A 72,089-nucleotide genomic window follows, 5' to 3' on the forward strand; every position below is an offset into this window, starting at 1 on the left:
GAAACCGATGGAAAGCTTGGATCCATCTTGTGAGAAGATTGATGGATGTCCAACTCTCTCAACAGCCAGATCAGTTATACTGGAAACTAACCAAGAATTGAGTGTTTTCGGTAAAGTCCATGTATATGGATATTATTAACTCGATCTCTATCCCTAGATCGGTGCATATCTGGATATTCAAAGTGCCCTTAAGAATTAAAGTGTTCATGTGGTTTGTCCACAAACACGTCATTCTAACTAAGGACAATTTGGTAAAACATAACTGGTCAGGATCTACACGATGTAGCTTCTGTGATCATGATGAGTCTATCAAACACCTCTGATGGGGTCATGGTCCTAGGGTAGGGTCATAGGCCTGCCATGTAGGTCCTACCCAAGGACTACCCCTCACAAAGGACAAGGCCCTTAGTCAGTCCCGACTGAATTAAGGAGTCCCCATCATCCAGTCGGTAACAGGTCCTCAACCATCCAGTCGGAGACTAGCATTCGGAGGATACCAAGCTAACCGACTGGCTACACTCGGTACATCGTAACCTCTCTGGAGGGAAACGGCCGTACGTTTCCGGGTGCATTTATTGGCATTTAGAGCATACGTTACCTATAACGTACGCATTCAATCCCCACTACTCCACCCCTGTACCGGAACCGTTGCGGAGGGCAGCGCACTCTATATAAGCCGCCCTCCCCCACTGGTAGAGGGGTTAGAAAATCATTGTATTCCATATTCCACTCGACAACAAGCTCCGAGAGCACTGAGACGTAGGGCTATTACCTCCACCGCAGAGGGGCCCGAACTCATACATCCTCGCCGTAGCTGGGACTCTGCCCATCTCATTCCTACCCTACACATCTACTGTCGGGCTTATACCCACGATAGTTGGGGCCCACCGTGGGGCAGGCGTCTAAGCGACTTCCGGCGAGTTTGTGACTTCTTCCTTTCGTCATGTCGTCCGGTGGAGAATCGAGCATGGGTCACCAGATCTTCTTCGGCGCTCTCTCCTTCATCATCGACGATTCGGCGTGGCTTCGGGATGCGCCCCTCGACGTCGAGGCGCTTCCCCATCGCGGGGCTACGCACTTCCGTGCCGGCGCCCGCGGCATTCTTCTTCTCCAGCAGTCGGCTCCGGTGTCGACCTACACCGCCGTCACGCGCCGCGTCAAGCGGTCCCGCCGTCCGCGGCTCCAGCGTTGGGTGCAACACGCCAGGCGCGCCAGAACGCATCTTCACAAGTGGCGGTTCTTGAGTCTGTTGTGGTTGCCCCGCCGTCCCAGCACTCGGACTCGGTTCCGACTGAGTTTCCTTCCGAGTATGCGGGTCACGGGCCCGCGGCAGAAGTACACATGGCCAACTCCCATGAAGATCCCCGTCAAGCTGGCCGAAGCGAGCGCGAGGTCGGTGAAGCATCCGGTGCGCGCCGTCCACCTCGCCGTTCTGCTAGTCGGCACACTCGGCGGAGCAACGTGGAGCTGTTCCGCACACCCCTCCTCAACTTGGCTGCAGCTGCCAAGATAGCCGATTCCCTCCAGCCGACTGATTCAGAGGCTGGTAGAGGGATCGAGCAGATCTGAGCCCTGTTGCACACGGCGCAGCAGCAGAATTCGGCGGTCTCCCAGTCACACAACCGGATCTATAATAGTTCCGTCCACGCGAATACGCATCGGTCGGTTCACAGCCCTGGTTCCCATCAGCGCCACCGGGGAGGCAGCCGTTCCATGATTCATGAAGATCGTCGCCGCTCACGCACCCCTCCGCGGGGTGGGCCCTATGGGTCCCGACATCATGATGATCGGCGTTCAGTCGGTGACACTTACGACCCAAGGCCCGACGCAAGAGGGCATATCGCCCAGCGGAGGGTCGACAGGGGTCGGGCCCACCGCGATGGTCGCGATATCGACCGTCCGAGTGGAAACAGGGCCACCGTTTCTGGTCCCGAGTGTTTCAGTCGAGCCATCCGTTCGGCTGACATCCCTCCCAACTTCCGATTGGCGACGGGAATTAGCAAGTTCACAGGAGAGTCCAAGCCAGAAACATGGCTGGATGACTACCGAGTGGCAGTCCAGATCGGAGGAGGGGACGACCATGTCGCCATGAAGCACCTCCCTCTGATGCTCGACGGCTCGGCACGAGCGTGGCTGAACCAGTTGGCCCCCTCAAGCATCTACAGTTGGGCAGATCTGGCCCGAGTGTTCATCAGGACCTTCGAAGGGACGTGCAAGCGCCCTGCTGGCCTTGTGGAGCTCCAGCATTGCGTCCAGAAGCAGAATGAGCCCCTGCGTGACTTCATCCAGCGCTGGACAACTCTCTATCACACGGTGGAGAACGTCACCGAGCATCAAGCAGTCTGCACCTTCAAGGCAAGCGTGCGGTACAGGGATCTGTACCTGAAGTTCGGCCGAACATGCGACATCTCCATGAGCAAGATGATGGAGATAGCAACACGCTATGCAAATGGTGAAGAAGAGGACCGCATCCGAAGCGGCAAGCACAAAACAGTCGCTGATGGCGATGGGGGCAACACTCGGAAGCAGAAGCAGAAAGCTCTGACCGCTCCGCAAGCAGAAGCTGCAGCCGTAACCAATGTCAAGTTCAAGGGCAAAGGGAAGGCTCAGTTCACCCCCAAGAAGAAGCAGTTCAATAACCCCATCCTGGACCAGCCGTGTCCGGTTCATACGAAGATGGATGAAGAAGGCAACCCCATATATGCGAAGCATACCACTCGACAGTGTCGCCTCCTGATCCAGGGGTTCAGCGAAGGGAAACCGAGTGAGAAGGACCATGAACAGGATGAGGAGGATAAGGAGGATCCGTTCCCCCAAGTCCATGCAACCCTGATGATCTTTGCTGACATCGAGAGCAAGAGCCGACTGAAGCTGGTGAACAGAGAGGTGAACATGTCCACCCCTACCAACCCCAAGTTCCTCAAATGGTCTCAGACTGCGATCACCTTCGACCAGTCGGATCATCCGGCACATGTACCCACCCCGGGGAGACAGGCCCTGGTCGTCGACCCGGTGGTAGAAGGAGTCCGACTGCGCAAAGTCCTCATGGATGGCGGCAGCGGCTTGAACATCATGTACGCTAACACCCTCAAGGGGATGGGCATCCCAATGTCCAAACTCAGCGAGAGCAGCATGCAGTTCCACGGAGTCGTCCCTGGACGGAAGGCCAAATCACTCGGCCAGATCGCGTTGGATGTCTTTTTCGGCTCCGACAAGAACTTCCGCAAGGAAAAGCTGACGTTCGAAGTGGTTGACTTCCAGAGCGCTTATCACGCAATTCTGGGTCGCCCAGCGTATGCGCACTTCATGGCCCGTCCATGTTACGTATACCTGAAGCTGAAGATGCCAGGCCCGAAGGGTGTGATCACCATCACAGGCAATCGACAGCGGGCTGAAGAGTGTCTGCAGCAGGGATCAAGAATCGCCGACCAGCAGATGGCCATCCTCGAGCTGGACGAGTACAAGAAAACAGTCGACCCCGCCGACCTGATGCGCTCGAAGAAGCCAGCTTCAGAGTCTGCATTTCAGTCGGCGGGAGAGATGAAGAAGGTCAGCATCCACCCGACGGACGCCACTGCTGCCCCGACGAACATCTCCACCACCCTCGATCCTAAATAGGAAGCCGAGCTCACCCAATTCCTCCGTGAGAACTGGGACATCTTCGCATGGAAACCCTCCGACATGCCAGGTGTACCCAGGGAGTTGGCTGAGCACCGACTGCACGTGGATTCCACGGCTCGGCCTGTCCGAGAGCGCCTGCGCCGGTCCGCCGCGCACAAGAGGAAGGCAATCGGGGAAGAGGTGGCCAAGCTGCTGGCAGCCAACTTCATTCGCGAGGTTCACCACTCCGAGTGGCTCGCCAATGTTGCCATGGTGCCCAAGAAGGACAAGTCGCTCCGAATGTGCATCGACTTCAAACATCTCAATAAGGTCTGCCCGAAAGACCATTTTCCGCTCCCCCGCATAGATCAAATTGTCGATTCGACTGCGGGTTGCGAGCGTCTGTCATTTCTTGATGCCTACTCGGGCTATCATCAGATCCGTCTGTATGGTCCCGATGAGTTAAAGACAGCCTTCATCACCCTATTCGGGTGCTTCTCCTACATCACTATGTCGTTCGGTCTGAAGAATGCAGGAACTACCTTTATGCGCATGATCCAGAAATGTCTCCTCGATCAGATCGGTCGGAATGTGGAGGCGTATATGGATGATATCGTAGTCAAGTCACGCAAAGGTTCCGACCTGCTGACTGACTTGGCAGAAACATTCGCCAACCTTCGTAGGTACGATATCAAGCTCAACCCCGCCAAATGTTCATTCGGCGTTCCCAGCGGAAAGTTACTCGGTTTCTTCGTTTCCGAACGAGGGATCGATGTCAACCCCGAAAAGATCGGGACCATCGTCCGAATGGAGAGGCCGGTCAGAATACACGATGTTCAACGGCTCACAGGTTGCCTAGCGGCTTTGAGCAGGTTCATCAGTCGACTCAGCGAAAAAGCACTTCCTCTGTACCGACTCATGAAGAAATCAGATACTTTCGAGTGGACAGATGAAGCCCAAGTCGCATTCGACGACCTCAAAGTCCTACTTTCCACCCAGCCGGTTCTTACTGCTCCGTTCAGTAAAGAGCCCCTTCTTCTGTATATCGCGGCTACAAGTCAAGTCGTCAGTACTGTTCTTACAGTCGAACGAGAAGAAGAAGGCAAAGCATACAAAGTTCAGCGGCCAGTGTACTACATCTCCAAAGTCCTGACTCCTTCCAAGCAGAGGTATCCCCACTATCAAAAACTTATCTACGGGATTTACATGACTGCGAAGAAGGTGGCCCATTATTTCCAAGACCACTCGGTGTCTGTCGTTTCTGACGCTCCATTGTCGGAAATTCTCCACAATCGGGATGCATCAGGCCGAGTGGCGAAGTGGGCGATGGAGATGTTGTACTGCGATATCAAGTTTGAGGCCAAGAAAGCTATCAAGTCTCAAGCTCTGGCTGACTTCATAGCAGAATGGGTAGAACAACAGCAACCGACCCACATCTGCTCGGCCCATTGGACAATGTTCTTCGATGGGTCCAAGATGTTGAATGGCTCCGGCGCTGGCGTTGTGATCATATCACCAAAGGGCGACAAGCTCAAGTACGTGCTACAGATACACTTCGATTCCTCCAACAACGAGGCAGAGTATGAAGCTCTCCTCTACAGGTTATGTATGGCCATCTCACTCGGCGTCTGTCGCCTGATGGTCTACGGCGATTCGGATTGGTGGTCAATCAAGTGATGAAAGAGTGGGACGTCAGAAACCCCACCATGACTACATACTGCAATGCAGTGAGGAAGCTTGAGAAGAAGTTTGAAGGTCTAGAACTTCACCATGTTCCAAGACTGAAGAACCAAGCAGCTGATGAGTTAGCAAAACTCGGATCCACTCGGAGACCAGTCCCGAGTGACGTCTGCCTCGAGCACCTCTACCTCCCCTCAGTCAAAGAAGATCCTTTCACAGAGGAGCCGGTACAACCAAAGAGTTCTACGGATCCGACGGAAGTCGATGTTCCTGTTGTGGTTGATCTGGTCATGGAGATTCTTGCCGTCATCCCCGATTGGACTGTGCCGATCGTTGCATATATTGTGAGGCAAGAACTACCAGAAGACGAAGTCCAGGCCAGGCAGATAGTCCGCGGGTCGAAGTCATTCACTGTCATTGATGGCCAATTGTACAAAGAAAGTATCTCAGGCGTTCTTCAACGATGCATCTCCCCAGAGGAGGGGCAGCTGATTCTGGAGGATATTCACTTGGGAACCTGCGCTCATCATGCTTCTTCGAGAGCAATCGTCGTCAAGGCATTCAGGGCTGGTTTCTTCTGGCTGCAGGCTAACGAGATGGCTAAAGATATGGTTGGCCGATGTGAGGGCTGCCAGTTCTACTCCAACAAGTCCCACAAGCCGACGTCTGCGTTGAAGACGATCCCTCTTGTGTGGCCGTTTGCAGTGTGGGGATTAGATACAGTCGGCCCATTCAAGACAGGCCAAGGTGGATACACACATCTGTTGGTGTCAGTCGACAAGTTCACGAAATGGATCGAAGCGAAGCCCATCAAGAAGCTCGACGCCTCAACAGCCGTCAAGTTTGTCAGGGACATCATATTCAGATTTGGTGTACCTCACAGCATAATCACGGACAACGGGACAAACTTTGACTCGGACAGATTCAAAGGTTTCTGTACAAGCCAAGGCATCCGAGTGGATTTTGCTTCCGTAGCGCATCCTCAGTCCAATGGACAAGCAGAGTGGGCAAACGGACTTATTTTGCAAGGTTTGAAGCCCCGACTCCTGCGAGAGATAGGACATGCCGCTGGTGCTTGGGTTACCGAGCTACCCTCAGTGCTTTGGGGACTTCGCACAACCCCGAACGGATCTACATGGCGATCACCGTTCTTCCTCGTTTATGGAGCAGAAGCGGTCCTTCCGAGTGACTTGCTTCACAATGCGCCACGAGTCAAACTCTTCTCCGAAGCCGAAGCAGAACAAGCAAGGCAAGACGGAGTGGATCTCCTGGAAGAGGAGCGCGAGATGGCACTAACTCGCTCGATCATTTATCAACAAAATCTGCGGCGTTTTCATGCACGCCACGTCAGAAGTCGCACGTTCCAAGCAGGCGACCTGGTGCTCCGAGTGGATCAGCAAAGACCTCACAAGTTGGCCCCGGCCTGGGAAGGACCCTTCCTCATCTCCAAGGTGCTGAACAACGGAGCATACAGACTCTACAACATCGAGAGGGAGACAGACGAGCCGCGTGCATGGAACGGAGATCTCCTGAAGCGCTTCTACACGTGACCGTCGACTGAAGCAATGTAAAGAACAAGTATTGGTGAAATAATATAAAGCAGATTGAGTTTTTTGCAGGTTCAAAGTTCTTCCGCGGTCACAGACTCCGGTCTCAAAAAAAAACTTAGCTGCGATCCAGAATCGCCTAAGTATTAACCTTCTTCGAGTGTGCACTTCACGTCACACTCGGGGGCTTAGCTGCGATCCAGAATCGCCTAAGTATTAACCTTCTTCGAGTGTGCACTTCACGTCACACTCGGGGGCTTAGCGGCGATCCAGAATCGCCTAAGTATTAACTTTCTCCGAGTGTGCACTTAACGTCGCACTCGGGGGGCTTAGCTGCGATCCAGAATCGCCTAAGTATTAACTTTCTCCGAGTGTGCACTTAACGTCGCACTCGGGGGCTTAGCTGCGATCCAGAATCTCCTAAGTATTAACTTTCTCCGAGTGTGCACTTAACGTCGCACTCGGGGGCTTAGCTGCGATCCAGAATCGCCTAAGTATTAACCTTCTCCGAGTGTGCACTTCACGTCACACTCAGGGACTTAGCTGTGATCAAGAATCACCTAAGTAATTCATTTCTCCGAGTGTGTACTAAATGTCACACTCGGGGACTTAGCTGTGATAAAGAATCACCTAAGTAATTCATTCCTCCGAGTGTGCACTAAACGTCACACTCGGGGACTTAGCTGTGATCAAGAATCACCTAAGTAATTCATTCCTCTGAGTGTGCACTAAACGTCACACTCGAGAACGTAGCTGTGATCAAGAATCACCTAAGTAATTCATTCCTCCGAGTGTGCACTAAACGTCACACTCGGAGACTTAGTTGTGATCCTGAATCGCCTAAGTGTTAACTTTCTCCGAGTGTATACTAAACGTCACACTCGGAGACTTAGCTGCGATCCTGAATCACCTAAGTACTAACTTTCTCCGAGTGTGTACTAAACATCACACTCGGGGACTTAGCTGTGATCAAGAATCACCTAAGTAATTCATTCCTCCGAGTGTGCACTAAACGTCACACTCGGGGACTTAGATGTGATCAAGAATCACCTAAGTAATTCATTCCTCTGAGTGTGCACTAAACGTCACACTCGAGAACGTAGCTGTGATCAAGAATCACCTAAGTAATTCATTCCTCCGAGTGTGCACTAAACGTCAGACTTAGTTGTGATCCTGAATCGCCTAAGTGTTAACTTTCTCCGAGTGTATACTAAACGTCACACTCGGAGACTTAGCTGCGATCCTGAATCGCCTAAGTACTAACTTTCTCCGAGTGTGTACTAAACGTCACACTCGGAGACTTAGCTGTGATCAAGAATCACCTAAGTAATTCATTCCTCCGAGTGTGCACTAAACGTCACACTCGGGGACTTAGTTGTGATCAAGAATCACCTAAGTAATTCATTCCTCCGAGTGTGCACTAAACGTCACACTCGGGAACTTAGCTATGATCAAGAATCACCTAAGTAATTCATTCCTCCGAGTGTGCACTAAACGTCACACTCGGAGACTTAGTTGTGATCCTGAATCGCCTAAATATTAACTTCTTCCGAGTATGGACTAAACGTCGCACTCGAAACAAAAATCGAGTCAACTTTTCAACAGAAGAGCAAAGATTCGATTTAAAGTTCAAACAAAGATAGTGCTTCGGTGTGGATCAAGCTTACCCACACCGAAACAAGAATGCAACGGCCAACAGCAGTGGCTTAAGTTTCTTACACGTCAACACTACGCATACCGAGGATAAAGTTTTTTCTTAGGCGTCAGCCGGATCGGCGCCAGGACTGGAGGGCTCCACGAAGGTGTCCAAGTCGATTCCGTCGGTGATGCGGGTAGCACTCTCAAGGAACGTCTCCATGAAGTCTTCGAATCGAAGCTTCTTCGTGTTGGCGACCTTCAGAGTCTTCAGCTTCTCCTCACGCACCTCCTTGCAATGGACTCGGACCAAGGATAGAGCAACATCTGCACCACAACGCGTTGCCGATTTCTTCCACGATTGCACTCGGTTCGGAATCTCCTCCAGTCGCGCCATCAGGTTCTCCATCTCCTGACGCGACTCATCTTCTGGCCAAAGTTCCTTCTCAATTCGGCCGACGACCTCTCTCAGTCGACCGATGAAAGGACCCACTTTGCCTACGCAGATATGCGCCCGGAGCAGACCCCGATTGGCGTCCTCGCCGAGTGGCACGTTGTCGCGAATGGACCGCTCCACGTCCGCTGCTTCAGCTTCCGGATCAACGCAAAAACCTGCAACAAAAGGGCAAGCATACAATAAACACCGAGTGTCACGCACACAGTACAAGCACTCGGCAAAGCATAAGACTTACCAGCCAGACGCGTCATCATCTGCCCAGCCCAGTCGCTGACATACTTCTCCTAAGCTGTGCATCATTTATTCAAGACGACCATCTGATTCGTGAGAGCAGTCCTCTGTTTCTTCATTTTTCCACTTCCTAAGTCAACACCTTGTTCGCTTCACGCGCCTCCTCCAAGGACTTCTCTCGTCCCTCCAGAGCATCCTTCATGCCGGCCATTGCGAGCATAGCCGCATCAAGCTCACCAGCGAACTGGTTCCTCCCCGCTCTGAGAGCCTCATAGGCCGTCCCCATTTCACAAGTTTTCTACCACCAAGCACCAAGGGACAATCAGAAAGTTCAACAGTTAAAAGTCTAAGTTCTTCAGACCCCTGCCGACGCAAGCAGTCGACAGCGGACTCGGGGACTACACCTAGTGGGTTCACTGAGAGTGACCCCACTGGCATGCAGCTCAAGCAGGCCTGCCCTATTGAGATGCATGTTATCACCTACGCCTACGAGGCCAATACTACCCGACCTGAGTACAAATTACTCTCGGGGACTCTTACAGTAAGTGCACTCCGAGTGCCACAACTACGCACACTCGGTCATGTTATTTACAGACCTGACCAAAGCAAAGACAATATGTATAAAGACAACTGCCGGTGCAAGCACTCGACAGAAGTCTCGGGGACTACACCCACTGGGTTCACTCAGAGTGAATCCATTGCGAACAACAGATGCTATCCAAAAACACCCAGTGGGTTACAAGAGAAAAGTAAATACTTACTAGCCCACTTACTCGGATATCATCCCGCAGCTCCAGGCTCCGCTGGTACAAGGACGCGACGGAGTCGTAGGCCCTCTTGGCCTCCCCAGCCATCGGCTCCGCCTGCACCATGGCTCCCTTGGCCGCTCCCACCTGCTCCTCCGGGAGACGCCGGATGTTGAACTCGGCATTCGACGAGCCTGGCATCGTCAGAAGCTCCTGAGGCATCCCGAGGTCCGCTCCAGTCGGCACATCAACCACCAGCGTCGGTTCAGTCGGCGGCAGCGCCTCAGTCGGCAGCACGTCGGCGGCGTGAGCGACAGCAGGAGGAGCAGCCTCAAGAACAGGCTCCACAGCTGGGTCGGCTCTCCTCTGGTCCCCCTCGTCCAGGCAAATCGCCCCTGATAGGCCGAATGACACGAGGTCTCAGAAAAAGAAAGAGGCAGAACCCATGATAGAATAAAACACTCGGAGTCACTACAACGCACCTGGCTAGGACGAGACGACGTTGTCCGTGTCCATGGGGTCATCTTCTTGGCGCGCCGGAGAGGTGGCAGAAGTAGCGACTCTGTCGAGTAAAATCCATTCGACCAATGAACAAGAATTCACTCGGATATCAGAAGAAATTAGAGGATCGATACACTTACGTGGAGGTGACGGGGACAGCAACCCTCATCCGCGGTAGAGCCTTCCGAGGTTTGGACCCACTCGGTTTGGCTGCCTTGGAAGACTGACCCGCAGGCTCAGCGGCAGCATCCCTGGCCCTTTTGGTGCTCCGAGCACTCGGGACCACCGGGGCAGTAGGCGGAGCACTCGAAGATGCTGGAGGGGCCGAGGGAACGACAGGCTCGTGTCGGCGCTTGGTCCGATGCTCTGTTTGCGGAGGCGGAGAGTCCTGCTCTTCGTCTTCCTCCTCTTCCTCGCTGGTCTCTTCCTCCGACTCCCCGCTGTCGGAGACATATTCAGCGCTCTCCACGCTGCCCTCCTGGCTGCCTTCCTCCTCCTCGGCCGGGTTCCCGTTCGAGACGGGAGAAAACCAGTTGGTCCACTCCTGCATAAAATTCAGTCGGCGACATCAGACATCACACAGAGATATAGACAAACGACAAGAATTAAGACAGTTCAGTGCACTCGACAAGTGTCACTCACCTTATTCGGTGGAGGATGATCCGCGCTGTAAGGCTTCACTCGCCGAGATCCTTTGGGATTCTCGCAGGGGCCCGTGATTTGGAGCACCCACGAGGTCACCCTCTCCTCAGTCACGCCCACCACGTTGGTCCGAGTGGAGTCTTCGGGCCCCGTGTAATGCCACATGGCATGGTCGCGAGCCTACAGAGGCTGGATCCGCCGACCAAGGAAGACCTCCAGCAAGTCTATGCCGGTGACCCCCCTCCTGACGACGTCCACGAGTGCCTCAACCAAGGGCTGAATGTCGATCTTCTCCGCCTTCGAGAGCGCGAGCTGCTTAGGCGGAGCGGGACGATCTAAACTAAAAGGAGGTAGCCCAGTCGACGCATTCGGACAGGCGATATCCTGGCAGTAGAACCACGTCGACTGCCAGTTCCTGACCGACTCACTTAACTGAAGAGCAGGATAACTACTCCGACTCTTTTTCTGAAAACCTAAACCCCCGCAGAGCTGGAGGAGATGCGTCTTATCATCCGACTGGCTAAGTCTTTGATGGTTTGGGATCTGGCGGAAAAGATGTGTTTGAACAAACCCCAATGGGGAGGGCAGCCGATGAAACACTCGCACAAAACTATAAAGGCAGAAAGATGGGCGATGGCATTCGGAGGAAAATGGTGAAGTTGGGCCCCGAAGTGATTCATGATGCCCTTGAAGAAAGGATGTGGGGGCAAAGAAAAACCTCAGTGGACGTGGCTGAGCAGCAGGACGCGCTCCCCCTCCCGGGGCGCTGGCTCGATCTCGTCCTCCGCCGGCAGCCTCCAGGACTTATGCACGATCATTCCGTGCTCCACCAGCTGCAGCAGATCCCCCTCCGTCACCGTGGAGGGGAGGAAGTCGCCCTGAATCCACCCCGCCGGCAGCGGCCGCTGCCGCCGCTGAGCAGGCGCCGCCGCCTTGCCCTTCTTCTTCCTCGCCTCCATCTTGCTGGTCTGACCCTTGGTCATGGAGGCGACGGCGAACCCTCGAGAGGAAGAAGAAGGAAGGAGTGTAGGAGCGCTGGAGGCGGCGAGGAAGACGGAGCAGGCGAGAGCGAAAGATTCGGCGAGCGTAACGAAGAAGCCTCGCCGCCGAGATTTAAATAGGGTTCCGACTGGGTCACTGGCGGGTGGCCCCGAAACCTTATCCGCCCGACCTGTCGCGGCGATATCAGTGGAGGAGTTGAAGGCGCGAGAATCGAGGCGTCAGGCGCTACTCGAGCGCGCCGGCGTCATCCCCGCTGGACGCGCGGAAACCGAAATTTGAAGATCTCGGAAAATCCGCCGCTGTCAGTTGACCGGTCGCGTCAAAAGATGCCGCAGAAGCACTCGGCTTCCGACAGTCTGTTTCGCGAGTACTTCCACTCGGATCGTTGGTCAGAAAAGATAAAATGGATCGAGGCAGGCAACGCCCAAACCAAATTTGTTCCAGTCGGATCCAAACCTCAAGCACCGCTTCGCCGTTTCAACCCCAATCCATTCGGGGACTAATGATGGGGTCATGGTCCTAGGGTAGGGTCATAGGCATGCCATGTAGGTCCTACCCAAGGACTACCCCTCACAAAGGACAAGGCCCTTAGTCAGTCCCGACTGAATTAAGGAGTCCCCATCATCCAGTCGGTAACAGGTCCTCAACCATCCAGTCGGAGACTAGCATTCGGAGGATACCAAGCTAACCGAATGGCTACACTCGGTACATCATAACCTCTCTGGAGGGAAACGGCCGTACGTTTCCGGGTGCATTTATTGGCATTTAGAGCATACGTTACCTGTAACGTACGCATTCAATCCCCACTACTCCACCCCTGTACCGGAACCGTTGTGGAGGGCAGCGCACTCTATATAAGCCGCCCTCCCCCACTGGTAGAGGGGTTATAAAATCATTGTATTCCATATTCCACTCGACAACAAGCTCCGAGAGCACTGAGACGTAGGGCTATTACCTCCACCGCAGAGGGGCCCGAACTCATACATCCTCGCCGTAGCTGGGACTCTGCCCATCTCATTCGTACCCTACACATCTACTGTCGGGCTTATACCCACGACAACCTCTTTCTTGAGTGTTCATTAGCCAAAATTTTATGGTGGTCTGCCCATATAGCTTTTAACATTGCTCCTCCCTTTAGCATCCACACGTTATTTGGGACGTGGCTAAATGGAGTTGACACAGAAACAGCGAGACACATCCGTGTAGGCGTATGTGCGTTATTATGGGCTATATGAAACTTCAGAAACGATTTGGTTTTTAACAGAACAACAATTTTCTATTTCTTGCAGGTTATCTTTCGGGTCACTATGTTAATCCGTATGTGGCCGCTACTCACCACGATGGATGCCACGGAGCGTATGGTTACTGGGTCTATCCGATGGGAGATGGTAGCACGGGTTATCTTCAACCGGTTTGGATGGCGGTCATGTAATAGGATAGGTGTTTAGTTCCCTATCTTTTTTACTGCCGGTTATGGCTATCCCTTTTCATTACTTCCAGCTCCTTGTGAGCGTTCTTATTTCTTGAGACTTGAAGAATTTGTTGAACAATTTTTTATTAATAAAGTGGCCGCATGCATTATTCTGATGCAGAGGCCGGGGGATAACCTCCTTTTCGAAAAAAGCCTAAAATAAAATGCTAACTTTTACAATATGATATGTTTATCTAATAATTACACTTGATGGTGGTAGCAGTGGCCCTCACAACATACTGCCTCACAACAGCGTCGCGCTCACAATCTTTCCCCTCCACCCCTATCTCACACACATGGTCTCGACCTACAACAGTTGGCAGTTGCCCTTGCAACATTGTAGTCGGCAAACGACTCTTCATGAAGCACCGGTGGTCCATTTGCAGCGGCTCACAGTCTAAACTGTAACATTGAGGACATCCTCACATAGCATTGATGGGTTCGCAACATTGTAACCCGGGCATGCGGTTCGCAGCAGTGATGTTGGCTTTGCAACATTGGACTTCGGCTTGCGGCTATAACGACTAATGAGCGCAAGCGCACGGATCACCATAATACCTTTTGTGGAAGTATTTACAGGTATTATATTGATCCCAAGGAGCTAAGATCAATAGTTTCTAATCACAACCAGCAGATTTGTCACGGTCTTTAGTCGCATTCGCACCCAAACAAAGGTTTGAAGATTGGTCTAATTGGTGTTATCTTTTATCAAAGAGCGAAGGTTGTAGGATAAATGTAACATGTTAAGAGTTGAATTTAAACATTTTTATAAGCACATATTTTGTATTTTAAAATCACAAAATATGTCTTTTTACATGGAAATTTGCACACATGAGGAAGACGTGGGCATGCTTATTGTAGATTTTATAAATAATTTTATTTACTATTTACTTTTTTTGAAGGATTTAATACTCACATGGGAGCATGTACTATGCTGCCGGAAGACAAAACCCTGCCCATCTTATGAGTTATGACTGGTCTTGGGCCAGGACCTAGTTAGAGCATGTTCTTTCTTTAGCTATAGTTAGATCATGCATGTTCAACCAAACTACACATGGTTGGTGGTCTCACCTAAAAATAAAAACCTCAAGTTGTACTATTCCCTCCATCTCAGTTTGTAAGTCCGACACGTGTACCTAGGTCGTCAATTTGACCAACTTAATAATAAGCATATATCATAAAAAAATATATCATTAAAAACTTTAGATGTTATATTTTCTAATAATATAATTTTTATATTAAATAATATATTTTATATAGGTTAAATTGACGACCTAGATACACGTGCGTGTCTTCTAAACTGTGACGGAGATAGTACATAATTATTTTCTCCCCAATCCAAGATATTATAGTTGTCTTTTTTTTTAACTCGATAACGTACTTGTTGGTCTTATGTCAACGGTTTCATGTTGTAGAATTCATAATTGTTTTTTGCTACTATTTACTTTTCTTTTAAGATTTACTATTGACCTGGGAGTGCTTTGCTTTTTTTTTTCTTTATGGGGACCTGGGAGTGCTTTGTTGCGAGAGACAAATTCTGCCCCCGGAATCTTACAACTATTCTTGGGTCAATACCTAATTATAGCATGTTATTTGTTTAACAATAGTGAGCATGTTCACCCAAACTACACATGATTTTTTTTACTGGAACTACACATGGTTGGTGGTCTCACCCAAAATGAATCCTCAAGTTGTACTATATAACCATTTTTCTTCCCATCCAAGACATCATTGTTTTATTTTGGTATCGTAGTTATTGGATCTGAAGGACTCGAATATCATCCAAGAACTAGCTATGGACACGGATGCGTGAAAAATTAGTTATCCACGTGCCAAAACCATGACTAGGTTTCGAGGTCGTCTAGTTTTCAACTCTAACCCATTTCAACTTGTTTGGGACTGAAAAACTGAATTGTGTTTCCCTTTTACTCGATCTCTTCATCTATTACGTTTTTATGAGCAGTTGCTTTTCCTTTTTCCATTTTCCTTGCTTTTCCACCTAGATACCCACTCCTTACAGCTAAGACGCTCTCACACACTTCAAGCTTCATCCGAACCTCCTTCCTCACACTTGAGCCTCTGTGAACTGCATATGCATGGTTGTACACGTCCTTAGTACACGTCACGTTGCAACCAAAAGAAACCTAGCTACGGATATAAGATAGGGGAGAAAAGAAGATGAAATATGTTAAAATATCATTATTCCGTTTTGATGTAACTTGTAAGTTCTGCCAATTGATTACTGATTACTCCTGTACTACAAAAGTTCAAAGTACAAAATCTAGAACCTTCCCATATGACATAGTGTATTAAAGTTTACATGTCGCAAGAGATTAAAAGATCTCTTTTTAGGAATCTAGAGATTTAAACACTGTGGATGATCTAAGGGTATCAAGGGTATCTTTAAGTCGGACCCGCAAACCTCTTGCATGCGTTTGGACCGTCCTGTTCGGACCGCGGAAGTCATCCAACGCGGTCCTGTATCGGTCCGTGGAGCGGTCCGGATGCGTTTTCTCCCGCAAACTAGGGACAAATATGAAGGAACTTTGCAGGAGTCCAGACACGTGATACGTAGTTCTCAACTCCCCTGGCCCACTTAAAACTCTTCCCGGGCCTGCGCCTTCATTTGTGTTTGCGGGCTGGTCCACCCGTCCGGGAGTCCACACACATGATGCGTTTTCTCTCACAGTATTATAGTATTGTATTACTCAGTTGTGTGGCACCGGCAAGAGCCCAAAGCCGAGCCTCCTCCTTTATCCTCGCAAAGACAATCATCGTTGTAGCAGAGTTGTTATGAAAAATCCTAGCATTGTGCTCTTTTCATATCTCCCAGGACACAAGCATGAACAAGGAGGCGAGAACCATATATGATTTCCATGGTCAAACACATTTTTAGTCCACCAATCTCGAACCGAATCCTAAATCCGCTAGCTCCTCACCACATCAGCATGTAGGCCAATCCATGCAGCAACCACGGTCCAGATCCGCCGGGAGAACCTGAACTGGAAGAGAATTTGTGTCGCTGTCTCCTGCGCTTGCTTGCTGGCAAAGGTTGCAATTCTGCCACCCACAACGTTTGCAACGATCAACCGTCCACACTCTGTTTTGAATTATCAACCAAGCAAAATAAATTGCATTTCAATGGCGTCACCCCCTTCCAAACAACAGCAGGCAAGATGCTCTTCGTGTGTCCTGCAAACCATGCCACATAGGTCGTAAACGCTGGGTATTCTCCATGGGAGGTGAACTTTTAAAGTATAGTATCTCGCACCGCATTGTTGAGTGTAACAGAGGGGAGCTTCTTCCAAAGCACGGTGAACTCTTGTATATGTTCCAGTGTGATCTCAAGGTGGAAAGGAATAGGCGGATCTTCAACAACACCTCCCTGACTGTGCTTGATGTTGCTTACCTCGTCAAGGAAGACCTTGAGCTTGTCCGGCTGGCATTTGTACGAGAGATGTAGTTTTTGTGTGACAGCAATTTTGTACGAGAGATGTAATCTGGTAAATTCAAGAATTATTGAGGAGAGTTTTCCGTGCTATACAATATTTCTTTTTGATAAGTCAAAAGTCCTTGGGGATTACCCCGCAAAAAAAAAGTCCTTGGGGATCTTTTTGTCTAGTGTCATCCAGCCAAGATGGTTTCCAAAACTTGGCTTTGCAACCGTCCCTAAGGTGAACCATGCTGGCTATCGCGAAGATGTCCCTATGTTTGGCTTTGCAGCCACATGTTCTGGGCTATCATTGGTTCTGGTAGTATGCTATGAATGTGAGCATATATATATATATATATATATATATATATATATATATATATATATACCAAAAAAGAGTATCGGGGACCACCGCACGACGTGAGATGTTTGTGTTGTTTTCTGTTGTAAGTTTGTACCGTGCAAGATACGATTTGGATTGGTGTGAATATGTGATGACGGTGCGACACCCATCAGGTTTTTCTCCTGGGAGGACATGCGACGTGCCTAGTACTCCCTCCATTCCTAAATATAAGTCTTTTAAGCGATTTCACTAGATTTCTACATACGGAGCAAAATGATTGAATGTACACTCTAAGGTATGTCTATATACATCCGTATGTAGTCCACTGATGAAATCTCTACAAAGACTTATATTTAGGAACGGAGGGAGTAGAACAGAAAGGTACTACTCGTACATGCTGCCATAGTGTCATGCACAGAAGAAACGTGCTTGCCTCAAAAGAAATTGCTAGTAAAACGTGCCGAATTAAGTTGGCGCACGCACACGAACATTTTGAAATAGCGGATGGCACGAACTGCAGTCGCCGGTTAAAGACCGGAACAACGCCAGCTTACCCGACGTACAACCGAGACGAAACAATACACCAGGCTGTTAAGCGACAGCGAAACGGCTACAGCAACATAAGTGATTGATTGAGGTGTGGAACATGAGACATAAAAACGAATCTGCCAACTCATACAAAAAGATAAAGCATCTGGCTTACTCTTCAACAGCTAACTGCGCACAAGACCATTATCAAATCATGAACATGTGATTTATTTCAGAGACGATACACTGTCGGCTGTTCTTGGTACAAAATTCCTGTACCTCTATGTACAGTTTGGTCAGGCCTCCGCTGGGACACGGCAACAGTACAACATTAGAAACGGGCGACCCAGTTGCTATGGCTCAGGAAACTTCGGTGTTCGTCAGGCATCTGCCTATCGATACAGGGCCACCCTAGCACCGCTCAAAGAGGCTCTAGGTGAGTACCAAAAACCGGAGGAAGGAGCAGAGTGGCCGCTACAGGCAAAAGGGCCGGCATTGAAGCTGAAAAGGAATAGCGCCATCGCTGATCTGACTCCCTATGGCTAAATCAGGGCACATTTGGTACTACAAGTGATACAGTGGCAAAATCGTTACCGGAATCATGTTAGGTGCCGAACCCGAATGGCGACTTGCTCCTGCTGCCGCCTTCGCCGTACTGTTCGTTCCATTTTCTTAGCTCGTTCATGCTCGTGGCGTCGAAAGAAACGGACGGGCTCACCTGCACGGTGGGAAAGAAAACAATCAAACATGAAACATAAAGTCATCCAACTTTAAGGGCGCAGTCAACAGCCGGTATGTTTCTAATTACCTTGGCTTTTGCTTGGACAAAGTCATCCAGCTTCAAGGACCTTAAAGAAGTTTTCGTACTGCCCGCAGACCCCTAAGAGAAAGTGATAACCAGGTGAGCAAAGACATGAAGAGGAAGATCCACGGTGAATAAACTTGGAATGCAACAAGTAATACTGAAAGCAAGGAAATGCCACCTTCTTTTCTTCTTCTAGCAGTTCATGAACTGGCCTGTACGCTGCAGCTACGCATAGGTTCTGCAGAAAATGCGCCAAGCAAGTTACAAATAGGTGAAATAAGTGGACAGCAGACAATGTGGTACGCAAGGGAGAAGAATAGAACAAATGTGGATGACTTGAGCATGATACCTTCAAATCACTCCCAGAGTAACCTTCTGTTGCATTGGCTAGTTCGTCGAATCCAAATTCAGATTCTAGGTTTTCTTTGGCAAGTAAAATCTTGAGAATTTTCATCCTATTCTGCGCATCCGGAAGGTCGACGTATATCCTGCGGGTCATATTGACATATCATCACATTTAAGTCACTCGAGCCAAAACAATACTTTCCCAGGCACAACACAAGCACATCAATGCAGATTTTACCTCCTAGGCAAACGCCGTATTACAGCGTCATCTAGATCGAACGGACGATTCGTTGCACCAAGAATAAGGATCCTTTGACTATCTTTGGACCTTAGACCATCCCAAGCTGCCATAAATTCATTGCGCATCCTTCTCGTTGCTTCATGTTCCATTGCACCACCCCTTGCACCAAGTAAGCTGTCAACCTGCCATTAGCAAACCAAAATTGCATGAGTCAGGAGATTCCGCATGATCTGTCAAAATGATAAGGATGCCGTCCTGAATATAAAACACCTACTTCAGTATGTTTGATAAATGAAAACTCACCTCATCCACAAATATGATAACAGGAGCTAGCCGACTTGCAAACGAGAAAAGGGCTTTGGTGAGCTTCTCAGCGTCTCCAAACCACTGTTGACAGAAAAATGATGGTAGTGAATTAAAGTTGTGAAATAATGGATGCATTTCAGGAAAACAAAATTCACACAAGAGATGAGCTTCGATATTTGGCTTCATTATTTCATGTGTAAAGCAGCAGCCCGCACTCAAGCAGCAGGGAGAAACTGTAGATCAATGCAGTGCTGAAATTAGACTAGGAACTAAGAGAGATTTGACTATCACTATAGTACCAGCATATTATATGGAAAGGTGGAAGACTAGTGCCATCTGATAAACCATAAATGGTTACTGTCATAGTCTTTGTTTACAAAGAGAATGTCCAGTATTGCCGTATTACACATCCGATTAGGTGTTCTGGTTGCTTCAGGTATGCTGCTATCAGTCTGCAACTAATAGTACATTTGATACAGGAGGGACCGAGGGAGCTAACCACACAATTTTTTGTGAACTGAAAAAGCATAAAATTGCGCAGGATATGGTCGAATAGGAGAAAGGGCTTTTCAGGTAATATAGAAGTGATCCATCATTAACATTCCATTCAGTTGTCACATAATATAACTCCTATACACCAAATTCAAATAAATTTACCTTCGACGTGAGACTAGAACCGGTTATGCTGATAAAATTTGCTCCAGCTTCTGTCGCAAGTGCCTTTGCCAAAAGAGTTTTTCCAGTTCCAGGAGGCCCAAAAAGCAATATTCCTTTGCAAGGCTGAACAAAGGTCCATACAGACACATCATGTTAAACATACAACTATGAAAAACATAAAGATATGCATACAGAAGTACACATCTGAGAAAGCAAACTAAGATTTAGACTTTTCTTCAGAGATACTCTTATTTTATAGGAAGTGCTGTAAGAATTCTAGCAGTGCTTTTCATGGACTTTGGAACTTGATTTATGAAATTGAGTCGTGTTGTATGACATAAAATGGCATCACATTAGTATCACTACATCAATTTATCCTGAACCCCTAAAGCATGAAGTTATAAGGATGTAATAATTTACTGTTAATGGTATTGGATATCAGGAATGAGATTACTGTAGGAAAAAGGAAAACCCTCTAGCCAGAGGCTTGGTTAAGGATAGCAACCCGATCCATTGTTTCATCTACTGCAGACTTGTAATGCTAGTGCTGGCTCACTAAAAACATTCCAACTCACTAGACTAAGGACCAATTATGTACGTTTAGGATTTTCTTTTGTCTGCTTTAGTAGACATCCACGAGAAAACCTCTCCGCTAAAATCTCCATAATAATTAATTATAAAACAAAATTGGGTAACATTGAGTATTAGCTGAGCACTAAACAGACTTCCAGAGGCGTAGCACCAAACACCCCATCAAAATCACAAGTACCTTTTTTATTTAGAAGTTAGGAATTAAAGATAAAACTAAGGTTCTTACTATGTTGGGATACTAGTTCAATGTTGCCTAGCTATAAACTGGCAGTCACAGTAGTTTGTAAGCCCATATGGGAACAAGGGATCAAATTCAGTATTATGAAGCCCAAAATGCTACAGGTACATATGAAAATGCAAACGGTAAGCATTATTACCCTTAGCAAGTTCCCACGCGAGAAAAGCTCTGGTCTCCTCATTGGAAGAGTAACAAGTTCATCCAGTGTCTTCTTGACATCCTCGAGAGCGCCAATATCATCAAATTTAACTCCAATTTCATGGGGAGGTACAACTGCTGATATGAAATTGCGCTCAAATTCATCTTTTGCCAACATCTGCAGCAAGACAATCTTTGAGGTTGGACATCATCACAGCATAATCTTGCTACATAAGAGCAGGCATGGTTAACTCTTAGGAACAACCAAACAACCTAAATTACCTTCATGTTTTCAGAAAGTGACTTAGTTGAAGCCTCCAGCTCCCTTAGCCTCTCGATTGCTAGGTCCAGACTTCAAAGAAGAAAAGGTATCAACAGTCAGTGCCCAGCCATAGATACAACTGAATGCCCAGACAACTGATGAAATACCTCTCACGGGGAATGACTAGCTTGTCACCCTTTATGGAAGGATTAATCGCTGACGATAAATAGTGACTTCTAGCCCATCCAATGACCTTCTCCGCTCCTGCATCCACATACAAAATTACAAATGCATACAGTAAGTAACTGTCCTGCTTCAACTTAAGGCGCTTTAAGTTCTTTGATGGCCTGATAAAAGTCCATCACCATACAGTCATACGCCCACAAGCACCTGCAGCAACAAGAAAACAAATACAAGCATATTTCGAGGATACATTTGGCAAGGGATGGCTGTTGCAGCTTGACCACAAAATTGTGGTTGGATCTGGCAACTGCAGCATTCCGCAAGTAAGGATAGAGAAATGAGGAGAGAGTCTCCTTGGCCCGATTCCTATTTAGGACTGATGGAGGAACTTTGGTGACCGCCAACGACAAGTCGTGTAAACAAGGTGGCATGACATGCAGCTGCATCCTACACCATTGAATACCAATGATGTTGGGGACTCCAACCACAGTGACCAGAGATTGGTGATTGAAAGTGTTAGAGTATATATAATATAGCCATGTACTTCTTTGTATTTATCCCATTGTATAAGGGGTTTTCTGCATATAGTCCACACATGTACATGTATATATATCAGCCTATGGACTCATGGAAATACAAGTTGCATATTCCTAACATGGTATCAGAGCTAAGGTCTTGAGTTCAAGTCCTGGCTTTCGCAATTTATTTAAAAAATTGTTGGTAGCCCCGCTCTGTGTCCACATAGAGGCCTCTTGAGTCATACGTGAGTTTTGCGCGCCGGCGCTCTCTTCCGGTTGCACGTGTTGACTTGTCTTCCACGTCACATGTGAGAGGGGGTGTTACAGTATATGTGGATTGCACTAGCCCTTTCCATCAGTTTGGACTTGTTGTCGTCTTGGCAAGCAGATTCAGTTACCATATTCGCATAGTGAGTCACTGTCTAAGCGTCCTTTTGATTTAGTCCATTTTGATGTATGGGGTCCGGCTCCCTTCGCTTCGAAAGGGGGTCATAAATATTATATTATTTTCATAGATGATTTCTCTCGTTACGCATGACTTTATTTCAAGACTTCTCGTAGTGAGGTGTTGTCTATTTATAAGTGTTTTGCTGCCATGGTTCACACTCAGTTCTCTTCGCCCATTCGTGTGTTTTGTGCTGACTCCGTTGGCGAGTATGTTTCTAAGATGTTGCGTGGTGTTCTTGCTGAGCAAGGGACTCTTTCTATGTTCTCTGGTCCTAGTGCTCACGCTCAGAATGGCGTGGCTGAGCGAAAGCATCGTCATCTTCTTGAGACGGCTCGTGCATTGATGATTGCTGCCTCTCTCCCGCCTCATTTACAACCTTCCGCTGCTCTACAGGGTGGTGTTTCTTTCGAGCGTCTTTTTGATCGTTCTCCTGATTATTCGATGTTTCGCTTGTTTGGTTGTGTTTGCTATGTTCTTCTTGCCCCTCGCGAACGCACCAAACTGACCGCTCAGTCTGTTGAGTGTGTCTTCTTAGGCTATAGTGATGAGCATAAGGGCTATCGTTGTTGGGATCCTATCGGTCGTCGGATGCGTATCTCTCGGGATGTGACTTTTGATGAATCTCGTCCCTTCTACCAACGCCCATCTTCCTCGACCTTTTCAGTGGAGGATATCTCTTTCCTCACTTTTCCTGATACACCTCTCACCCCCATCGAGCCTTTGTCTATTCGTTCTACTACCTATGCTTCTCCACCTCTTGTTGATTTGCCACCACCATCTCCCACGGTTTCCTCCCCTAGCATGTCACCGGATTCTGCACCTTCATCTCCGGCGACTTCTTCGTCTTCACCCCCCGATTCTACCTTGGCGATCCCTCCTTGCATTGTTCCATCTTTTCCTCAGTGTTACACTCGTCGTTCACGTCATGTGGATGCCTCTGCGGATGTGTCGTCATCCTCATCTCAACCTCCCTATGCCTTGCGTTCTCGCCTCGTCCGCCTGTTGATCGCCTTGGATTTCCCACCGCTGGTGCTGCTGTTCTTGAGCCGACTTCCTATCGTCAGGCTGTTGTTTATCCTGAATGGCAGTTTGCGATGGCAGAGGAGATTGCTGCTCTTGAACGCACTGGTACATGGGATCTTGTTTCCCTTCCCCCCGGTGTCCGTCCCATCACTTGTAAGTGGGTCTACAAGGTTAAGACTCGCTCCGATGGTTCTCTTGCGTTATAAAGCTCGTCTTGTGGCTCGTGGCTTTCAGCAGGAGCATGGTCGTGATTACGACGAGACTTTTGCTCCTGTGGCCCATATGACCACTATTCGTACACTTCTTGTCGTGGCCTCTGCACACCACTGGTCTGTATCTCAACTTGATGTTAAGAATGCCTTTCTTAATGGTGAGCTGCGTGAGGAGGTGTACATGCAGCCACCACCAGGGTATTCGGTTCCTGATGGCATGGTATGTCGTCTTCGTCGCTCTCTCTATGGCCTTAAGCAAGCCCCCCGCGCCTGGTTTGAGCGATTTGCCTCTGTGGTAACTGTTGCTGGTTTTTCAGCCAGTGCTCATGATCCAGCATTATTTGTCCACCTTTCTCCTCGCGGTCGGACTCTTCTTCTTCTCTATGTTGATGACATGATCATCACTGGTGATGACCCCGAGTATATTGCCTTTGTAAAGGCCCGTCTTAGTGAGCAGTTTCTTATGTCTGATCTTGGAGTATATTGCCTTTGTAAAGGCCCGTCTTAGTGAGCAGTTTCTTATGTCTGATCTTGGACCTCTTCGTTACTTTCTTGGGATTGAAGTCTCTTCTACCTCTGATGGCTTTTTTATATCCCAGGAAAAGTATATCCAGGATCTTCTTGCTCGTGCTGCTCTTACTGACGAGCGCATTGTTGAGACTCCCACGGAGCTCAATGTTCACCTTCGTGATACTGATGGTGACCCCCTGCCTGACCCGACGCGTTATCGTCATCTTGTTGGCAGTCTTGTCTATCTAGTTGTCACTCGTCCAGATATCTCTTATCCGGTTCATATTCCGAGTCGGTTTGTCTCTGCTCCCACCTCGGTTCACTATAGTCACCTCCTTCATGTTCTCCGATATCTTCGGGGCACGATCTCTCATCGTCTATTCTTTCCTCGCTCCAGTTCTTTACAACTTAGGCCTATTCGGATGCCACATGGGCTAGTGATCCTTCAGATCGCCGTTCACTTTCTGCTTATTGTGTTTTTCTTGGTGGTTCTCTCATTGCCTGGAAGACGAAGAAACAGACCGTAGTTTCACGTTCGAGTGCAGAGGCTGAGTTGCGACCGATGGCTCTTTTGACGGCAGAGGTGACTTGGTTACGGTGGTTACTTCAGGATTTTGGTGTTTCTGTCACTACACCCGCTATGCTCTTATCTGACAGTACAGGTGCTATCAGCATTGCGCGCGATCCTGTGAAGCATGAGCTCACCAAGCACATTGGTGTTGATGCTTTTTATGTGCGTGCTGGTGTGCAGGATCAGGTTATTGCTCTTCAGTATGTGCCTTCCGAGTTACAATTGGCGGATTTCCTGACGAAGGCCCAGACTAGAGCGCAACATGGCTTCTATCTCTCCAAACTCAGTGTTGTTCATCCACCATGAGTTTGAGGGGGGGTGTTAGAGTATATATAATATAGCCATGTACCTCTTTGTATTTATCCCATTGTATAAGGGGTTTTCTGCATATAGTCCACACCTGTACATGTATATATATCGGCCTACGGCCTCATGGGAATACAAGTTGCATATTCCTAACAGAAAGGAGCATCCAGTGTGAACCCTAGGTAGTTCAGATCTGGAATTCAACTAAAGAACGAAGGAAGGAGAAACAGACAGAGAAGTTGAAGCCTGTGGACTAACCCATGTCGCTGCCCAGATCCAAAGGTGCCGAACTATGATGATAAACACTAAAATCGACAAGGGAAAAACAACTCCACACTGGGAGGAGGAACCTCAAACACAAAAACCAGTAGCCTAAAAACTAGATCAACCAGTAAAACTGTATACAAAGTGGACCCCACGTCGTTAGCTATGCCGGCGGTCAGCTGGAGAGGAACGGGGGATATGGTAGCAATATGGGAGATTCATAGGGAAAAGGAAGGCAAAGAAAGAGAGAGCCCAGAGCAGACAAGAGGAATTTATAAGTTGAAATAAAAGGTTGCACTTAAGACAGGTAAGAGGTGTCACATTCATTACGGGGGAGTATTAATTTTATTTAGCTTATAATACCAACACTTTTGCTTCGGTACCCCCCCCCCCCCACACACACACACACAAAAAAAAGTAGAAGGGGAAACGTATACCCACCTCGTATTGTACATTATTATACACTACAGGCAGTCATATGTATACGCACCTTGTATTGCATACGTACGGCGGCATGTAGTGTACAATACGAGGTGGGTATACGTTCTCCTTTGTATATTTTGTTGGGGGGGGGGGGGGGGGGGGTTACCGAAGCACACGTCTAATACCAATCATAAGGTGTGATGCACCTTCAATTTTTTGGGCCCATGAGCACGGACTGAGCACTGATCATGTACTCCAGTTGCAGTTCAACTGGGGTCAATATGCACAGTGCAAACAAAGGTTCCTTAACAAGAACAACAATGTTGAGTTTGAACTACGGTAGGACCAATAAATGAAAATGCATGCTAGTATGCCGCTTTAAAACCAGAACAATAATCATGCACACCAATAAACTTGAAGTCGGACATTGTTTAATCCAAACTTTCATATGATCCATCCGCACATAAGCACCACTGGCAACCATGATTCAGGAAAAAGGGATATGCATCATAATATGGATCCAGTTAGTAGACTTACTTTGCTTCGTCAGAATAATGCCCTCTAACTTCACATGCAACAGATTTTCACATGATAGCCCATGATCTTCAAGCACCTGCATTTACATGTCAGGACTTACATGCAAGCACTTGGGGAAGCGACTCAGTCGTTATCATATGTAGGTCAACTGGTCAAGTATTGGAAATGAAAAGCAATTGACTAAATCTACTGATTAGAGCTCAAATAGCTCTTCCAATACCTTGTGCAATTCTACAAGGTTATGCCTTGAAACGATTATTTTTTTGTCCTCCGCAATCTGGTTATTGAAAACTCTCAATTGCTCATCATCCTGAACATAAAAGGAAGTATCACACAGCTGTAAAGATAACAGCATCATCCAAACTAGGAGGGCTTGTAGTTAGTACGTTTTCAGATCAGCAGGAGAGTGCAATCAACACTAGGAATAACATAATACTACTTTTGGAGACTAAAATGGTGTAAACTTACCTTTGGAAAAGGAATATAGAATTTATTTCCGAAGAGTTTCGCTATGCCATTGGACTTTGAAGGCTTCCGTCCTTGTAGTCCCCCTACCAGCTTCTTCAAGGATGATGTCTGAAAAGATACAAATTTCAACCAAGCACAAATTTTAGCCATTGCTATGGCAATCCGACCATAAATGAAACCAACTCTCCAAGACATTATTGCAAAGAAAAGTAGCTCACAGGAACAATGTCAATTTGACTGCAGAACAACATGCAACAAGGCAGAGAATGATCCAATTATGTTTTCTACCTAGTTCGTTAAGGTAGAGCATTTGTTAGATTAACAATGAAAAACATTGCAGATTTTGGAGGGTGCATTCAAATTGTGGTAGCTTCATAAAAGCACTTCCATTATGCTAGTTTTTGACATATAAACTTACTGCAAGACTCTTCTGATAGTTGTGACAGCAATACTTTACTAGATTTCATAATTATTCTCTGCAACCAACTAGATTTGATAACAATCCTCTGCAACCAACTGTAGATTTCTCAATCGTTCTCTGCAACAATCTACAGTTTAGTGCAGTGCAGCGCAGTAACAGCAACCTGCCACCAGGCAGTCTTTGCCAGACCTGTCTGGAGTTGGGAACCTGGTAAGGCCGGCCAACCTGGATCAGTTAAGACAAACATTGTTTCAACCAGGTCAGGCCAGGCCTTGCTTGCTAGCAGGCTTATAATGTTGCACTTAGTGCCTGTTTGGAGTCCCTCCGCTCCACAACTCTGCTTCGGAGCGGAGCGGAGCGCAGCGGGTGAATAGGTGCTCTGCAGATTCTGCATATTTCGTGGAGCTGGTGGATTACCAAACAGGCCCTTACTCTCACCTTGATTTGGCACACGGACTAAGCATCTATGGGATTGCTTTTGCATTTTCTTCAAAAACAAAAATGATGTGAGGTCACGCAAGCTAGCATACCAAGCAATCAACTGCTAACTTATCCAGCTATATCAAACCTATCCCTTACTCTATGCTAATAATGTGGGATGAGCACAACGAACAGAGCCCATGGGAATATTTAGCAGGTTAGGTTAAGCAATGTATACATGTCATCAATGCTGAAAGTTTCTTTCACTCCCAGAGTCACCCATCAGGCCATCACTGGTAACACAAAACAAATGAGGGAATGGCCAAATAAGGATACAAAAGAGCAAGGGAAAATAGCAGGATACTTTTGCAGGTTTCTTCAGATTGAAGACCTCATAGATGCAATAAACTAGCCACATACTGTGCCATAACTAATGCCTAGATGGCTAGATGAGCACAAGAGACAATTAAAAAGCTACTCCCTGGATTGCATAATATAAGAGTGTTATATTATGGGACAGAGGGAGTAGATGGGAGAATGAGGATGTTTTCTCAATCAGTTGTAACAGAGAAACACCACGAAACAAACACATATTCTTGAATAGATCAGCAAGAAATTACCAGTGGAGACAGGCGGGAGAGATTGTGAAACACCAGCGCCTTCTGCATTTATTTATAACAAAAGTAAGAAAAGAAATGCATATATATATATATATATATAATATGAATGCAAGCAAGTAAGAATGCGACTAGACGAGTTTCGATTGCTTACTGGATCTTTATCCTTGGGTGCTGCCTCAAGTATGTTCTGCCCACATATCAACACTAAAGGCCCATTAAGCTGGTCAAACATTTCCTCTACCTTTTCGATAAACTCTCTGCGATTTGATCTTGGAACTGCCCTAGAAAGCCACTGTGAACTATCCGGAAAGTAAACAATGGCTGGTTGAAGAGATGGCAGTGCCTATTTGTACAAGCAAAGGGAATCCAGAAGAGGTAAGTTTACTGAGCAGACAAGATGGAACAGACACTGCAATTGCAGCACGCAAACATCACACCAAGTGCACGCAGCATAGAATGGTGGTCAAAGCTATGCAAATGTATGCATGCACAAAGACAAGAAATGTCAAGAAAAAATGTTCCATACAAAAGATATTGTGTGACAAATTACCTCACAAAATGCTTCCATCGCGATATGCCAATCTTCCGCCTCAGTGTCATGGTCATGCACAATATCCTGAGCTAAAATTACAAACAAGATCGTTGTTAAAATTGCAGAGTATCCAAGCTGAATATATGGATGCTTCAGAATAGAACATACTGTCAACCCAGCAAACTGATGGTTTAGCATCTGGCTCTTTGTTAGCTTCATCATTTTTATCATCATCCAGCTTCTCCTCAAGAGGGTCAAATAAAACAGCCACTTGATCACCATTGATCTCGTATATCTCGCCACGCTGTCCATTTGATAAAGTTCTACAATTTTAACAGTTAGAAGAATGTTGAGTTAAAAAAGATCATAAGAAAATAGTGAATTTTAAGAATGTTCAGCGATAAGCTTGCAATATTGTAAGAAATAAAAATGTGAAACCAAATCATTATTCATCAGAAACAATGCTGACGTGGACTACTGAGATGAACAGAAGCATAGTAAAAATAAAACTAAAGACGCATAAAATATATATAAGCATAGCAAAGCATTCAACAGAACTTGCAGAAGTTTCCAAATATGCCCACAAACAACATATGATTTCAACTCAACATTTTTGTTGACCATATTGTTGAAATGAGAAACTTCGAAAATTAAATCTACCCATAAAGATAACATCTATCCAAAGGCGTGAAAGGCTAAAGATGCAGACAGACATGAAATAAGGCATGCAGACAAAAGCCTTCTTAACCTATTCGAGAAAAGATTTATCCACCCACCTGCCGCTAACAAAGGTAAAGGCTTCTGCTGATCCCTCTTGAGTTGGTATTTTCCCCAGAATGATCCTGTGATATGAGAGATGATATGCATCATGATAAGTGAAAGAAGCCCAATTAGTAAGATAGTCTGTAGCTATGTTAGATGACAGAGAATGAACACTGCAAACATGTGCTACATGCCCTCCCGGCACCAGGCACCAACCTTGCCAGCATTACTAGTGCAAGTAAGCATGCATGCAGAGAGAACTAACAATACACACAAGAATTCAAATGAACAAACATGCAACTATGCATACACCTGGATCAGCAAGTACCCAGGTGGCCAGTCCTACACACATAAAAGTCCAGCCATTTTTCTGTATGTGCTTGCTCCACATGCATAGGCACACATCTCCCACAACTGCCGCCCGTGCATTAAAATACCCATTGGATGGAAAATTTTGAGTTTGAAGTTCTTTCTGTTACTATTGAATAATTACTGCTAATGCTTATTAACTTTCCAGAAATAAACTCCTTTATGGCGAGACAATCAACAACATGAACGGACTAACAATATGTGAACTTCATGGTGAAACTCATCACATCATATAACACATAGCAGTCATGCCACTGGTCTGTGCATGGATGCATCAATCCATGCATGATGCCATTGTCAGCTAAAAGGCACATGTATTGCTTAGCCTTAAAAGTAGCAAATCAAGTGAGGTACAATACATGAGTCTAATAAGTTAAAAGAAGTTCAATGCAAAGGAAGAAATATTATGATAAAAGTGGCTTAAATCAAAAAGAGAGCAGAACTACCAACAAGTACCTGTGATCTGCTTCAACAAGCACTGACTCTCCAACATACTTCACTCTATCACCTGAAACAGTGATGAGGAAAGTTGGTGATGGCTTCATACAGGGTATGGTACGTATTAAAATAGTCCAGCCTGAATTTCATATTCACCAATAGGTACAATCCTATGAAATTTAAGCAAGTGGTATAGCTGAATTATATTGATCTCATTCTCATAAAATAGCTGGAGCACTGAACTTCTTGTCAATAGTCAATACAAAGAGCTAAGGGCATGTTTGGTTGATATACTAAGGCTGCCACAACACAAGTCAAGCAAGTTTGACTGAGTCAGTCACCTGTTTAGTTTGCTGCCACACTTGTGGCAAGATTCTTTTCATTCAATCTAGGCCCCACATATCATTGAAAACGAAAAATGTGGCAAGATTGCCTCAAGTGTGGCGCCAATTTTGATCACCTAACCTTAGGCATGTATGGCAAGAAAGTGTAGCAATGTTGGCAAACTTAGTCTCTGAACCAAACATGTCCTAAATTTCGGAGGAAAGTTGTTTGCGTAGAGTAGTTGATCATTCAAGTGTTTTGTGGCTAGTGCAGCTTCGGTTCACCTTGACAAAGAATAAGTGAATAACCCTGGAATGCAACTAGCTACTGGCTATATACATTGTTCACGATCTGGCTAACAACCATTTATCTAACGCAGAACGTTGTACACACAGAAAATAGAATGTGATTATTCAAGATGAAGAGATTGAATATTATCAGATGGACATGTACTTAACAAGCAACAGACCTCAGTTAATTCCCATAACATGACATATTAACCTAAGCTTAGCCTGTAATTTCCACAGGCACTAGGTAGGTTCGTTCCACCAGGGGGGGGGGGGGGGGGGGCTACTTACTAAAATAAGACCAATTATCAGTGCCATGATTAACAATGTTATCTAATCTGCAGTCAACATTGGGGAAAACACTCAACAACAAAAAACTTAGTTATGTACCTTTTTGGAGAGGCCTTTTATCTTCTTCAGGCGACTCGGTGGTGGATTCTTCTGCTGCTGAAGAATTTTCTTGCGCACTAACAACCCTCTAAGCCAAAAAGAACTCAAGGTCATGGTCAAAAAAAAAAAGAACTCAAGGTATAAGTTGTAAGCCAGAATGAGAAGCAAACAAAAGAAAGGAGGAAAACGGGTCCAACATTAATTAGCATGTTAATAGAAAAGATGGAAACAAGACCATCGCATGAGACTGACACTATTAGACGCAAAATCGCTAATCAGAAATTTACTACAGCACAGTACTATCAACATTTAGCCTTTTATAATATTTACTATTTTGCAGGAAAAAACTCTTTGTTTGTAGGACTCCCATCCCCGATTTTTAAAATAGGTTGTTAGATATACAAAGTAAAGGTACATCAGTATTCAAATAAAATAAAAGGAGCAAGATGGCAAGCATTATCAAATATCATGTTTTAATACTATATGATTTGGCAGCACAACAGAAATAAACACCTTGGCAAATTCCTCAAGAGTGCGCGGAACTAACTTCTTGAGGTTCTCCACTGATTTGACAACTTCCTCGTCATCACTTTCACCAGACTTAGCTTCATTATAATCTTCATCTTCCCCTTCTGATTCTGAGCCTTCATCTTCTGACTCCGCCTGACCATTCTCCTCCTCACTCTCTGAACAGTCTTCACCATTATCCTACAACAAGGTGAGCCATTAGGTATGCCACAAAACTGGAGTCTTAAGCTTTTAAAATAGGCGAAGATTATAACTTACATATGGAGCTAGAACACTGCTGTCCAGAACCAATAATGGCACGCGTAACTCATGGGCAATCGCTCTTACCACTCTCTCTCGGTAAAGCTCAGTTCCTGCAATAAATGTAAAATCTCATCATCCATGCAAGCAGAATGACACACATTTGGAAGAAACGTTGTCGTCCTTCCTGCACAACACCTGGCAAGCTCTGGAGCAATATCCTCCCACCGGACGACTGCAGCCGAGAACCGTACTCCAAAGTAGCATCCTTGTTCCGCAGGTGTGATGCCACGCACTCGGTCAGCAGCTGCTTCGTGTTCTTACTTGCAACCCAGAAGAGAGACGGTGAAATGCAACCGAGTTAGTCCAGGCTAGGGAGGAAAAACACCAAGCAGCTGGTGTGCGTTGCGCTCCATCGTGCTTACTCGACGTAGTACGGGAAGTTGGTCCACGTGAGGCTGCTCTTCTCCCAAGACACGGCGCGGCGCAGAAATTCGTTGCGGAAGCGCTCCCGTTTGGTGAGGAACGGCGACTCCCGCCTCTTGCAGCCGGTGACGAACCGCTCGCCGCTCAGCCACTCCTGTTGGTCCTTCTCCCCGAGCCGCGCGTGCTCCTGCTGGTTGCTGCTGCTACTGCCGCTGCCGCCGCCGCCGCCGCCACTCCCCGCCGTCGTCTCCGCACTCCCGACACCCTCCTTCGAGCTGTAGAACCGGTAAAGCCGCCCCCTTTCGCTGAACGGCAGGTGCCGCGCGCCCAGCCATCGCGCCCCGTCGGGCGCGCCAAATCTCCCAGCGCCATCGCCAACGGTCGCGGGGGTGACGAGGGGTACGGGACTGCAAGACGGCGGAGGGCGCAGGAGGCGGCGCAGCCGCATGGCGCGATGCATCGCGGGTCGCGTCGGGCGAAGCGACGAGGGATCCGCGAACAGGCTATGTCCCGGATTAGCGCATGCGGCGGCAGGACGGTGGATTCTAGGGTGTGCTGTGAGTGGCGGCGCAATGGCTGATAGGGTTTGTCCTGCTTGCGCTGGCGGCGGCGGCGGCGGCGGCGGCGGCCAGGAGAGAAGGGCCACGGCGGCTGCACGGGACGGCGATTTGCGTGACTTTCTTCGCTGCGGCTTTGGGAGTTTGGGTCGGCGAGTTCCGCTTCGCTGGTGGGCCGTAGCGTGGGTTTGGGTTAGCTGGGCCTATCTAAATTGAGGAAACAACATCGAAACACGTCAAGCTTCTCCCTAAACAGGCTGGCCCAGCCACGCGGGGCCACGTGAATCGTTATTATTATTATTATTATTTTGATGAGGGTTCATGTTTCTGTGTTTTTTCTTTCTTTTCTACTCTTGTTTATACTTCCAAATAACCTAAATAAATATATTAAATAATTACACAAAAACTTTTGGAATTTTAATTAGCATTTAAAAAAATGGTAAATGTTTCATGTTTCTCATGTATACAAAAAAAAATATAATATGTGCGAAAAAGTTGACCATGTATTTTAAAAAATCAAACATTTGAAAAAATATTAAAACAATATTTGAAAAATGTTAATCAAGCATTTAAAAAATATTAAATATGTATATACAAAATATTGACCATGTATTCAGAGAATGTCAAACATGTATTTGAAAAATCTTAAATAAGCATTTGAAAATGTTAAAACATGTATTAAAAAATATTGACCATCTATTCAAATAATTTTAATCTTGTATTTGGAAAATGTTGAAAGTTTGTATAAGAAATGTTGACCATGTATTCAAAAAATGTTAAAATGTGTATAAAGAGAAAAAAAAATCTCATGTATACGAAAAAATGTATTAAAAATATAGAATACCTGTGAAAAAAATTGATCGTGTATTAGAAAAAAACGGTGTTGAATATTAAATCAGTACTTAAAAAACGGTAATCAATCTTTCAAAATTGTTAAATGTATATAGAAAAATTTGACCATGTATTAAAAATATCTTGTATTTCATAGATGCTAATTAAACATTTGCAATTTTAAAATGTTAGCAAAAACAATTGTCCATATATGCAAAAAAGAAATATTTTATTTCAAAAATGTCCATCAACCATTTGAAAAAGGTTTAAAATGTCTATAGAAAGAATATTAGCAAAGTACTAAATATGTTAAATTTTTACATAAAAACAAGTTAAACATGTATTAGAGAAATGTTTTTGACATATATGAAAAAATGTAGAATCAAAACCAAAATAATCAAGGAAATAATAAAAATAATGAAAACCATATATCAAATCGAAGAAAAAGAAACCAAAAAAAAGCAAAGAACAAGTGCAAAAAGAATGGGAAACTGAAAAGGAAACAAAAAAAGGGAAATAAAACCATTGAAAGAAGAATGAAAAGGAAAAAGTTAGAGGAAACTAATAAGTAAAAATAAAACGAGGAAATTGTAAAACGGGAAGAAAAGAGAAAATACATTGAAAACGGAGAAAAACAGAGAAAACCAATGAAAAAACAAAGAAATCTCTAAGAAATATAGAAAACTGAAAAGAAGAAATGAAAGAAAAGAAAACATAAATTAACAAAACTAGACGAGAACCACAGAATGACCCATTTCATGTGTTAGTGCTCTCTCTAGATTTTTGAACGCTGATAACCCACAAGTATAGGGGATCGCGATAGTTTTTACGGATAGTATTTCATCCTAATTTATTAATTCGACGCAAGGGAAGACAAAGAATATTTATTGATCGTGAGAGTTGAGTTGTCAATTCAACCGCACCTGGCATAGCTCTCTGCAACAAGCATTTAGTAGCACACCAAATGGTAGTAGTAACAGTAACAATGATAGCAGCACTTTGATAACATTAGTAACAGTAGCAATTGAGTAGCAGGTATGACACCAGCAGCAACAGTAGCAACCTAGCAAGATTTAGTATATGTAAAGCGTAGACACGTGGATCGGTGATGCATAATGATTTAGATGGCATTTATCATGTAACAGTTACACACTAGGGCGACACATAACTAGCACCAATTCATCAATATAGTGTAGGCATGTATTCCATATATAGTCATACGTGTTTGTGACAAGAACTTGCATGTCATCTTTTGTCCTACTCATACATCTTCAACGTATCTATAATTTTTTATTGTTCAATGCTGATATATTATCATTCTACAATACTTTTGGGTATTTATTTATCATTTTATATTATTTTTTAGCACTAATCTATTGACTCGGTGCCTATTGTCAGTTGTTGTTTTCTGCGTGTTTTTCACTTTTTAGGTTTTCCATACCAAATGAAGTCCAATTGTCCTAAAACTTTTTGGTGATTTTTCTGAACCAAAAGAAGACCAACGAGCATCGTAAGAAGGCTGGAGGCCTCACGAGGGGCCAACAAGCCAATAGGGCGCGACCTGGAGGCGCCCTGATGGCTTGTGCCTCCCTCGTGGCCCTCGTGGACCAAAAGAAGACCAACGAGCATATTTTGTCCTTCTTTGGCTTATAAATTCTCATCTACCCAAAAAAACACCACAGGGAGTCCCGAAACACTTTTTAGGCCGTTGCAAGTCTGTTTTCCGATGGGAGGCCATGTGGAGCTCCGTTCCGACACCCTGTCGGAGTCGGGATCGATCACGGAGAGCCTCTTCATCAACCTTGCTGCCCCCACGATGATGTGTGAGTAGTTCATCATAGACCTACGGGGCCATGGTGAGTACCTAGATGGCAATCTCTCTCTCTCTCTTTGATCTTCAATACAATGATCATCGCATCTTTGCTTTGATCCATATGATGTAATTCCTTTTGTGCGGTGCGTTTGTTGGGATATGATGAATTGCGAGTTTATGTTCAAATTATGCATGATAAATATTTGAGTCTCCTCTCGATACTTACATGATTCTTATGTGCATGATTATGATAGCTTCGTAACTCTCTTCGGTCTATTGAAATAGTTTGGCCAACTAGATCGATATTTCTACGGTGAGAGAGGTGTGTTGCGGTAGGTTCAACCTAGCGAATTTCTATATCCGAGCGACAAAAGGGGACAAGATGCATCTTTGTGTTGCTGCTACTAAGGATAAAATGATGGGGTTTATTCATATCGCTTGAGTTTACTTTGTATACATCATGTCGTTGTTCTCCATGCATTACTTTGTTTTACTTAATACTCTAGATGCATGTTGGATAGCGGTCGATGAGTGGAGTAATAGTAATGGGTGCAGGCAAGAGTCAGCCTATTTCTTTATCGATGTGATGCCTATATACACATGATCATTGTTGTGAATATCGCATAACTATCCGGTTTTCTGTCAATTGCCCAATAGTAATTTGTTTACCCATCGTATGTTATTTTCGAGAGAGATGTCATTAGGGAAAGCTATGGCCCCTGGGTCTATTCACAACATATTGATAAAACCTTCACTACCTTGCTGCCATTTACTTGTTTTTATTTTATCTTGCTATCTACAATTATCTACACACCTCACTTGCTTGCAAATAACAAGACAAGAGGATTGACAACCCTCTTGCCCCTGTTGGGGGCAAATTAATTGTTCTTTTGTGTGCAGCCGCTGAAGACGGTTGTGGTTGATATTCCTATTGGTATAATAAACCTTGGTTTCATGACTGAGGGAAATACTTACCCACATTGTGTTGCGATAACCCGTTCCTCTTCACAAAAAACCCAAAGCAAATGACAAGTATCACCTACCCTCCAGTGGGAGCGGGGTCCTACTAGAAACTAAGGGATATTAAAGCCTCCTTTTAATAGAGAACCAGAAGAGAGCATTAACACATGGTGAATACATGAACTCCTCAAACTATGACAATCATCGGAAAGAATCCCAAATATTGTCACCTTGGGGTATGCGGATCTAGACACGTAATAGGTAACTACAACTTGCAAGATAAGATCCAAATAACCTTATATTCATGAAAACATAATAGGTTCATATCTGAAATCATGGCACTCCGGCCCTAGTGATAAGCATTAAGCATATAAAAGTCGTACTAACATCAATCTCAGAACATAGTGGATACTAGGGATCAAGCCCTATCAAACTTAACTCGATTACATGATCTATCTCATCCAATCCCACCACCGTCCAGCAAGCCTATAAAGGAATTACTCACTCCTGATGGTGAACATCATGGCGGTGTTGATGGATAAGGGTTGGTGATGACGACGGCGATGAATCCCCCTCTCCAAAGCCCCAAACGGACTCCACATCAGCCCTCCGGAGGAAGAAGAGGAGGTGGCGACGACTCCGTCTCATGAAGCACGATGAAAACTTCTCTTTGATTTTTCTGTGAAGCTGTGATTTTATAGGACTGGAATTACGGTCGGAGGAGCCACGTGGGCCCCACAAGCCATCACGACGCGACCTCGGGGCGCTGTGTTGGCTTGTGGCCCCCTGGTAGCGTTTCTCCGACACGTCTTTGCTCCATAATTCACCATAAATCCCAGAAATATTTCACAAAAGTTTCATTCGATTCTGGTAAATTTTATTTCTGCATAAAAATAACACCAAGGCAGCTCAACTAAAAACAACGTCAGTGCGGATTAGTTTCATTCAAATCATGCAAATTAAGGGTCAAAACGAGAGCAAAAGTGTTTGGAAAAGTAGGTACATTGGAGACGTATCAACTCCCCCAAGCTTAACTCATTGCTTGTCCTCAAGCAATTTAGTTGCTAAATTAAAAGTGATAAAAGAAAACTTTTACAAACTCTTTTGTTCTTGTCGTTATACATATGCTTAGCTAGTGTTCAAGTTTTAGCATAAATCATAAGTAACTAATACATCTCCAACATATCTATAATTTTTTATTGTTCCATGCTGATATATTATCATTCTATAATACTTTTAGGTGTTTATTTACCATTTTAGATTATTGTTTAGCACTAACCTATTGACCTAGTGCCAGGTGTGAGTTGTTGTTTTCTACGTGTTTTCACTTTTCAGGTTTTCCATACCAAACTAAGTCCAACTGCCCTGAAACTTTTTGATGATTTTCCTAGACAAAAAGAAGACCAACGAGCTGTTGGGGAACGTTTCATGGGAAACAAAAAAAATCTATGCACACATAAGATCTATCCATGGTGGTGATCATCTACGAGAGGAGAGATCACATCCACATACCCTTGTAGATTGCTAAGCGGGAAGCGTTAAGAAACACAGTTGATGTAGTCGAACGTCTTCGCGATCCAAATCGCAAGCCGTCCCACGATCCAATCATGATCTAGCACCGAACGAACGACACCTCCGCGTTCAGCACACGTACATCTCAATGACGATCTCTGCCTTCTTGATCCAGCGAGGGGGGCGAAGAAGTATATGAATTCTCCGACAGCACGACAGCATGGCGGATGATGTTGGAGGAGTTGATCCGGCAAGACTATGACGTGCACTGCCGAACTAGCCTACGGGGTGTCACGAAGTAGTGGAGGGAGAGGGGCTGCGTGCGTGGCTTGTGGTGCGGCTAACCTCTCTCCTCTCCATTATATATAGGTAGGAGGGAGGGGTGGCGCCCAGAAAAAACCCTAGGGTTGGCTGGGAACGCACAAGGGGGAGGAGTCCTCCTCCAATTCGGTTTGGTGGAGGAGGAGTCCTCCTTCTAGTGGGATTGCCCCACCTCCTCTCTATTCGGTCGAATAGGCCCATGAGGCTGGCCACCGTGAATATTTCATTGACGGCTGCCGAGAAGGCACTCTACTCAAGCACAAGCTCATGTGTTCTGAGCCCACCTCTTTGGCGGTGCTCATGGCCAAGGCGGACAAGTACGCCACGGCCGACTCCGTGAAGTGGGTCAAGGTCACCGCCTCGGACAAAATTGTCCCCACGCCGTCTACTCCCAAGCCAGTTGGCGACAACCGAGGTGGCCAGAACAACAAGCGCAATGCGGATCAACTTGATTCGCGCTCCACAAGCAAGCAGGTGGCTAGCATGGAGGAAGATGCACCGGCTACTCAAGCCAGCTCTCAGCGGCAGCGAACCGGCAAGAACAACTGGCAGGCCAAGCTCACATTCGAGCAAATGCTCGACGCGCCATGCAAGATGCATACTAGGGCGAAGCTGACCACTCATATCCCCCGACAGTGCAGCTTTGCATAGCGGTTGTCGCAAGGAGAGGGTCTGTCGGCTCCCCCGGAGGCAGCTGCTGTGCCTCGTGCTCCGGCTCCTGGGTCGGCTCCGGCTCCACCACCGCCGCCTCACAACGACGGTCGTCTCCACGACGAGTACCCCCACCAAGACGGAGCTTACGTTGTCTTCACCAGCGAGGGTGACGACAAGCATAGCCAGCGACTACGCCGGCGTGAGGTGAACGCCACGGTCCCCCCAGTTCCCCAATTCATGCATTGGTCTAAAAATCCAATTACGTGGAGCCGGGTTGACCATCCCGCTGTGATGCCGAACCCTGGCTCATACGCACTCGTCCTCGACCCCACATTCGCCTCCAAGAGGCTCACTTGTTGGTTCTCCTGGGTATTAGTTGACGGCGGCAGCAACATAAACATCCTCTACCGCGACACCTTGCTCAATCTTGGGCTAAAGGAGAGGGGCCTCCAGCCGACCAGCACTGTCTTCCACGGCATCTTGCCGGGACAGTCCTGCTCGCCAATCGGCAAAATCCAGCTGGATGTCCTCTTCGGCGACAAGGCGCATTTCCACCGAGAATCAATTTGGTTCGAGGTGGTGGATCTCAACAGCCCCTACCATGCGCTGCTGGGCAAGCCGTGTCTAGCCAAATTTATGGCCATCCCCCACTACGCCTACCTCAAGATGAAGATGTCGGGTCCAAAGGGCATCATCACCATTGTTGGCGACTACAAGAATTCGCCCGAGTGTGCACACGACAACAGTCATTTGGCCGACGCCCTGGTGATTGCTGAGTAAAAGAGGCAGATCAACTGGCTCGTGGCTCAGGCTACGGAGCAGTTGGCAATCCCTAATCCACCATCCTAGTCGGCGGGCGAAGGCTCATTCAAGCCGGCCAATGAGACCAAGCAGGTGCCACTCGACACTGCGAACCCCAAGCAGTGCGTCACCATCGGTGCTAATCTTAGCACCAAATAGAAAGGCAAGCTCGTCGACTTCCTCCGTGAGAATCGGGACATCTTTGCATGGTCTCCTAAAGACATGCTAGGAGTTCCGAGGAAGTATGCCGAGCACAAGCTTCATGTGCGGCCGAATGCCAAGCCGGTGAAACAATCCTTGCGCCGCTTCGCCGAGGGGAAGCGACGCAAAATTGGAGAAGAAATTGCCCCGCTGCTCGCAGCCGGCTTCATAATGGAGGTTTTCCACCCGAATTGGTTGGCCAACCCAGTCCTGGTGCTGAAGAAGAACAACACATGGCGAATGTGTATCGACTACCCGAGCCTGAATAAGGCATGCCTGAAAGACCCTTTTGCCTTGCCCAAGATGGATCAAGTGGTCGACTCCACAGCCGGTTGCGAATTGCTATCCTTTCTGGACGCCTATTCAGGCTACCATCAAATCAAGCTGGATCTGGCTGATCGACTGAAGACCTCCTTCATCACGCCCTTCGGGGCCTACTGCTACACCACCATGATGTTCTGTCTGAAGAACGCTGGTGCCATGTTTCAGCGCTGCATGCAGCAATGCCTCCTGCCACAGATCAGCAGGAACATCCACGTCTATGTGGATGACATCGTCGTCAAGACCAAGCAACACTTCAGTCTCCTTGAAGACTTGCGAGAGACATTCGCCAATTTGCGCGAATACAAGATCCGACTCAATCCGGAGAAGTGCGTCTTTGGGGTTCCAGGCAGAAAACTCTTGGGGTTCTTCGTGTCCGCTCGTGGCATTGAAGTGAACCCTGAGAAAATCAGAACCATCAAGCGGATGGTGAAGCCGGCTTGAATCCTTGACGTCCAGAAATTCGTCGGCTGCCTGGCGTCCCTTAGCCGGTTCGTCGGCCGGCTGGGCGAGAAGGCGCTTACACTCTATCAACTGATGAAGAAGACGACCAAGTTCGAGTGGAACGACCAGGCGGACGAAGCCTTCCGCGACCTGGAGCGCATCATCTCGAGCCTGCTAATCTTGGTGGCGCCGGCTGAAAGGGAACCCATCCTCATATACATCGCGGCAACCACTCGCGTGGTCAGTGTGGTTGTGGTAGTGGAGCGCAAGGAGGAGGGCAAGGTACTGTTAGTGCAACGCCCTATCTACTACCTCAGTGAGGTCTTGTCCGCCTCCAAGCAAAAGTACCCCCACTATCAAAAGATCTGTTATGGTGTTTACCTTGCCGCAAAAAAGTTGAAGAAATACTACCAAGAGCATGCCATCACTGTGGTGAGCACTACTCCGCTTTCAGAAATCATGGGCAACCATGATGCCACGGGCCGGATTGCCAAGTGGTCCATCTCCATGGCTGACCACGACATCCGCTACGAGCTGCGCACTGCCATCAAGTCCCAGGTGGTGGCCGACTTCCTCGTTGATTGGGCTGAAACCCAATTTACACCGCCGCCTCCAGACTCCACTCATTGGCGAATGCATTTCGATGGCTCAAAGATGCGAACTAGTCTGGGAGCCGACATCGTCTTGACGTCTCCGAAAGGAGACCAACTCAAGTATGCTCTCCAGATACACTTCGCCGCCTCCAACAATGTCGCCGAGTACGAGGCACTCGCTCATGGCCTCCGGCTTGCCAGAGAGTTTGGCATCCGACGGATCCTTTGCTTGGGCGACTCGGACCTTGTGGTGCAGCAAGTCTGTGGTGAATGGGACGCCAGGGACGCCAACATGGCGAGCTACTGCTTCCTCATCCAGCAGCTCAGTGGTCCTTTTGAGGGCTGCGAGTTCCATCATGTCCCCAGGGCGGGCAACGAGGCGGGTGACACCTTAGCCAAAATCGGCTCCACAAGGCAAGCAATCCCAGCCGACGTCTCCCTCGAGCAATTGCACAACCATCCATCAAGCCATCTCCGGCAGATCCTTCCGTGCCAATGACGTCGGCTACGCCAGTTTTGCCAGCTACAGCTACTGTGCCAGCTACACTGGCTCTACCGACTCCAACTACTGCACCGGCTACAACTGCTTCACCGGCTACAACAACAACTCCGGTCACGCCAAGCCTTGAATCGTGTCGGCTCGACACCCAGTGTGTGGCTGTCATGGAGGTAGACGGCGTGCCGGCTGCCACAACGGCATCAAAGACAGAAGGTCTCAAGCCTGCGACTACATCAACAAGCGCGGGGGCTGCACAAGCTCCTGATATTCAAGTCGAGGTAGAGCCGGCTCTTGTGTCGGCTCCAACGTAGGCTCAACCCATCTTGGCCTTCCTTCTTTGCGGTGAGCTTCCCCAAGATGAGGCGGAGGCAAGGCAGATCCAGCGTAGATCAGTAGCATACGCCACCGTCAATCGCGAGCTAGTTCGGCGTAGCGTGACTTGCATGTTCCAGCATTGCGTCGAGTCAGAAAAGGGGCAGGAGATCCTTAGAGACATACATCAGGGTGAGTGTGGGCATCATGCCGCCTCTAGAACCGTGGTGGCCAAGGCGTTCCCCCACGGATTCTACTGGCCCACGACCCTCGAGGAGGTTGTGGACATGATCAACAAGTGTGAAGGCTCCCAATGCTCCAGCACGCAGAGCCACATGCCGGCTTCAGCCCTCAAAACCATCCCATGTCATGGTCATTTGCCGTATGGGGGTTGGATATGGTGGTGCCATTCAAGACCGCTCGAGGCGGCATGATGCATCTCTTGGTGGTTGTCGACAAATTTACCAATGGGATTCAGGCCAGGCCCATCGAGAAACTTGACGGCCCCATGGCCGTCAGGTTCATCAAGGACATCACTATCTGCTACAGTGTCCCCCACAGCATCATCACCGACAATGGCACCAATTTCGCCAAGGGTGCTTTGGCACTCTACTGCTCCAATGAAGGCATCCCGCTCGACTTGGCATCGCTGGCGCACCCACAATCCAACGGCCAGGTGGAAAGGTCCAATGGCCTGATCTTGGCCGGCATCAAGCCAAGGCTGGTGGCGCCACTTGTCAGGTCAGCCGGTTGCTGGATTGAAGAGCTGTCGGCCGTGCTGTGGAGCCTCCGCACCACGCCGAACTGATCAACCGCTTCACACCATTCTTTCTAGTATACGAGTCCGAGGCAATCATCCCCACGGATGTTGAGTTCGACTCTCCTCGGGTCACCCTGTACACAAAGACGGAAGCGAAGGAGGCAAGAGAAGACAACGTCGATCTGCTCGAAGAGGCACGGGATCTGGCCTTGAGCCGGACGGCTATATATCAATAGAAGCTCAGATACTATCACGACAAGAAGATCAAGCCTCTTTCTTTCAGAGAGGGAGACTTGGTGCTCAGAAGAATCCAGCGAACAGCCAGCCAGCACAAGCTCTCTTCCCCATGGGAGGGACCTTTCATCATCAGCCGGGCGTTGCATAAGAATGCATATTATCTGATAGATGCCCAGAAGCCAAGGAAGCGCAAGAGAGACGACTCCGGCCAGGAAACGGAGCGTCCATGGAATGCGGCATTGCTTCACCCGTTCTATTGCTAGAGTGCAAGAGAAAGAAAAGAAAAAAACATGTATGTATGTATCTTCCTCCCTTTTTAGGATTTTCAATGAATGCAATGGGTGTTTCAAGCCGGTGCTTGAGACACACCTCTTTCAGATTCACGGCAAGAGTTTTTCACTCGTTCGTGAGTTCCCTCGTCCGGCTCTACGGGCTCGGGGGCTCGCTAGCCGGCCCGAACGATTTCCTTAGTTGTAGCTGAGCGTATAGTGTAAGCCGGGTCGAACCCTTGCCGTCTCACACAAGCTACAGTCTGGCTCCCGGCTATCTGGCTAACGAGATGGTGGAAGGAAAGGCGGGCTGCATGAAAAGCTCAACTACAAAGAAGGCTGCCGGCTCGGGTCGGTTTGATCGCTTTCGATCTTATATTCTAGCCGGCCACTGCTAGCTCGCTTTTAAGTCTAAGAGTCTTGATGGCTTCGAAAAGTCTAAGTCCAATGTTTTCAAAGGCAGAAGCCTCGTCCTAGTCATAGACCGGCTCCCGGCTGTCGGATTGGTGAGGCGGATTTTAGAGAGAACAAAGGAGTTGGATGAAAAGGAGTCAAACAGGAATCAAAAGATAAAAATGCGAGTCAGTAAGCACAATGCTTACGAATTTAATGCAGAATAAGATAGCATACATCACATTCTAAAGGATTCAAAGGCCCACGACCGAAGTTCATTACAATAAGACACCCCCGGTGGGTGGAACTGTTGGACTAACAACAAAGTGCAGATAAAAAACAAAAACGATAAACTAAGGGGCGGCGGCTCCGTCTGTGGCCCTGACAACAGCTCCTGAAGTGGTGGCTTCATCATCACCGGCTACGCCTGAGGTGGATGCGTCGTCTCCGCCTTGAGCGCCTTCGGCACCGTCCTTCGCGGTCGATTCCGCGTAGGCCTCGCTGTTGGAGTCGGTGGCTTCCTCCTCGAAGGCTGCCTCGACAGCACTGCCTTCGGCATCATAAGGCTGCAGATGGAACACGTCCTCAGGGACCACGTTGCCATCTACATCATGCTCGAGGACGAACTCGTCCTAGGTGGCGAAGGAAGCGATGCCGCTGGCCCTCACTTGCAACTGATCCTCCAGAGCCACCAGCTTCTCCTCCGAGACGACGCGTTGTGCTGCGAGCTTGCCCAAGTCCAGGTTTCGATACCAGGACATGGCCAGGCGGAGCGCCAGGTATGCACCAGCGTGTGCGGCTGAGGCGCGCCAGGCGTCGAGGCGGGAGCTGCCGGCCTCAAGCCAGCGGGACAGCCGGCTCATAGATGTTGGCTCCACGGCATCGGGCCACAATGCCCTCACCATCTCCAATCCTGCAGACTGGAGCCGCTCCAGAGAGCGGGCCAGTACGTGCAGGCAGGCCTTGACGCCGATGGCAATCTCCTCCACGGACCAGCCATCGCCGATGTCCACCTCTTCACCAGCAACGCGACGCTCTTTGCGGTTGGTCTCCATAACCGTTTCCGCTGCTTCCCGTGTCCGAGGGAAGAACACTGGGGAGTGGGGGTGGTATGAACAGGAATGAGGGAAGATGGCAACAACAAAAAAGAAAAGATCAAATCAAGACGAAGGAAACTTACGGTTGAAATGGATGTCGGTCTCACGGGCCATCTCCAGGGCTTCGCACTCCTGCGTCATGCTCTCTTGAGACACGCGTGTGAGCTTGCCTCAGAGGGCTTGGGCCGCCTCTATCTCCTTCGCCAGTTGCGTGTGCACTTGGGTCAAGGCGGCCTCCTTCTCCCTCAGGGCAGCATCCTTACGCTCCATCTCTTCGAGATGGACGTCTTCAGGCGCTCCGTGTCGGCAGTGTGGGAGGTGTCCTTCTCCTGAAGGGTGGCGCGCAGCTGGTCCAGCTCTGCCTGGTGGGCCGCCTCGCGGTCCTTCTTCTCTGTCTGGAGAAGACCCAGTTGTAGGTGGAGCTGCTTGTCCGCCTCGCAGGGCGTTTCGCTTCGAGACGGCAGTGTCCAGCCGCCTGGATCTGGCCACCAGTGCGTTATACGCCTGCGCTTGGGTATCGTGAAGATCCTAGAACAAATACAAACAAAGAAAATAGTAAGATTCGGCCCGGCTAATTCTCAGGCGACCCGATTCTCGGGGGCTACACCCAGTGGGTGCACTAGCGCGCCCCACTAAAAAGGCAACTATGAGAATAGCACAATGAGATTCGGCCCGGCCAATGCTTGGGCGGCGTGATTCTCGTGGGCTACACCCAGTGGGTGCGCTGGCGCGACCCCACTGACGCAAGAGCAAGAAAGAAGAAACCAAATCGAAGCAAAAAAAGCAAAGGTTCGAAGACTCACCCTGGTTTGGTCTTCAAGGCGATCCAGGTCGCATTTGGCCATTAGGGCCGCGTGCGACACCTTCTCGCGGCTGCGAGAGAACATTGCCACCAGCGCCGGGATGCCACTGAGCTTGGTACCTGGGGGCATTGCTGCGCGCTCGGCATTGGCCCCGCGCCAGGTCCTCATGGGCTGGCTCCCAACGACGGGGCCTACCCCCGGAGCGGCCGGGCCGCGATTGACCACAACAATGGTGCCGTCTCCGGGTGGTGGGTTCGCGGCCGGCTCCCTCGAGGTTCTGGCCGGCGCCGTCTCCGCAGTCGGGGGTGGATTTGCCGTCTCGGGCGCCTGCATCGTCACCTCTCGCGCCTCCATGGTCATCTTCGACGTGTTGGGGAACGTCGCATGGGAAACAAAAAAATTCCTACGCGCACGAAGACCTATCATGGTGATGTCCATCTACAAGAGGGGATGTGTGATCTACGTACCCTTGTAGACCGTACAGCAGAAGCGTTAGTGAACGCGGTTGATGTAGTGGAACGTCCTCACGTCCCTCGATCTGCCCCGCGAACCGTTCCGCGATCAGTCCCACGATCTAGTGCCGAACGGACGGCACCTCCGCGTTCAGCACACGTATAGCTCGACGATGATCTCGGCCTTCTTGATCCAGCAAGAGAGACGGAGAGGTAGAAGAGTTCTTCGGCAGCGTGACGGCGCTCCGGAGGTTGGTGATGATCTCGTCTCAGCAGGGCTCCGCCTGAGCTCCGCAGAAACGCGATCTAGAGGTAAAACCGTGGAGATATGTGGTGAGCTGTCGTGGCAAAGTTGTCTCAAATCAGCCCTAAAACCCCACTATATATAGGAGAGGGAGGGGGAGACTTGCCTTGGGGTCCAAGAACCCCCAAGGGGTCGGCCGAGCCAAGGGCGGAAGGATTCCCCTCCCAAACCGAGTCCTACTTGGTTTGGAAGGTGGAGTCCTTCTTCCCTTTCCCACCTCCTCCTTTTTTTCCTCTTTGATTTTCTTCCTAATGCGCATAGGCCTCTTTTTGGGCTGTCCCACCAGCCCACTAAGGGCTGGTGCGGCACCCCCAACACCTATGGGCTTCCCCGGGGTGGGTGGGCCCCCCGGGTGAACTCCCGGAACCCATTCGTCATTCCCGGTACATTCCCAGTAACTCCGAAAACCTTCCGGTAATCAAATGAGGTCATCCTATATATCAATCTTCATTTCCGGACCATTCCGGAAACCCTCGTGACGTCCGTGATCTCATCCGGGACTCCGAACAACATTCGGTAACCAACCATATAACTCAAATACGCATAAAACAACGTCGAACCTTAAGTGTGCAGACCCTGCGGGTTCGAGAACTATGTAGACATGACCCGAGAGACTCCTCGGTCAATATCCAATAGCGGGACCTGGATGCCCATATTGGATCCTACATATTCTACGAAGATCTTATCGTTTGAACCTCAGTGCCAAGGATTCATATAATCCCGTATGTCATTCCCTTTGTCTTTCGGTATGTTACTTGCCCGAGATTCTATCGTCAGTATCCGCATACCTATTTCAATCTCGTTTACCGGCAAGTATCTTTACTCGTTCTGTAATACAAGATCCCGTAACTTACACTAAGTCACATTGCTTGCAAGGCTTGTGTGTGATGTTGTATTACCGAGTGGGCCCCGAGATACCTCTCCGTCACACGGAGTGACAAATCCCAGTCTCGATCCATACTAACTCAACGAACATCTTCGGAGATACCTGTAGAGCATCTTTATAGTCACCCAGTTACGTTGCAATGTTTGATACACACAAAGCATTCCTCCGGTGTCCGTGATTTATATGATCTCATGGTCATAGGAACAAATACTTGACACACAGAAAACAGTAGCAACAAAATGACACGATCAACATGCTACGTCTATTAGTTTGGGTCTAGTCCATCACATGATTCTCCTAATGATGTGATCCCGTTATCAAGTGACAACACTTGCCTATGGCCAGGAAACCTTGACCATCTTTGATCAACGAGCTAGTCAACTAGAGGCTTACTAGGGACAGTGTTTTGTCTATGTATCCACACAAGTATTGTGTTTCCAATCAATACAATTATAGCATGGATAATAAACGATTATCATGAACTAAGAAATATAATAATAACTAATTTATTATTGCCTCTAGGGCATATTTCCAACACGGCGCGCCGTCTACATCAGCTTCGGGCGCGTCGGGGACCACATCAAGATCCACCGACATGGAGGCGGCCGGCTCGGCGGACTTGGCTGGCTCGGCCCCTGGTGCAGTTTGGGGCCGCATCGCTAGCTGGCTCCTCCACACGCACCCGCTTGGCGGGGTCGTGCTTTGCCTTCGACCGCTTCTCCTTCGGGGGCTTCTCGGCACGTCTGGGTTGAGGTTGGCCTTCGACCGCCTTTCGAGCCGCTGTCTCCGAGCGGAGGGCGGACTCATCATCCAGCGCCTTCTTGGCAGCGTGAGCAGCTGCCCACGCGACGCGCTCGGCAGTGGAGGCAGTCTCCTCCTACACCTCCTCGGCATCCCTACCAAGTTCGAACCAGTGAGGAGTTTATCCTCGCGCAAGGAATCATACGAGGGTAAGGAAGATCTCTTAACCAGCCACGACGAACACTCGCTTCCTGCCGGTGGCGTCTCGTTGCTTCTTAGCACCGCCGGCTCGGCCTCCGGCTGGAGGTCCCGTTGCGGCGCGCTTCGGAGCCGGCTTGGCAGTGGCGACCCCCTTGCCCTTTTGCCGGGACGTCTCACCATGCATTGTCGTCTCGCCAGCATTTTGGCGACCTCGCTTCAGGGGAGGGCTGGTGACTTCCTCAAGGTCCTCCCCGAAGGCTGCACCATGCAGATAAGGCGACGTCTCGTCATCGTCCGTCCATTCAAGAAGGGAGGGCTTTTGGTGCTCGCCAGGCGGCTCGGAGCCCTCCGACTCCAACGCATCCTCCAAGTCTTCGGAGGCGGCGGCCCGTGGCTCTATCACCCCCTCATCCTCTATCTCCGAGGGGTCCGACACCTCCATGTCGCCGGCTCGCGGCTGAAGCGCTTGCAGACGTTCGAACATCTCATGATGGAGTCGGAATCCGGCTCAAAAAGAGAATAGTACATTCAAAACAAGTAAAAGGGATTTGGGGAGGTACTTACCACCGGAGCCGTACAGTCTCGGTCATAGGGGACCATTCACCATTTCTAGTCTCCGCCATCATCCATGTTGGCAGAGGAGATCATGTTCACATTCCGGGCCACCGCACCGGGTCGGAAATTCTAGGTGGAGAGCCGGCAAGGATCGCGTCGGCCGCCTGATACATCCATTTTGCATCATGCTTTCATGTTGATATTTATTGCTTTATGGGATGTTATATTACTTTGTGGTACCATATTTATGCCTTTTCTCTCTTATTTTGCAAGATTTATTTGAAGAGGGAGAATTCAGGCAGCTGGAATTCTGGACTGGAAAAGGAGCATATCTTAGTCCACTATTCTGCACATCTCCAAAAGCCCTAAAAAGTTACGTGGATTTTTTTTGGGATTATATAAAAAATATTGGGCGAAAGAAGTATCGGAGGGGGGCTGCCAGGGCGCCACAAGCCCTGCCACCGCCACCCCCTGGTGGCGGAGTGGGGGCTTGTGGGCTCCCTGACGGCCCACTAGCCCCCCTCTTTTGCTATATGAAGCATCTTGGTCCAGAAAAAATCAAACGGGAGCTTTTTCGTGGTTTCGCCGCTGCCACGAGGCGGAACTTGAGCAGATCCAATCTAGAGCTCCGGCAAGACGATCCTGCGGGGGAAACTTCCCTCCCGGAGGGGGAAATCGTCGCCATCGTCATCACCAACACTCCTCTCGTCGGAGGGGAGGCATCTTCATCAACATCTTCATCAGCACCATCTCCTCTCCAATCCCTAGTTCATCTCTTGTAACCAATCTCCGTCTCGCAACTCCGATTGGTACTTGTAAGGTTGCTAGTAGTGTTGATTACTCTTTGTAGTTGATCCTAGTTGGATTACTTGGTGGAAGAGTTTATGTTCAGATCCTTGATGCTATTCACTACACCTCTGATCATGATTATGATTATGTTTTGTGAGTAGTTACTTTTGTTCCTGAGGACATGGGATAAGTCATGCTGATAATAGTCATGTGAATTTGATATTCGTTCGGTATTTTGATATGCTGTATGTTGTTTTTCCTCTAGTGGTGCTATTGAACATCGAATACATAGCACTTCACCATATTTGGGCCTAGAGGAAGGCATTGGGAAGTAGTAAGTAGATGATGTGTTGCTGGAGTGAAAGAAGCTTAAACCCCAGTCTATGCGTTGCTTCGTGAGGGGCTGATTTGGATCCACTAGTTTAATGATATGGTTAGACTTTGTCTTAATTCTTCTTTTGTAGTTGCGGATGCTTGCGAGAGAGGTTAATCATAAGTGGGATGCTTGTCCAAGTAAGGGCAGTACCCAAGCGCCGGTCCACCCACATATCAAACTATCAAAGTAACGAACGCGAATCATATGAACATGATGAAACTAGCATGACAGAAATTCTCGTGTGTCCTCGGGAGCGTTTTTCCTCCTATAAGACTTTGTTCAGGCTTGTCCCTTGCTACAAAAGGGATTGGGCCACTTGCTGCACCGTTGCTACTACTTGTTACTTGTTACTTTTTGCTCGCTATGTTTCACCTCGCTACACAATCACTTGTTACTGCTACTTTGAGTGCTTGCAGTTATTACCTTGCTGAAACCCGTTTATCAGAGCCTTCTGCTCCTCGTTGGGTTCGACACTCTTACTTATCGAAAGGACTACGATTGATCCCCTATACTTTTGGGTCATCAAGACTCTTTTCTGGTGCCGTTGTCGGGGAGTGAAGCGCCTTTGGTAAGTGGAAATTGGTAAGGAAACATCTATATACCATGCTAAAATTTATTGTCACTTGTCACTATGGAAACTGTTCCTTTGAGGAGTTTGTTCGGGGTATCTTCACCACAAACGGAAGCACGAGGAGTTGTTCCTGGACCTGAGGTACCTACTGAAAATATCTTTTATGAAATCCCTTCGGGTATGCTTGAGAAGCTGCTGGCTAATCCTTTTACAGGAGATGGATCTTCACATCCAGACTTGCATCTAATCTACGTAGATGAAGTTTGTGGTTTATCTAAGCTTGCAGGTTTGCCCGGGGATGAGGTAAAGAAGAAATTCTTTCCTTTATCTTTGAAGGATAAGGCGTTGACATGGTATAGGCTATGTGATGATACTGGATCATGTGGCTACAATCGGTTGAAATTGGAGTTTCATCAAAAGTTCTATCCTATGCATTTAGTACATCGTGATCGGAACTTTATTTATAACTTTTGGCCTCGTGACACAGAAAGCATAGCTCAAGCTTGGGGGAGTCTTAAATCAATGCTATATTCATGCCCCAATCATGAGCTCTCGAGAGAAATCATCACTCAAAACTTTTATGCTCGGCTTTCTCATGAAGATCGTACCATGCTTGATACTTCTTGTACCGGTTCTTTTATGAAGAAGGATATTGATCACAAGTGGAGTTTATTGGAGAGAATCAAACACAACTCTGAAGATTGGGAGCTGGAGGAAGGTAAGGAGTCAGGTATGAATTTCCAGTTTGATTGCGCTAAATCTTTTGTTGAGACAAACACTTCTAGAGATTTTAGCGCTAAGTATGGACTTGACTCTGAGATAGTAGCTTCTCTATGTGAATCTTTTGCTGCTCATGTTGATCTTCCCAAAGAGAAGTGGTTTAAATATCATCCTCCTGTATAAACAACATAGCCAAAACCAATCTAGTTGAGGAGAAACCACCATACCCTGCTAGGATAAAGGATTATTCTAAAGCTCCAACTGTGATACGTAGGGGTTACATTAGACCACTTGCACCCCCTGAGGAGATTAGAGTTGAACCTAGTGTTTCTATTATCAAATATCTCTTAGCCGAATACATAGATGGGCATGTTATCAAATTCTGTGAGGACTCATCTAGAATTGCTAAACCTCACGCGAAAGACAAACACGGACCTGTAGTTGGCCTGCCCGTTGTTTCTGTCAAGATAGGAGATCACTGTTACCATGGTTTATGTGATATGGGAGCTAGTGTTACTGCAATACCCCGTTCTCTATATGATGAAATCAAAGATGAGATTGCACCCGTTGAGTTAAAACCCATTGATGTCACTATTACGCTAGCTAATAGAGACACTATCTGCCCTCTCGGAATCGTGAGAGACGTAGAAGTCATGTGTGGTAAGACGAAGTATCCTACTGATTTCCTCGTCCTTGGTACTGCACAAGATAGCTTTTGTCCCATCATATTTGGTAGACCCTTTCTCAACATTGTCAATGCTCACATTGATTGCATTAAGCAGACTGTCACAGTTAGTTTCGAGGGTGTGTCCCATGAATTTAACTTCTCCAAGTATGGAAGAGAACCCCATGAAAGAGAGTCGTCTGGTAGGGATGAAATCATTGCTCTTTCCTCTGTTGTCGTACCTCCTACGGATCCTTTAGAGCAATATCTTCTTGAGCATGGAAATGATATGCATATGGAGGAGAGAGATGAGATAGATAAAATTGTCTTAGAACAGTATCCTATTCTCAAGAATAATCTGCCTGTTGAACTGCTTGGGGATCCTCCCCCACCAAATGGTGATCCTGTGTTCAAGCTTAAACAGTTGCCTGATACTCTTAAGTATGCCTGCCTTGATGAGAAGGAGATATATCATGTCATTATTAGTGCCCTCCTTTCAGAGCACGAAGAGAAGAAGTTACTAAGAACTCTGAGGAAGCATCGTGCTGCTATTGGATATACTCTTGATGATCTTAAGGGTATTAGTCCTACTCTATGTCAGCACAAGATTAAAACCGATCCTGACTTTAAACCAGTTGCTGATCATCAAAGGAGATTAAATCCTAAGATGAAAGAGGTCGTTAGAAAAGAAATATTAAAGCTTCTAGAAGCAGGAATCATTTATCCTGTTGCTCATAGTGATTGGGTAAGTCCAGTACATTGCGTACCTAAGAAGGGAGGTATCACCGTCGTTCCTAATGATAAGGATGAACTAATCCCACAAAGGATTATTACCGGCTATAGGATGGTGATAGACTTCCGGAAACTGAACAAGGCAACCAGGAAAGATCATTATCCTTTGCCATTTATCGACCAAATGCTAGAAAGGCTATCAAAGCAGACACACTTCTGCTTTCTAGACGGTTATTCAGGTTTCTCACAAATACCTGTTCCACAATCTGATCAGGAGAAAACCACTTTCACCTATCCCTTCGGTACCTTTGCTTATAGACGTATGCCTTTTGGCTTATGTAACGCACCTGCCACCTTTCAAAGATGTATGATGGCTATATTCTCTGACTTTTGTGAAAAGATTGTCGAGGTTTTCATGGATGACTTCTCCGTTTACGGGTCTTCCTTTGATGATTGCCTCAGCAACCTTGATCGAGTCTTACACAGATGCGAAGAAACCAACCTCGTCTTGAATTGGGAGGAGTGCCACTTTATGGTTAATGAAGGCATCGTCTTAGGACACAAAATTTCTGAAAGAGGCATTGAAGTTGATAAGGCTAAGGTTGATGCAATTGAGAAAATGCCTTGCCCCACACATATCAGAGGTATACCAAGTTTCCTAGGTCATGCTGGTTTTTATAGAAGGTTCATTAAAGACTTCTCTAAGATTTCTAGGCCTCTTACCAACCTCTTGCAGCAGGATGCTACTTTTGTTTTTGATGAGGATTGTGATGAAGCCTTTGAAATACTTAAGAAGGCTTTGATAACCGCACCTATTGTTCAACCACCTGACTGGAACTTGCCCTTTGAAATCATGTGCGACGCTAGTGATTATGTTGTTGGTGCTGTTCTAGGACACAGAGTTGACAAGAAGTTGAATGTCATTCACTATGCTAGTAAAACTCTAGACAGTGCCCAAAGAAACTATGCCACTACGGAGAAGGAATTTTTAGTAGTCGTGTTTGCATGTGAAATGTTCAGATCTTATATAGTTGACTCCAAAGTCACTATTCACTCTGATCATGTTGTTATTAAGTACCTTATGGTGAAGAAGGACGCTAAGCCTAGGCTGATCAGATGGGTTCTCCTGCTACAGGAATTTGATTTGCACGTCGTTGACCGAAAGGGTGCTGATAACCCTGTAGCAGATAACTTGTCTAGGCTAGAGAACGTCCTTGATGACCCACTACCTATTGATGACAGCTTTCCTGATGAGCAATTAAATGTCATCCGCACTTCACATAGTGCACTGTGGTATGCTGATTATGCAAACTACATCGTAGCCAAATACATACCACCCAGTTTCACCTATCAACAAAAGAAGAAGTTCTTCTTTGATTTGAGACACTACTTTTGTGATGATCCTCACCTTTATAAGGAAGGAGTAGATGGTGTTATTAGACGTTGTGTGCCTGAACATGAATAGGGACAGATCCTGCAGAAGTGTCATTCCGAAGCGTACGGAGGACACCACGCTGGAGATAGAACTGCCCACAAGGTATTGCAATCAGGTTCCTATTGGCCCACTCTCTTCAAGGATGCCCGTAAGTTTGTCTTGTCTTGTGAAGAATGCCAAAGAATAGGGAACATCAGTAAGCGTCAGGAAATGCCTATGAACTATTCACTTGTCATTGAACCATTTGATGTCTGGGGCTTTGATTATATGGGACCCTTCCCGAGTTCCAATGGGTACACTCACATCTTAGTTGCTGTGGATTACGTCACTAAGTCGGTAGAAGCTATCCCCACTAAAAATGCTGATCACCACACCTCTATTAAGATGCTTAAAGAAGTCATATTCCCAAGATTTGGAGTCCCTAGATACTTGATGACTGATGGCGGTAAACACTTCATTCATGGTGTTTTCCGCAAGATGCTAGCTAAGTATGATGTCAAACATAGAGTTGCATCTCCTTATCATCCTCAGTCTAGCGGCCAAGTGGAGTTGAGTAATAGGGAGATCAAATTGATCCTACAAAAGACCGTCAATAGATCTCGGAAGAATTGGTCTAGCAAACTTGGCGATGCACTATGGGCTTATAGGACTGCTTATAAGTATCCCATGGGCATGTCACCGTATAACATGGTTTACGGTAAGGCCTGTCATTTACCTCTAGAGCTAGAACACAAAGCTTATTGGGCAATCAAAGAGCTCAACTTTGATTTCAAACTTGCCGGTGAGAAGCGGTTGTTTGATATCAGCTCGTTAGATGAATGGAGAGCCCATGCATATGAGAATGCGAGGTTGTTCAAGGAAAAGGTTAAGAGATGGCACGACAAACGAATACAAAAACGAGAGTTCAATGTAGGTGATTATGTCCTGCTATACAATTCTCATTTGGGATTCTTTGCAGGCAAGCTTCTCTCTAAATGGGAAGGTCCCTATGTTATCGAGGAAGTATATCATTCCGGTGCCATCAAAATCAATAACACGGAAGGAAATTTTCCTAGAGTGGTAAATGGGCAAAGAATCAAGCATTACATCTCTGGTACTCCCATAAATGTTGAGACCAATATCATCAATGTCATAACTCCAGAGGAGTACACAAGGGATGTTCATCAGCCTGTTTCAGACCCTGAAAACGAAGATGTATCTGTTTCGGTAAGAAATTGGACTCCGATGCTTTTCCAATAGGAAATTTCCTCCGTTGTGGAATTTTTGGAAAATTAGAAAAATAAAAAGCAGTTCGGAGAGCGAACGAGGCGGCCACAAGCCCTGCCACCGCCCCCTACCCCCTGGTGGCGGAGGGCAAGCTTGTGGGCACCTCGTGTGCCTCCCAGACTCCATTTTCTTGCGGAAGACTCCTTCTGGCCCAGAAAAAATCAATATGTATTCGCCCGAAGGTTTTGATCTCCATATCGCGTAGTTTTACTCTGTTTTCGTTTTGAGCTTGTTGTCTGTAGCAGATTTAGGTCAAGATGTCTTCTCAAGATTCAGAAGAGGAGATCTATGTGGCCGATGATCATGCTAACTCTAGGATTAATGGGGACTTGGAACCATATGGCTGGACCAGTGACGAGGACGAGGACTATAAGCCCAAGGGGAAGGAACAAACGAGTTCCGATGAAGAGGAGGCTCCTCTACCTCAACCTGGACGCACTCATGTGGAGTTCAAGAAGTCAAGCCTCCCTGACCATAGGAAGAAGCCTAAGACCTTGTTTATCCCTTCTCGTTTCTTGCAGGAGAGTAAGAAGGAACTTTCCCATAGAGTGTTGAAACTTGAGGAGGAAAATGACGATCTAAGGGAGCAGAACTTTTTGCTCAAATGGAAATTAGACAAGCTCAAGACTGCTTCAACAACTCCACCACCATCACCACCGAAGGAAGACAACTAAGCATTGGTATGGGCAATCCCCTTGGCTTCTGCCAAGCTTGGGGGAGTTGCCCTGGTATTGTATCACCTTTATATCTTTTGCTTTTACCTTTGTTCTTTCCTTTTCAGTTTTTATTTCTTCTCTTAGTGGAATAAGTCTTTAGTTTTTAGTTTGAGTCTTTTCCTTTTGTCTCTCCCCCGATGTATATGAGCTTACGAGCTATATAATAAAGAGTATCTTAGTCAAGGGCTTTGCTTTGTGCCATGATCAATAGTATGAAAGGAACGATAGCATGAAAGATCATGAGACGATCTTATGGAAAGTGATAGCTTCACATATGACATGTATGATGATTGAAACTTGTTGAGAATAAATCAACATAGACCTCAGTCATTGTTGCAATTAATAAGAAGTAATAAGGAAAGAGAGGTTCACATATAAATATATCATATTAGACACTTTTTACAATTGTGAGCACTCACCAAACTATTACATGCTTAGGAGTAGATGTTGGACAAGGAAGACAACATATGAATTGTGTTTGCTTGGTTCCAAACAATGTTATATGATTAGAGATCCCTTAGCATGTGACGATTGCTTCCACCTCATATTAGCCAAAACTCCCGCACCAAGTAGAGATACTACTTGTGCATCCATAAACCTTCAACCCAGTTTTGCCATGAGAGTCCACCATACCTACCTATGGAATGAATAAAATCCTTCAAGTAAGTTGTCATCAGTGCAAGCAATAAAAATTGCTCTCTAATATGTATGATCTATTAGTGTGTGGAAAATAAACTTTGTACGAACCTGTGATGAGGAAGACATAAAAGCGACATACTGCATAATAAAGTTCTTTATCACAGGAGGCAATATAAAGTGACGTTCCTCCGCACTAAGAGGACACACATTCAAACCTCAAAAGCGCATGACAACCTCTGCTTCCCTCTGCGAAGGGCCTATCTTGTACCTTTACTTTTTGCCCTTGTAAGAGTCATGGTGATCTTCACCAATTCCCTATTTTGCCTTTGTCTTGGCTACCGTCACATGTTTGGGAAAGATCTATATTCATATATCAACTTGGAGTTGAGTACTTATGCTTTATTGCTGGTGACTTTACCCTTGAGGTAAACCGTTGGGAGGCAAAACTATAAGCCCCTATCTTCCTCTGTGTCCAGCTGAAACTTTGACACCATGAGTACCACGTGAGTACCATGTGTCCAGCTTCTTAGCACCGCCGGCTCGGCCTCCGGCTAGAGGTCTGTTGACTTTACCCTTGAGGTAAACCGTTGGGAGGCAAAACTATAAGCCCCTATCTTCCTCTGTGTCCAGCTGAAACTTTGACACCATGAGTACCACGTGAGTACCATGTGTCCAGCTTCTTGGCACCGCCGGCTCGGCCTCCGACTGGAGGTCCCGTTGCGGCGCGCTTGGGAGCCGGCTTGGCGGTGGCGATCCCCTTGCCCTTTTGCGGGACGTCTCACCATGCGCCGTCGTCTCGCCAGCATTTTGGCGACCTCGCGTCAGGGGAGGGCTGGTGACTTCCTCCATGTCCTCCCCAAAGGCTGCACCATGCAGATAAGGCGGCGTCTCGTCATCATCCGTCCAGTCAAGAAGGGAGGGCTTTTGGTGCTCACCAGGCGGCTCGGAGCCCTCCGACTCCAACACATCCTCCAAGTCTTCGGAGGCGGCGGCCCGTGGCTCTATCACCCCCTCATCCCATATCTTCGAGGGGTCCGACACCTCCACGTCGCCGGCTGGTGGCTGAAGCGCTTGCAGGCGTTCGAACATCTGATGATGGAGTCGGCATCCGGCTCAAAAATAGAACAATACATTCAAAACAAGTAAAAGGGATTTGGGGAGGTACTTACCACCGGAGTCGTATGGTCTCGGTCATAGGGGACCATTCCCCATTCCTAGTCTCCGCCATCATCCATGTTGGTAGAGGAGATCATGTTCACATTCCGGGCCACCGCATCGGGTCGGAAATTCTAGGTGGAGAGCCGGCAAGGATCGCATCGGCCGCCTGATACGTCCATTTTGCATCATGCTTTCATGTTGATATTTATTGCTTTATGGGATGTTATATTACTTTGTGGTACCATATTTATGCCTTTTCTCTCTTATTTTGCAAGGTTTATTTGAAGAGGGAGAATTCAGGCAGCTGGAATTCTGGACTGGAAAAGGAGCATATCTTAGTCCACTATTCTGCACATCTCCAAATGCCCTAAAAAGTTATGTGGATTTTTTTGGGATTATATAAAAAATATTGGGCGAAAGAAGTATAGGAGGGGGGCTGCCACGACGCCACAAGCCCTGCCACCGCCACCCCCCGGTGGCGGAGTGGGGGCTTGTGGGCTCCCTGACGGCACACTAGCCCCCTCTTTTGCTATATGAAGCATCTTGGTCTAGAAAAAAAAATCAGACGGGAGCTTTTTCGTGGTTTCGCCGCCGCCACGAGGCGGAACTTGAGCAGATCCAATCTAGAGCTCCGGCAGGACAATCCTGCCGAGGAAACTTCCCTCCCGAAGGGGGAAATCGTCGCCATCGTCTTCACCAACACTCCTCTCGTCGGAGGGGAGGCATCTTCATCAACATCTTCATCAGCACCATCTCTTCTCCAATCCCTAGTTCATCTCTTGTAACCAATCTCCGTCTCGCAACTCCGATTGGTACTTGTAAGGTTGCTAGTAGTGTTGATTACTCTTTGTAGTTGATCCTAGTTGGATTACTTGGTGGAAGAGTTTATGTTCAGATCCTTGATGCTATTCACTACACCTCTGATCATGATTATGATTATGTTTTGTGAGTAGTTACTTTTGTTCCTGAGGACATGGGATAAGTCATGCTGATAATAGTCATGTGAATTTGATATTCGTTCGGTATTTTGATATGTTGTATGTTGTTTTTCCTCTAGTGGTGTTATGTGAACGTCGACTACATAACACTTCACCATATTTGGGCCTAGAGGAAGGCATTGGGAAGTAGTAAGTAGATGATGGGTTGCTGGAGTGACAGAAGCTTAAACCCAAGTCTATGCGTTGCTTCGTGAGGGGCTGATTTGGATCCACTAGTTTTATGCTATGGTTAGACTTTGTCTTAATTCTTCTTTTGTAGTTGCGGATGCTTGCGAGAGATGTTAATCATAATTGGTATGCTTGTCCAAGTAAGGGCAGTACCCAAGTGCCGGTCCACCCATATATCAAACTATCAAAGTAACGAACGCGAATCATATGAACATGATGAAACTAGCATGACAGAAATTCCCGTGTGTCCTCGGGAGCGTTTTTCCTCCTATAAGACTTTGTTCAGGCTTGTCCCTTGCTACAAAAGGGATTGGGCCACTTGCTGCACCGTTGCTACTACTTGTTACTTGTTACTTTTTGCTCGCTACGTTTCACCTCGCTACACAATCACTTGTTACCGCTACTTTCAGTGCTTGCAGTTATTACCTTGTTGAAACCCGTTTATCAGAGGCTTCTGCTCCTCGTTGGGTTCGACACTCTTACTTATCGAAAGGACTACGATTGATTCCCTATACTTGTGGGTCATCACCGCCCATCTGACAAATCACATGCAGTCGTCGCTGCAGAGGCAGGATCCGACGTGACACCATGGTGGTAAGCAGGTCACGGCCCAAAAGGCCGCGAATCTTCATGTTGTCAAGGTGGGCTCATATCCGCGCCACCTGGGCAATCGGCTTCGGAAGCGTCGCCTTCCTGTTCTTCTTCGCCGTCAGAGGAGCGATGGCGAAGCGAGGCAAGTTGATGCAGTCGTGGGAGGGGTCGACGTTCTTCACGTAGAAGAACCCCCTCTGCCACATCTTGATGGAGTCTTGCAGCAGCATCTGGGGGAAGCCGGACGTCGCCCGATGATGCACCAGCGCCGTGCCGCATGGGGTCATCGGCTTGGGGCCCTTGAGCTTTGCCGCCTCGGCCTTGTCCATTGTCACAGGCTATTGTTTGAAGAAGAACAACTTCTTCCAGAGGTCGAGGCGGGGTTTGATCCCTGCTACAGCAACAAAAGACCTTTCCCGGCAACGACGCCAGAAATCCTTCTGCTATTGGTTGTGCCTATAGGGATTTCCTTGGCAAATATGCAAAGGATTCCCCCGCGTCCTTGGAGCCTTGCGTTGGTGTTCCCTTGAAGAGGAAAGGGTGATGTAGCACTGCGGCGGTAAGTATTTCCCTCAGTTTGAGAACCAAGGTATCAATCCAGTAGGAGGATCACGTCAAGTCACAAGTACCTGCACAAACACAAAGAGCTTGCACCCAACGCTATGAAGGGGTTGTCAATCCCTTATAGACTGTTTGCAAAGTGAGAACTGAAAGAAAAAAGTAAACAAAGCAAAGTAAAAGTAAAAGCTGAGCTGATAGTTGTGAATAGACCCGGGGGCCGTAGTGTTCACTAGTGGCTTCTCTCATGAAAGCAAGTAGACGGAGGGTGAACGAATTACTGTCGAGCAATTGATAGAACCGTGCAAAGTCATGACGTTATCTATGTCAATGATCATATCTATAGGCATCACGTCCAAAACAAGTAGACCGATACTTTCTGCATCTACTACTATTACCCCACACGTCGACCGCTATCTAGCATTCATCTAGTGTATTGAGTTCATAAGAACAGAGTAACGCCTTAAGCAAGATGACATGATGTAGATGGACAATCTCAAATCTATTATGAAAGCCCATCTTGTTACCCTGATGGCAACAACACGATGCATGCCTTGCTACCCCTTCTGTCACTCGAAAAGGTCACCGCACGGTATGAACCCAAAACCAAGCACTTCTCCCATTGCAAGAATCATAGATCTAGTTGGCCAAACAAAACCCAAGACTCGGAGAGACTTACAAGGATATCAAATCATGCATATAAGAAATCAGCAAAGACTCAAATATAATTCATAGATAATCTGATCACAAATCCACAATTCATCGGATCTCGACAAACACACCGCCAAAGAGGATTACATCGGATAGATCTCCATGAAGATCATGGAGAACTTTGTATTGAAGATCCAAGAGAGAGAAGAAGCCATCTAGCTACTAACTACGGACCCGTAGGTCTGAAGTGGACTACTGACGAGTCACTAGAGAGGCAATGATGTTGATGTAGAAGCCCTCCAGCTCCAAAGTCCCCTCCGGCAGGGCACCGGGAAGGGTCTCCAGATGAGATCTTGCGGAAACGGAAGCTTGCGACGGCGGAAAAGTGGTTTCGTGGACGCCTTGATTTTTTCTGAGATTTTAGGAAATATATAGGCCAAAGAGCTAGGACAGGGGAGCTCCAGGGAGGCCACAAGCCTGGTGGCCGCGGCCCCCCTGGCCGCGGCCACAGGGTTTGTGGGCTCCCTATGGGCCTCGTGCCTTGGCCCTCAAGTCCCCCAATCTTCTTCTGTTCTAGAAAAATTTATTTCGGGGATTCTATTCCGTTTGGACTCCGTTCCAAAATCAGATCTGAAATGAGTCAAAAACACAGAAAAACAGGAACTGGTACTTGGCACTGAATTAATAAGTTAGTCCCAAAAAATATATAAAAGGTATATAAAACATCCAAAGTTGACAAGATAACAACATGAAACCATCGAAAATTATAGATACGTTTGAGACGTATCAAGCCCCAAGAATCCTTCGCACTAAACGATGAAGGAGGCTAACTGGAGGATGGCGTTGGGCGCCAGATGATGTGGCTGCAAGCTGAAGAAGGTGAGGAAGTTGGCGAAGAAGTCACTCGCGGGGAGCCCGAAGCGACAGTAGAAGTGTTCTTCAAACACCACTACCTCACCCTTCTCCGGAGTTGGGGCGGCTTCGGCTCCGGGCACTCGCGCCGCCACAAGGGTTGTGGGAGGTAGCATGCGGCGGTCGCGGAGCGCCTCGATGTTGCCATCGTAGATGTCACTGCCCACCCAAGCGCTGCGATGCTATCCCTTCTTAGGGGCATTGCTGGACATGGTGGGTGGTGGCGGAGGCTAGGATGCTTCTGGAGGCGGCCGATGGCGACGGCAAAGATGAGGCAGTGATTCTTCTCTCTATGGCTCAGGGAGGGAAGGGGCGCTGGTGCGGGGCAAGAAGGGGGCGAATGGCCTCCTCGACGCCCCTGCACCCTATTAAAACCCCCACGATAGATCGTGGGGTGGGGATCCGGTGCACATAATGCCCACCTCCTCCGATTATTACGGGCGCATTTACGCTCCTTCAAACCCAACCGACTAGGAGTAATCCACAGAGGATTTGTTCGCACGGGGGCCGAGGGGGCGTCGTGGCGGGACCCAGGGCTCATGCCCAGTCCCTTCACCTGTTCAATTCATCATTATGTCAGGCCAGGGCCTGGCACGTGGTGCAACAGCATGACTTGCGGTGAAGCCGAGGCGTCCCTTGGAAGCCAGCCGACTCACGATCCGGCGCCTCCTACCGCAGGCGGCTTAAGAAAATCATGAGCAAAAAACTCAAGCCGGCGAGGCCTCCCACTCTGAGGCGGCGAGCCTCCCCTACTTCGTGGACTACTGACGGGGGGATAACCCCGGGGTAGGCTCATCGAGCCTACTCCTTTACCTTCTATATTTAAGGAAAAGCACAACTCTCTCCATGCGGCCAAATCCCCCTGGCCGGCTAGGAAGCTCCTGCCGGCTAGGGGCGAGACAGTCAACTCCTCTTGGCCGGCTAGGAATCATCTGCCGACTAGGGGCGAGACGGCTACCTCTTTCTGGCCGTCTGAGAGGCATCTGCCGCTAGAGGCGAGACGGCCGTTCCTAGGCCGGCTAGCGAGGCCGCTAGCCGGCCAGGGAGTTCAAGTCACATCATATCATAGGTCATGACGAGACCCTACGATTAATGCTGAATACGCGTCATCACAGGTACAAGATTGGAGCGCACGACAGGTACAGTGTCAGCGGCCAAGCCGCTGACCTACTCCGGCTCCGATACATCATCCCCGCACAGTGTCGGCCCATCAAACATCCACTCCATTACCACACTCGGCGTGGGAACAGTGGAGACGGCCGTACTAGTAACCCATGACGAATCTCGCAAGATGACGCTGGACGTACTACACGTGTCCTGCGTCGGCCTTACGTGAGAGCTTCATTGGTTGGCCGGCGGGTCCCATAGCCAGACGGGACCTTGCAGCCGGCGGGCTCCTCGAGCGACAAGACAAGACCAATGTGGACCCTCTGGCCAGCCGGCGAGGCTGCCAGCTGGGTCCCTCCTTTGTACTTTTATCCTTATTGTAGGTCGGTGGGTTTGTCTATAAAACCCCCCGACCCCCCTCCATGTAGAGGGTCGGCCATCTGCGCACAGACACACACACCCATATAGGAGAGGTAGTAGCGAGCCGACAGCTCCTTCTTCCTCCTCCGCTGAACAACTCCAGGAGCACACTATAACCACTCTGGTGTATTATTCCGACAGGACTAGGGGTGTTATCTCTACGGAGAGCCCCGAACCTGGGTACATCATGCGTCCCTCGCTTGTACCAACCCCGTTCCCAAAGCCCGTTGGTGTCCTTTCGGTCTCCACCTCATATCTTTAGCCTACCCATGGCTTATGTCGTGAGTAAACACCGACAATCTACAAAGCTTTGAAAGGGGAGAGGTGTTAGTAAGGTTTTGAAGTAGAGTAGAAGAGTTAAGAAGTGGAGAAACTCCTAAGTATAGATTCTAGGTATGGTTTTGCAAGGGGGTTGTTGCTAACTCTTGAGCTTGCGTTGGTTCTCCCTTGAAGAGGAAAGGGTGATGCAACAAAGTAGACAAGTATTACCCTCAGTTTGTTGAGAACCAAGGTATCAATCCAGTAGGAGGAACAAGCGAGGACCTAGTCGTAGTACGTAGACAAACAATCAAACACTTGCACCCGACGCTAATAAAGGGGTTGTCAATCCCTTCAGAGTTATTTGCAAGGATGAGATCTCATAGAGATAGATATAAAATATTGCGAAAACAAAAGTAACTAAATTTCAGCAAGATATTTTACATATTTTTGGTTTATAGATCTGAAAGTATAATATGGAAAATAGACCCGGGGGCCATAGGTTTCACTAGAGGCTTCTCTCATAGAGGAAAATAACACAATGGTTGAACAAATTACTGTCAAGCAATTGATAGAAAAGCGAATAATTATGAAGATATCCAAGGCAATGATTATGCATATATGCATCACGTCCGTGTCAAGTAGACCAAAATGATTCTACATCTATTACTATTACTCCACACATCGGCCGACTCCTGCCAGCATCTAGAGTATTAAGTTCATGAAGAACAAAGTAACGCATTAAGTAAGATGACATGATGTAGAGGGATAAAATCAAGCAATATAATGAAAACCCCATCTTTTTATTCTTGATGGCCACAGTACAATATGTGCCTCGCTACCCCTACTATTTCACTCGGTAAGGACACCGCAAGATTGAACCCAAAACTAAGCACTTCTCCCATTCCAAGAATTACCAATCTAGTTGGCCAAACCAAACCAATAACTCGAAGAGACTTGCTAAGTATGAAATCATGCATATAAGAATTCAAAAGAGACTCAAATAATATTCATGGATAATCTGAACAGAAACTCACAATTCATCGGATCTCGACAAACACACCGCAAAAGTGTATTACGTCGGATAGATCTCCATGAAGATCATGAAGAACATGGTATTGAAGATCAAAAAGAGAGAAGAAGCCATCTAGCTACTAGTTATGGACCTGTAGGTTTGTGGTGAACTACTCACGCATCATTGGAGGGGCAATGGAGTTGATGTAGATGCCCTCCGTGATGAATTCCCTCTCCGGCAGATTACCGGAAAAAGCTCCGAGATTGGATCTCACGGGAACAGAGGCTCTCGGCGGTGGAAAAGTATTTTTTGGCTCTCTTTTGCGATATGGAAATATTTGGGAATTTATAGGCCAAATAATATGGTTAGGAGACCTGCAGGGGACCCACAAGCCGGGGGGCGTGACCACCCCCCTAGGGTGCTCCCTACAGGCTTGTGGCCACCTGGCAGGTACCCTGCCCCCTACTCCAAGTCTTGTGGGTTTCTTCTGGTCCAAGAAAAATCATTCCACAGATTTTATTCTGTTTGGACTCTGTTTAATATTCCTTATCTGCAATACCCAAAAATGTGGAAAAAATAGAAACTCACACTAGGCTCTAGATTAATAGGTTAGTCAAAAAAATAATATAAAACAACATATTAATGCATATAAAACATCCAAAGCCAGATAATATAATAGCATGGAACAATAAAAAATTATAGATATGTTGGATACGTATTAGTTGTCCTAACTAACGTCCATGCTAACTAAGGCTTCCTACAGTCACGATGGCTCTAATACCAGCTCTCTGGGGACCCCACCTCATAAGTCGTGGTCACCGAATGCACGTGTATAGTGATCTCAGAGATCAATGCTCACTCAACACATGTAAGCTGAATAACAAGTGTCTTACATCCATTCATACCGCTTGATACAAATAATGACCATCCACGTGATGTCTTACGTTGATAGGGCCATGATGGTCAAATACCAATCACAAACTAGGAGCGGAAATCGTGAACACATGCCATCTGCCTTAACCCTACATGCATTCTGACTGGGAAGCGCCCTAGTTTACATGTTCGTCTCCAACAAACTATTCATCATACTCCCGTTCTTCCATGCTCGCCAATTAAATAACCAGTGGCAAGCTAATGAGTACTTTGAATGTACTTGAAAGCAACCCATGTTGTGGAACGGTGAAATAACAATGGATGATATAGCACTAATAAGTAAGTTGCAGAAATCTAATTTTTAAGTGCAATGACATGATCAACGTCTTATGAATGTATGCATCATGAGGTGTCTGGTATCCATATGAACAAGTTACAGATATCATCGTTAAGTAGAGGTTGAACATGTCATGTTCATTTATCATGTCAAGTAATATGACTTAGCTCAAGTATCACCTTCTTCACACACACACACACACACACACACACACACACACCATGTTATGTAAAAATGGACACAGTTTAAGCAGCATCACCAAACTGTCCTTGACTGTGGACATGGCTATTCGAATAATTTTACACTTTGAAGAGGTTGCACACTTTACCCACAAGACTCAAGAAACTTTCATGTCAATCCACGACTCGCGACATTTTTTGTACCCGGCGTAAGTACCCAAACAATGCCTTTCCCATGACAACACTAACCAAGAGTCCACTTGTTGGTGCCATCCCTCGTGATGTACATCACAAGTATCATCCATGAGGGAACGCAATGGTGTGCCCGGTGTCTGTAAAAAGAATCCATGGTCGTTCCTTCCAGCATGACGCGGTATTGAGAGTGATCACATCACTCCCGCCACTAGTATTGCGGGCTCTCACCTAGTATCGGCCACAATAGTCAACAAAGCCCTGTCCCATAAGGGGTATCATGGTTGTACATGTAAGGTTGGGAATGGTTGACAAATATTAAATCTAATGCTTTTTCGAAAACATCACACTCACTTGCCTTGGTACACCACTTCTTTCTCAAGTGGTTACCTAGCTCAACACTGCCTCCCTTGGGCATTAGTGGCACCCGACAAGGTTTTCGAAAGGTCTTTGAAATCATTTCCTTTCCGGCACCACACATGTTTTCCATCCCATTTACGTAGCAACTATTTTAGCATCCTAACTACTTCCCACCCGCACAACCCTCACAGGATGGTACAATCATGCTCAGTGCAAGTGTCAACAGAGAAAGTAGCAGAGATGACCCACCACGATGGTCACCGATTCATTATGATTTAGTGCCACAGAATAAAGTGCTATATGCAATGCATAAGATGGTTTCAAGTCATGGTCAAGGGGCTGCTTGCCTAGCTCAACAAAGTCTCCGGGGTTTTCAAAGTCTTCTGGTCCAACTCCTTCGTCAACAATGCAATCTATCATCACAATTATAACGGGAATAATAAGACCACGACAAAAAAAATATAAATTAAAGTCCTCCTAAAAATATCAAATCATTTTTATAAAATACTAGGGTGAATATAGGTTTTGCAAAAAAATATTGGGTTTTGGTTTTGAAATGCAAAAAGCAACAAAAAGCATTTTAACAGATGGTTAAAATAATTCAAACAAGGTTTTTAAATAAAATAGTGTATAAAACTTTCCCTAAAAAATGCAAATGTGGCATCATTAAATAGGTTTGGTTTTTAGATTTTTTGTGGAATTTGAATTATTGTATTTGGATCAGTATTTAAGTGTAGGGATTTTTTGCAATATTCTCATAATTAGAAAAGAAAAGGAACACTGTTCCTTTGGGACTCAATGGCCGCAGCCTAGTGGGCCTAGAGTGGATGCGACCCAGCGCGAGGCACCCGTGCAACAGTTTCAAATCTGGCATGTTGGGTCGATCGGTCAGTGGGAGAGAGAGGAGCGGGAGACAAGGGAGATGATGATAAGAGGGGACCGCTTGTCATCTTCTTCCTCGTGACACAGGAGGCTGAGGGCTCACCGTGGGAACCTCCAAAGATTGATCGACACGGCGATGGCACAATTGGGCTCAGGGTGTCGCCTTCCGCCGGTTGGTGGTGGAGAGGAGCGTCAGGCGGCTCAGGTTCGTCGATGACGTGAAGGTCCGGCGATGGTGCTCCGGGAGGAGGAACCTCCGGTCGTCCTAGGCACCAAAAGGAGGGGGAAACAGAGGAAAATGGGCCAGGGGTCGAGGTGCCTCCGGATCAAGGGAAAGAAACGTCGGAGAGGGTCCTCACTGTCCGAACTCGGGCGGCCTGAGGCGGCGAGCTTAGGCTCGATCCCCAGCGTCCGAGCTCCAAAACGAAGGGGAGAGATGCGGGAGTGCGATTGGGAGTGCGTCAAGTCCAGAGGTGGATAGAAGAGCGCTCGGGGGTCGCGTTTTATAGTGTTGTTGGGCTCGCTGTAGACGAGGTTCACGGCCACCTGCGACTCGGCTCTGGTAGTGAAGGGGGAGGAATGGAGCTTCCTGTGGTGCTCGTGGGGCTAGTCCATGACGCGGGGAGGGAACAGGAGGAGAGAGGTGAGGCCAGAGGTGGGTCCCCTTGCATGCACGACACTGGCCGGTGCAACCGATGTCGGGCACGCGCGACTAGGGTCACTTAAGAGAGAGGGGAGAGGGGGCCATCGGCTTAGCAGGTGGCGGACGTCGAGTGGGGACCGAAGGACAAGATTCCCCATCCCAAGGTGGTTGGGGGCCTCAGGATGCTCCGGCTACAGTTGGAGACTGCACTGTAGCGTGCTCTAGAGCATGCTTTTGGCATGCCATGACATGATTTGCATGCTCTCGACACGTCCCTTCTTATCTCTTAGCACACGGGGGTTCTGGAGATGCTCTAGGAGCTAGGGAGGCTAAGAGAAATAGGGGTAAGAGGAAGGAGAGGTAGAAATGGTGATGGTCTTAGCTGTCGAGAGGTAGAAATGAGGGTTTTTACCCTGCTCCATGATTGAGCCTTGGCCCAAAATTCTTACTGGGGGTAGAAGGTGACTGGTAGGGGTTGTGGTAAAAAGATGGGGTGAAGGAGAATAGGGAAAGGGGTGAAAACAATAGTTGTACCAAATCACCTAAAGGTGTTTGATGTGTGTTTGGGCAAGATAAAATTTCACATTTGCAGTGAGATTTAATATAATCCAATGATGGGTAAAAATAAGGGTGATCACAAGGTTTGAGCTCATTTGAGCAACATTGACAATGTAAACATGAAAAACACAAGAAATGGACAGAATTAGGTTTCTGTATATCTAACCATGCAAAACCATTCATCCTAATGCAAAACTTTGTATGGAGGCATTATTTGGTGATTAGAGCATGCCCAAAAAGTTTGGGATCAATTGGGAAAATTTGGCAATGTACAGTTGCTCAAATTTGGTTGTGGCCAAAGAGAGTTTTGGAATATTTTGGTGAATCAAATGAACTTGGATAGAGATGAAACTTGGTAAGATCATCACATATATCAAGTGTGATTTTCTAGAATTTTCCTGGAATTATTTGAGAATATTTCTTATAGAAATATTTCAAAAGCTTGAAATAGGTAGAAAGGGTTTTGGAGGGTTTTGTCCAATGTTTTGAACATTACCATGTGTTGAAACTCTTATATATGGAAAATATATGTCCACACAGTTTCCCTAAATTTTCTGAAATATTTTGAAAGCTTTAAAACAAATTTTCCCTATAAACGACTATTTGTGGCCTCAGAAAAATGTATTTAAATAAAATATAAAAATAACTTTTAAATAAGTATTTGGTGGTTTTGGGATGACTTATATATGGTAGGTTCCAAATAAAGTCTTTGGGTCAAAACAATCCACCCAATTTGAGGACTTGTAGTACGAACCTCAATTCAGGGGTTTTGGAAAAACCTAAATTGAATAAATATTTTTTGTCCAAAATAATGTTTTATAAAAATAGCTTTAGGTCCTATACACATGGCATGGTCAGTGGGCAAAGATTTGGAGCAAGAAGATGAGTCTTGAGAGAAGGAGAGTTTTTTGCAAATAAAAACCCAAATAAGCAAGCAAGCAAATAGGAATCAATTCATGCATCACAAGCACACCAATAAGTTTTAATTGGGTACAAATTTTATAAAATCATAGCATAGCAAAGTGTACAAACACAGGGTGTTACATGCTATTGTACAATAGTAGTAGCACGGTTTATGAAGTTGCGCTACTGCTAATCCACTTTCTAGTAGCGGTGGGCGGCCCGTGCTACTAGTAAAAGTTAGTTGTAGCACCATAGTAGTAGTGCAGCCCCCGGCGCTACTGATACAGGGAGAACCCGCGCTACTTCTACCCTTTTCCCTCATAGTGTAATCCCATTTTGCCAGCCTAGATCGAAAAACAAGAAGAAGAACTCCAAATCAAACAAGCACCACACTCATGTCAAATCATCACATTACATGTACCTGCAACTATTGTTGTAGGAATCTATGAGCCAATAGGACTAAAAATATCTCATTTCCAAAGGTATCAAGACTAGAAAAGCTTAATGGGTGAGGTTTGGTTAAGTGCTGAGGCTGCAACAAGCTCTAAGCATTTATATTTGGTTAACTTACGAGAACAAGAATAAGAAGCGTGATCTACGCATAATCGAACATGAACTAGTAATTATCAAGAAGTGATCTTAAACACCTACTTATGAGTCAAACATAACCCCACTGTGTTCTCTCTTGGTTCAGAACTCACGAGTAGAGAGAGTCACGATTACTGACACTGTTGGTGTATTTTAACTGGGTTTACTTCAAGTTTGCTATTGCTAGATGTTAAACAAATTTCCAAGTTGCCACATAACCGCGGGCACGACTTCCTGAAAGATTTAACCTTGCACGGGTGCTCTAACTCATCCATCACAAACTAGCAACAAGCTGCGTGGGAAAACCTCAACCACGAAAAAAACCGTAATCTCCTCAGAATGTCGATGGAAACCTCAACCTCGAGATAGCCCAAAGTATCCTTGAAATCTTGGTGCACAAGACATTCGAGAAAGGTAAAACAAATCCAGCCAGGCCACCCGACGTGTCGACGAACCGATAGTAACCGCATATCTCATTCTCAGGATGTCGGGACCCCGATCCTAAGTCATAAGAACCCAGCCAGTAACACATCACATTGTTGGGGAACGTCGCATGGGAAACAAAAATTTTCCTACGCGCACGAAGACCTATCATGGTGATGTCCATCTACGAGAGGGGATGAGTGATCTACGTACCCTTGTAGACCATACAACAGAAGCGTTAGAGAACGCGGTTGATGTAGTGGAACGTCCTCACGTCCCTCGATCCGCCCCTGCGAACAATCCCGCGATCAGTCCCACGATCTAGTACCGAACGGACGACACCTCCGCGTTCAGCACACGTACAGCTCGACGATGATCTCGGCCTTCTTAATCCAGCAAGAGAGACAGAGAGGTAGAAGAGTTCTCCGGCAGCGTGATGGCGCTCCGGAGGTTGGTGATGACCTTGTCTCAGCAGGGCTCCGCCCGAGCTCCGCAGAAACGCGATCTAGAGGAAAAACCGTGGAGGTATGTGGTCGGGCTGCCGTGGAAAAGTCGTCTCAAATCAGCCCTAAAACCTCCGTATATATAGGTGGGAGGGAGGGGGCCTTGCCTTGGGGTCCAAGGACCCTCAAGGGGGTCGGCCGAGCCAAGGGGGAGGACTCTCCCCCCCAAACCGAGTTGGACTAGGTTTGGTGGGAGGGAGTCCCCCTTCCTTCCCACCTCCTCCCTTTTTTTTTCTTTCTCTCTTGATTTTCTTCTCCTTGGCGCATAGGGCACTTGTGGGCTGTCCCACCAGCCCACTAAGGGATGGTGTGGCTCCCCCAATGCCTATGGGCTTCCCCGGGGTGGGTTGCCCCCCCGGTGAACTCCCGGAACCCATTCGTCATTCCCGGTACATTCCCGGTAACTCCGAAAACCTTCCGGTAATCAAATGAGGTCATCCTATATATCAATCTTCGTTTCCGGACCATTCCGGAAACCCTCGTGACGTCCGTGATCTCATCCGGGACTCCGAACAACATTCGGTAACCAACCATATAACTCAAATACGCATAAAACAACGTCGAACCTTAAGTGTGCAGACCCTGCGGGTTCGAGAACTATGTAGACATGACCCGAGAGACTCCTCGGTCAATATCCAATAGCGGGACCTGGATGCCCATATTGGATCCTACATCTTCTACGAAGATCTTATCGTTTGAACCTCAGTGCCAAGGATTCGTACAATCCCGTATGTCGTTCCCTTTGTCCTTCGGTATGTTACTTGCTCG

At 47.3% G+C, this 72,089-nt stretch overlaps 1 protein-coding gene across 2 annotated transcripts; it reads right to left on the reverse strand.

The window, feature by feature from the left end:
* Window positions 1–18,020: 18,020 nt before the first annotated feature.
* On the reverse strand, window positions 18,021–33,278 carry LOC123407217. Of its 2 annotated transcripts, XM_045100295.1 has the most exons (25): window positions 32,619–33,275; window positions 32,392–32,516; window positions 32,212–32,306; window positions 31,939–32,133; window positions 31,426–31,513; window positions 30,443–30,494; window positions 29,632–29,697; window positions 29,024–29,178; window positions 28,874–28,944; window positions 28,475–28,666; window positions 28,324–28,365; window positions 26,863–26,970; window positions 26,615–26,704; window positions 26,395–26,470; window positions 21,567–21,663; window positions 21,420–21,489; window positions 21,139–21,315; window positions 20,171–20,293; window positions 19,511–19,594; window positions 19,205–19,389; window positions 18,971–19,109; window positions 18,800–18,859; window positions 18,625–18,696; window positions 18,411–18,534; window positions 18,021–18,317 (listed from the first exon to the last, which is right to left on the reverse strand). In XM_045100295.1, the coding sequence occupies exons 1-24, from the start codon at window positions 33,077–33,079 to the stop codon at window positions 18,421–18,423; spliced, it is 2,937 nt and encodes a 978-aa protein (XP_044956230.1). In that variant the 5' UTR covers window positions 33,080–33,275; the 3' UTR covers window positions 18,021–18,317; window positions 18,411–18,420. The 2 variants fall into 2 exon arrangements, with proteins under 2 accessions (XP_044956230.1, XP_044956231.1); XM_045100296.1 differs by lacking the exons at window positions 18,021–18,317; window positions 18,411–18,534; window positions 18,625–18,696 and having other exon boundaries at window positions 18,809–18,846; window positions 32,619–33,278.
* Window positions 33,279–72,089: the final 38,811 nt, after the last annotated feature.

This window comes from Hordeum vulgare, chromosome 7H (assembly GCF_904849725.1).
Source record: "Hordeum vulgare subsp. vulgare chromosome 7H, MorexV3_pseudomolecules_assembly, whole genome shotgun sequence".
Taxonomy (NCBI): domain Eukaryota; kingdom Viridiplantae; phylum Streptophyta; class Magnoliopsida; order Poales; family Poaceae; genus Hordeum; species Hordeum vulgare.

Bases quoted from the DNA above. Each gene is read 5' to 3' on its own strand.
- LOC123407217 (XM_045100295.1), bottom strand. From the start codon at position 33,079: ATGCATCGCGCCATGCGGCTGCGCCGCCTCCTGCGCCCTCCGCCGTCT. The intron at 29,179-29,631 runs GTGGGTGGATAA...TTAAAATTGTAG, and splicing joins TTTACCTTTGTTAGCGGCAG to AACTTTATCAAATGGACAGC. The intron at 28,667-28,873 runs GTAATTTGTCAC...TTGTACAAATAG, and splicing joins CGATGGAAGCATTTTGTGAG to GCACTGCCATCTCTTCAACC.